This window comes from Trachypithecus francoisi, unplaced genomic scaffold (assembly GCF_009764315.1).
Source record: "Trachypithecus francoisi isolate TF-2019V2 unplaced genomic scaffold, Tfra_2.0 Lachesis_group1, whole genome shotgun sequence".
Taxonomy (NCBI): Eukaryota; Metazoa; Chordata; class Mammalia; order Primates; family Cercopithecidae; genus Trachypithecus; species Trachypithecus francoisi.
The window spans coordinates 67,709,065-67,770,143 of NW_022681454.1; the positions used below are offsets into that span (position 1 = coordinate 67,709,065).

The window sequence follows — 61,079 nt, forward strand, 5'->3', positions numbered from 1 at the left end:
GTATACTAATGAGGCTTAAGAATCAAACTCTGGGCACCTCTAGATTTATAAAAATATATTAATAATTGTGCAATAATGAAAAAAGGCCAAACTGAAGTATATATGAATGGTAGCATACTTTGCAAATTGTGTATAACCCATACACTGACATAATGCTTACCACATGCTAAGCACTGTGTGCATGCTTTACATACTTTGCTAATTTAATTCTCATTTCAACCCTATAATGTAAGTTGTATTATAATCTGTATTTTCCATATGAGAAAACTGAGCAACAAAGAGAGCATGTAACTTGCCTAAGCTCACATATTATGTAACAATCAGGATTCATACCAATGCAGTCTGGCAGCACAATACAGGCTCTTAAATGGTTTTCTTGCTACTTGCCTAACATTGTACAAAAACAAAATCACATGATTACAAGTGCAAAGCTATTTTAAGAAGATGAATGTTTAGAAACAGAAGGAAAGATAATGCATGTGCATTTGTGCAATTGCCTCAGCTTTGAAATAAAATGATAAAGGACTGATGAACATATGTAGTCAATTTCTTGTGACTGAAGCCTATTCACGTGCACGATGTCTATGTTGTGGGCCGCAGTTTCAGACTAACCTGGAATGTATGGTGAACTGGTAAATCAGACTTACTGCATGTTCATTTATTGAGGTACTGAAGTATTTTTTTGTGAAGAAAGAGGCAGCCTGCTTCAGTGAAGCAGCTGAGGGCACACAATATCTGGGTTTGAAGTCTAAGTCTTTCTTTTATTAGTTGTGTGACCTCTAGCAAGTTCCTTAACCTCTGTGTACCATGGTTTCCTCATTTGTGACATGAAGCTAATAACAGTACCTGACTGTTATTGTAGTGCGAATTAAATGAGTTCATGTTGAGAGAGTATTTACAATAGCACGTGCACAAATTAAGTGCTATACAATTGTTTTTCAGTTAAGATGAATTCCAGGATACCAAACTTGACTACATAAGAGAGTATCATGTTTGGAGAGAAGAAATAATTTTATTGAAAACCACAAAGTGGTGTCTGTCACTTAAATTCTTCACCAATCTACCTCCTGATCTCATGTGGAAAAAAAGGAATCAGTAAATCTACAATAGTGCTTTTTAACCAAAAATTTACTAAAATTGGGGTGAGGGGTAAAAATAAGCTTTATGAAACATAAAATAAAAAATAAATAAGCATTAGCTTTTGACCTCAATGAAGCAAACGCAACTTCAGCACATTAAAGAGTGGAGTACCATGAAAAGGTATAAGTGGGGCTAGCTGAAGTGTTGTGGCACTATGAGGAAGCTGGCATTGCAGCAGCACCCAAGAGTCGATAGTGCAAAGCAGGAAATATCTGTGTGTCTTCCCTGTAATAGTAAGGGTGGTCAGTGGGTTAGGGAAAATAGTCACACTATACGATAAGTACCACTTAGAAGGGATTCTACTTCTCATGTATCTTATCAAAAATCTAGTGGAGAAACTCTAACATACTTTGTTACTAGTCTATCATTTATACTTAGGAAGATAAGTAAATGTGGATTTAAAATTTCTTCTTTATGCAGCTTTCAGTTTCATGAGTATATAGCTGTATAACATTTTCCTCTAAGATCATTGTCACCATACTCCTTTCCACCAGATGTGTATCAATGGCAGTCCTGTCTTAAGTTTAACTTTTCTAACCCATTTTTTTTCTAACTTAATTCAGTCTTGTCACCCAAGTACTGAATACTAATATATTAATGGTTTAATATTGTAGTTTATCTGCATTTGTAAAATCTGTTTCAATGTATATCCTAACATTTAAGGAGAAAAACATTTGAAGAGGGCAATGTGGAGGAAAAAAGAAATTTTTAAAGAATATGAACTAGTCCCTGTAAGTTCAGAGAACATAAAACAGGGAGATAAAAAAGAGGGTGAAATAAATGAATGTGAGTTGTATTCTAAAGATATTAGGTGGTGAAAGCAAATGCTTTACAGAAATGCTCCAGTCCACAAAATAATCATTAAGTGTTATTTGAAAAATATAACTTTAAATCCCTGGGTATTTTGAGTTGAAGCTACCTCATATGTGAACTATGAAATATTCTCCATGTGTATAGTTGCTTAACATTTTTCTCATATGTTAAGTGTTATAGTTTGATGACACTCATAATCTCAACTGAAATGATGATGGTAATGGTATGATAATGGAAATGATAATGGTAAAACTCTTGTTTTACTATTTTGGGGTATTTTTAATGACCAGTGTGGCTGGTGCATCTGTCTTCATTGTTCATGTGAAATTTTCTGTTAATTAAATAATTTGAAAGTAGAGAAAATAACAAAAACAAAACAGCGACATTACTATAATCCCACTATTCAGAGACAAAAATGTTTCCTATTTTAATGTATTTTCCTCCAGTGTATCACTTTTAAAATGATAAATAACAGTGTAGCTCTCTTATTTTAAAACAAATAAAATATGATGAAGACAACTGGAAGTCAGGTGCTGTAACTGGAAGCCAAAGGCCAGCAGCGAGAGCCCTCTATTTAAATCTGGGGTCATAAGTGTAACAGATAAATACATTAAGGAAATGGAAAACATTCAGCAACCACAAGGTTGGCAGGTTGTGAGGGTTGGGGTCTGCTGATTTGAGAGCTCTTCCTCCTGCTAGTTTATCATCCACACTTCAGTGATCTTTATGGAAATTACCAATAAGCCAGACTAGTGCAAATAAGTCCACTGAGGTAGTTCTTAATACCCATTCTTATCAAATTGAATCACTATGGAACTAACCTTCTATAAATTATTTCAGAGAGTTGACATTTTATGTGCACATTAAACCTACCTGGAAAGGGGCCATCAATCTGGAGAGGGGCACAGCTCGTTTCTGTCAGACTTCAACTTGGTATTTATTAAGCTAAGTCTGTATATCCTTTAACACTGAGTGAAACATGACCATTCTTATCTGACCCAAGGTAGAGGCAGCAGGAGAAAACAAAACAGCTAGGAAAGAAGAGAAAATACAATTGTGTTTTACAAAGAGCTAGATCAAATAAGTGTATTTAATAACTGTCAACATTTTGACTTCAGATTAATGTACAGATTACACTGATTCAACACAGTTTAAAGGATGCAACTGTCAATACTGACTGGTTTGCTTTGTAACTATTTACTTCAAGTAATTACAATTTCTAAAAGCCAGTGGAAGAAATATTTATTGTGTGACCACAATAAGACATGACAGTACTTAAATGGAAGTTTCTAGGTATGTATGAACATGCAATGGACAATACATTTATCTTTTTGTAGAGATCTAAATAACACATTTTCAAGGCAGAATTTAGAGGATTGAATACTGGGTAGCAAGACCAGAAGTGGAGATAATGATACCAGAAATCATTATTACATACAACCAGACAGTCTGTCCCTTTATAATTTATTTACCTATGACATTGTAGGATAAAGAACATTATCCTCTACATATCCTCATTTTTTCATTTTTGAATGCTTAAATCATTTCTGAGAAATAACTTAGCTATTCTACTAAACCTACATTACTCAAGAAGATGTTGAGATTCACAAAAGATGCATACTTTAGGGAAGTTTAGGTTGAACTCAATGTGTTGTAACTTCAGGGCTGCCAGGCACGATGGCTCACACATGTAATCCCAGCACTTTGGGAGACTGAGGCGAGCGCATCACCTGAGGTCAGGAGTTCAAGACCAGCCTGGCCAACATAGTGAAATCCCATCTCTACTGAAAATACAAAAAATTAGCAGGGTGTGGTGGTATGTGCCTGTAATTCCAGCGGCTTAGGAGACTGAGGCAGGAGAAGTGCTTGAACCTGAGAGGTGGATGTTACAGTGAGCCAAGATCGTTCCATTGCTTTCGAGCCTGGGCAACAAGAGTGAAACTCTGTCTCAAAACAACAACAACAACAACAACAACAACAACAACAACAATCTTTAGGGTCAAGGTTCTCATCATCATGGTATGTTGTTCCTCGCAATATAAACTTATATGCCTCAAATACTTGAGAGTTGTCCATTTTAAATAGTTAACCTATCAGGTAAAAGAATCAATTTCTGGTTGATGAGATGGAACATTTTCCCACTTTACATTACACTCCATATTATATAGTAAATTCATTAATTCTCTGAACATAAATGTTAATATACTCAAACTAATACTTTTGTTCAAACAGTTTCGTCCTCATTTTTCTAATATTTCAGAATCACCAAGCTAACTATGATTTCTGTACCATTAAATTCTAAAGATATTTTTCATGCCTCATTATATTCTAACTCCAAGCAACACTTATTACATTTACCAATTTATCTCTTTCTTCCCTTGGATTCCTCCTACTTCTCAGATCACATATGTCAGTCACTTTTGCCAGTTCCTCTCTTTCTACCAAATGCTTGTGTTCCTCGAGTGAATCTGAAACCTTTCTTTGCCCTAGTGTAACCTATGCTTACACTAGGGAGTCTCATCTTTACTCACAGCTTTAATTATTATCTATGTGCAGATGACTTCCAGATTGTGTCAATCAAGACCTAACCTCTGGACAACATACCTACATATTTGCCTAACTCTCTGGAAATACCTCTTGGATGTCTGCAACACACCTCAAATTCAGCTCTTTCAAGATTAAATTTGTCTTTATGTCTTATATTAATGATTCTAACAAAGTAATTTCTAAGCAAATGTGTAGTTCAGCTTTAGTTTCATGGAAAACTGAAAATTAATGGTTTGGGTAAGGCCATCTGGAAAGAGTACAGGTAAAAATTTTGACTTACAGAAAATACCTTATTTTGACATCTCATCTCATCTGGAGGACTTTTATGCCAAACTCATTAATGAATGCAACATTGCCAAAATGTTTTGGAGCTTTGGTAATTTAATACTTCACAACTTCCAGTACAATTTCTTTATATGAATTAAAAAAAAAAAAACAAGTCATTGAAATAAATATACTTGACAATGGCTTACTGATTAGAATATGTAGCAGACCCAGCACTTTGGGAGGCCCAGGAAGGCAGATCACCTAAGGTCAGGAGTTTGAGACCAACCTGACCAACATGGCAAAATCTGATCTGAACTAAAAATATAAAAATCAGCTGGGCGTGGTGGCAGACACCTGTAGTCCAAGCTACTTGGGAGGCTGAGGCAGGAGAATAGCTTGAACTCGGGAGGTGGAGGTTGCAGTGAGTTGAGATCACACCATTGCACTCCAGCCTGGGCGACAAGAGCAAAGCTCTATTTCAAAAAAAGAAAAAAAAAAAAAAAATGTGGTAGAGACAATCAAAATTAAAAATTGAAAAAATACTGTTTGGTGTTAATTAATTACTATATACAAATAAAAAAGGGTATAATGTTTGAATACAACATAGTTAATGAACACATTAAGTCTGAATTTCATTCTTAGATGCCATTAATCTGATTTCATTAAAGTCAGTTTTAATCTAAACCCTATACTTCTTAAAAGGAATTTGGTTGAAACGTTATGTTTTGATATTAATAAAGGAAAAATATTTTTTCTAGTTATAAATTATTTAACATATTACTATACAATTAAATGTTAATACACTGCATTTTCTATAAATTACCAAATACAAAGAATTCTTACCAAATAAAAAAAATGTAAACTGATTATTGGCATTATTTTCATACACTCTTGAGAATCTGAGCTAATAGGGAAGATGTGCCAATGCTGTGCCTGTATGATGGAACTATTTAGAGCAGGAAAAAAGTATGTAATCAATCAATTTTATTATCTAAACATTGTCCTTATTACAGCTTTTAAATGTAACACTGATATGTCAATTTTTGCTTCCAGACTGTAAGATGGACCAGTTAGCAACTTTGCGACCATAAATGCATAGCTAATTTAAAAACAAATGTGAAATATTGAAAACTAAAATTTATTTTGATTCTTATTTTTTGATGTTTGTTTCTGTCTTTTATTTGGTCCTTATTTAAAATGGAAATTTTATTGATTTTTTTTTTTTTTTGGCATATATGTGTGTTCATCATGGATATCGGCCTGTAATCTTTTTTTCTTGTAGTGTATTTGTCTGACTTTAGTGTCGTAATAAATACATTTGGAAGTGTTCCTTTCAATTCAATTTTTTGGAAGTGTTTAAGAAAGATTGCTTTTTTTTCCTTCTTCTTTAAATGTTCAGTAGAATTCAGTGAGCCCATTAGGTCTTGGGCTTTCTTCGATGGGAAACGTTTTTATTACTGATTCAATCTCCTTATTCATTGTTCTGTTGAGAATTTCAATTTCTTCATGATTCAGTCTTAGTAAGTTTTGTGTATTAGGTTATATGTGTCTGAGGCTTTATTCATTTCTTCCAGGTTATCCAATTTATCAGCATATAATTGTTCATGGTAGTCTTTTATGATCACTTGTATTTCTGTGGTATCAAAGCGATGTTTCCTCTTTTATTTTGAATTGTATTTATCCACACCTTCTCTCATTTTTTCTTAATTAGTCTAGCTAAAGTTTTGTCATTTTTTTCATTTCCAGAAAACTGAATGTTAGTCTTGTTGATATTTTATATCATTTTTCTAGTTTCTGTTTCATTTATTTCTGCTCTGATCTTTATTTTCTTCCTCAGCTTTTGACTTAGTTTCTTCTCCTAGTTTCTTGAGGTAATATTAGGTAATTCCGAATTGTTCTTATGTTTTGATGTAGGTGTCTATTGCTATAAAGCACTTCTTAGCACTTCTTTTTCTATATCTCATTAGTTTTAGTGTGTTTTTTTCCCTTTTTGTTTTTTTTCAAAGTTTTTTTAAATTTTGCTTTTAATTTTTTTGACTCTGTTAAGGAGCATGGCATTTAATTTCCACATATTGGTGAATATTACAAAAATATTTCTATTATTGATTTGTTGTTAAATATGATTTGGTTAACAAGGAGACTTGATATAATTTCAGTCTTTTCAAATTTGTTAAGACTTATTTGGTGGCATGACATATGATCTGTCCTGGAAAATGTTCCTTGTGCACTTGAGAAGAATGTATACTCTAGTTGTTGGATGGAATGTTCTTTATATGTCTGTTAGGTCCAGTTGATCTAAAATGTAGTTCAAATCCAATATGTCTTTACTGATTTTCTGTATGGATGATCTGTCCATTGTTAACAATCATGTTTTGAAGTCTTCTAGTATTACTGTATTGCCCCAATCTGTTAATACTTGCTTTATACAGTTAAGTGCTTTGGTGATAAGTACATATATATTTATAATTTTATATCTTCTGGATGAATTGATTCCTTTGCCAATATATAATAACCTTTTCTATTTTTAAAGTTTTTTACTTAAAGTCTATTTTGTCTGATATAAACATAACTACCCCTGCGTCTTTTGGTTTCTAGTTGTATAGACTATTCTTTTACAACTTTTCATATTCAATCTGTGTTTGTTCTTAAAGGTGATATGAGTCTTTTGTAGCCAGCATATAGATTGACTTCTTTTTTTCTAATGTCCATTCTTCTACTCCATATATTTTTATTGGAGAATTTAATCCATTTACATTTGAGGTAATCATTGACAGCTAAGGATTTACTACTGTCATTTTGCTCATTCTTTTTCAGTTGTCTTGTAGATTCTTCATTCCTTTCTTCCTCTCATCCTATCATCCTATCTTCCTTTGTATTTAGGTGATTTTCTATAGTGGTATGCTCTGATTTCTTACTTGTTCTATTTTATATATCTACTCTATGTTTTTGCCTTTTGTTACTAGAAGAATTACATAAAACATCTTATAGTTACAACAAGTTAGTTAAGCTGATAATAAATGAACTTTGATTACATTTAAAAAACGGTACATTTTTACTCCATCACCCCACATTTTATGATTTATGTCACAAATTCTATTTTAAATTGTACAACTCTTAATGAATCATTGCAGTTGTTTTTTAATCATTTTATCTCTTAACCTTCATATTTCAGACAGAAATGGTTTATGCACTGCCTATATGTTTTCATTTTATGAATTACCATGTTTTTCTTTCAGCTGAAATAATAAATAACTCCATTTAGTTTTGCTTTTCTTCCTTCCTTTTTTTTTTTCTTTTTTTTTTTGACAGGCTCTTGCTCTGTCACCCAGGTTGGAGTGCAATGGCACAATCTTGGCTTACTGTAAACTCTGCCTCCAAGGTTCAAGCCATTATCACGCTTCAGCCTCCTGAGTAGCTGGAATTACAGGCATGTGCCACCACACCTGGCTAATTTTTGCATTTTTTGTAGAGACAGGGTTTTGCTAATTTGGCAAGGCTGGTCTTGAACTCCTGACTTCAAGTTATCTGTGTGCCTTGACCTCCCAAAGTGCTAGGATTATAGGCGTGAGCCACCATGCCAGACCCTTTAGTGTTTCTAAAAAGACAGGTCTGTTGGTGATAAATTCCCTCTGATTTTGTTTGTCTGGTGACATCTTTATCTCTCCTTATTTCTGAAGAATAGTTTTCCTGGTTGAAATATTCTTGATTTACAGTTTAAGTGCAGCACCTTGAATATATTATTCCACTCTCTCGGCATGCAAAATTTCTTCTGAGAAATCCGCTGTTAGCATTATTACAACTCTTTTATATGTGATTTGCATATTTTCTCTTGCTGCTTTCAGGATCCTCCCTTTGTCTTTGGTTTTTGACAATATGTCTTAGTGTAGTCTTTGAATTGAAACTGTTTGGAAACTTTTATCTTATGGTAACTGCATTTTTATACCCTTCCCCAGATTTGGAAAGTTTTCTGCTATGATTTTTTGAAATAAGCTTTATGCACTTTCGTTCTTTTCTTCTTTTAGAATTCCTGTAAGTTGAATATTTGTTCTTTCGATGCTGTCCCACAGATTCCATGAGCTTTCTTTATTCCTTTTTATTTTTCTTCCTCTGACTGTACATATTTCAAGAAACTGTCATGTAGTTCAGAGATTCTTTCTTTTGCTTTTTAATGTCTTATGTTTCTACCATTGCTTGTAGCCAAAATATGCAAAGCTCCAGTAAATGATTTTTTTTTTTTTTTTAAAGAAAGGCTACTCAAAGAAAAAATGTAAACTCTCATTGATTTCCTTCCTTTGTGGAGTGAATTGCCTGCTATAGAAATTAAGGGGTGTTTTGTGAGTTGCCCAGCTTTCTTGAGGATCTCTCCATTTCTACAGTTCTTCCTCCCATAAACTCTTTGTTGAAAGGTGTCAAAGGTCTATCAGAGATGCACTGAAGTCAGGACAAACAGTGGCATTCTGCTAGCAATCAGCCAATCTGGAGTTCACTCCCACTGCCTATTGATTAAGGCCTGGAAAGTTGGGATGATTGTGTGCTTTCAGCACAATGCAGGCTGGTCTGACCACCCATCAGCCCTGGCCAGTGGGAGGATAATGGGCACAGGCTATAGCAGGCTTGAGGTAAGTGCTGGCTCTCAGTGCAAAGACAAAGAAGGGCAAGTCCTGTTTAACTGGGATGGCTCTGCTGCTCCCCATGCTGTCCACATGACTCTCCAGGCCTTTTTTTCTCTCTGTCTGGGTCACTCCATATTCAAGAGGTGAAAAGGTTGGACCGGCACTTGTACTGCTTATGATTAGGCACAGGCTTATTGGCAGTGGAAGGAACATCAAGCCAAAGTTCCTTCTGGCTGGTGCTGGGAGTTGATGGGACAAAGAAGAAATAGCTCCTTGTAACAGGCAACAATCTTCTGATCAATGTCCTGGAAGACCCTCTCCACTTTTAGCCCGTGTGTAGCACACATCTCGTAGTATATGCACTGCTTTAGGTCTTTAGAGAGCTTCCTCACCCTGGTGTCATCGATGACCTTTGGGTTAGTGGAACTTATGGCATCCTGGGTTCCCATCAGAACTAGAAGAATCTCCCTTGTGTTCCGATAGCTGGCCATTCAACTGTAGTAGTGCTAAACAGTCTGCAAACTTACCTTATTCTCCAAGGTGCAGAAAAACATAACAGCATCCACCTGCATGCAAACTACTCCTTCAAGGGGCCCCTCTTCATCTCTAATGAGCAGCAGATGGCCCTAGAAGTCAACATCAGTCTCTTTCTTAAAATTGCCACCTTCAGGAAACCCCACCTGGACATATGTGCCCATCAGGTACTAGTGTGATAGGAAGTACCAGTTTATATTCTTTAACAAACTGGAAACAAGTTTCTACCTTTAACACTCTATTTTACATTTTCACTTCATTCTATTTTTTTTTTATTTCCAGAATTTCTGTTTTTTCCAGAAATTCAGGAAATTATCTATCTATCTATCTATCTAATCTATCTATCCATCCATCTATATATACTCTTGTTAATTTCTAAACTTAGAACTTTTTGTAATTTTGTTGAATCATCTATTGGCATTTTTTAAAAAGTTTGTTGTGTTTTTAAAAACAATTATTTAAACATTTATCAGGCAGTTTATATAGTGTCATTTCTTTGGAGCCATATACTGGGAATTATTGTTTTATTTTGGTGGTGTTATGTTTCTTTGTGTGTGTGTGTGTATGTGTGTGTTTTTCTTTGTGGATTTTTGTTGCCTTATTTTGATGTCTGGCATTTTACAGGCTAGTTTTTCCAAGGAAAGACCTTCCCCCTTCGTGTGGATGGATGCAAGGGCATTTGCTAGGTATGTTGTGGGGCTTCTGGCACATGTGTGGACACAGGTGCAGTCTTTGTGTAGCTCTGTCAGTAGAGGCTGGTATTGATGAAGATTGCAGGGATCTTTAGGCACCAATGCTGTGGATGTCTTCAGTGGCAGCAAGTGTTGTTGGGGTCTTTAGTGGCAGTGGTTTCTAACATCCTCCCAATCAATTATTCTCCCACTGGGAAAGTTGTGACTGATGTGGCCCCTCTTCGCATTGGGTCTCACTTACGGGTTCACTCCTGGTGGCAGTAGCACCTGGTGTCTTTGATGAGTGGTGTCCATTGAGTAGCCACACAGCTGAGGCCTTAAGTATAGGCATGCATGGAAGACTGTAACTCTGGAGAGCCAGGTCTGTATTGGCACTGGCGTCTAGGACACAGGCATCCCTCCTACTGCATTGGTAGCAGTATGCAAAACATGGATGTTTGTGAAGTAATGAGGGAGCCAAGAACAGGAACGCAGGCATGAGCAGTATTAGAAAGGGTCTGATGTCCAGGCAGGAACTAGTTTTAATGGCAACTGAGCTGGTGCCTGGAGTTTGGCACATGCAGCAAGAGCTTCTCTCCGGAACACATAGTGCAAACTAGCGTGCTGTGACAATGGCCCTGGTGTCTGAGAGATAGGTTGGTTCACTACAGACACAGAGCCTAGTTTGATAGTGTGGGCACTCTCATTGTAGCCATGGCTCCAAGGCTGGAGGACCCATGGGTTTGGGAGAGGTTTATTTTTCAAAGCAGCTCAACGGTGGCCACTCCTTGGGTAGGCGAGGACTTATGCAGCCATATCTCTATCTCTGGGGTTTTCTGGTAGAAATGACTGTTGGTTACCTTCATGGCAAAAGATGCCAGTGTCCTTTGTGGAGCAGGCCACTGAGGACCACAATGATTCCTACTGTATGACTGATACCAATAGCTTTTGCCTTTCTTCTTTGCTCCTAGCTTTCTCCTGGTGTCTAAGGTATGTGAATCTCATCTGCAATCCTTTCTATGTAGATATTCTCCAGTTTTTAACTGTACTGTGTTGCTGCAGATTTTAATGGATCCTTGAGCCCTCTCTGGACTATTTTGATATTTGGATAGCAGTCTATATTTGTTCTTATATGGTGGGGTTGAGGGCTGGTACTTTGCCATCTTGGTGATAACATTCTTCTAGGTCCCTGTTTGACATTTTCTAATGAATATTGTCTTATATGTATATATGCCTGTGCCTCTGGGCATGCACAAATGTTTAATTCAGTTTTTACTTTACCCTTACCTTAAAACTCCTATATTAATTTAATGTTCAGGTTTATTTCATAATTGTTCTAATTATAATACAGAAATTAATATGATATAATATTCTATAATATATTTTAATTATATAGAAAATATGTATTTACTAGGCAAACATTAAGTTATTTACATGCATTATTTCATTTAGTCAAAAAATTGAATTCATTAGGTAAAATTTCACAGGAAAAAAGTCTGGAGTTCAGAGAGTTTTTCTTTCTTTTTTTTCTTCACATCTAAACAGTTAATATTGGAGATGGTATTCAAATATAGGCCATTATACCTAAATAAATATTTTCACTAAATTGAATGAAAAGCTCCTATTACCCATTATATATTAAAATAATTAAGAATGCAATGGTAGGGGAATATTAAGTTGTTTGAAAATATCCAGCACTGAAAAAATTTTACTTCAACTTTTTCTTGATTTCTACATCCTCTTACTAAGAGATATTTCACACATCATACACACACACACACACACACACACACACACACACGGCTTTGGTATGCAAATTAGATTTAGAACATCCTCCTACGCCTTAAAGATTTACAATGGAAATAAGCGTATTGAAGGACTGTTAGGAGACAATTCTCCATCGACTATTGTATTTCTGAATGTCTTCCGAGTGGAGACACAAGACGGTCTTTAATCTGGACTATCTTTTCAAATACATTATTATAGTGAACAGCTTGGAAAATAGATATACTATCTTCCTCTGGAGCAAATGTAAGGCATACATGCTATTCAACATAATACTTCTTCAATAAGGAAAAAGCAAGCTTACTGTCCATTATAAGAAATTTGAGTTTCCTAAACTTAGGGCTCTTCTATTGTAATGCAACCTGCTGCATGTGCTGGCTGCCTCTGGGCATATTCACGTTGCTTCTGTGAAACATAAGAGCGACAACAACTATCAAAAATATGCCGATGCTCATGCTGCCTGGTGGGCCATGAATAATAAAATAATTTGTCTTTGACCCAGGACTTGTATGACTTTTGTCAGCATCCATGAAACTGTGGTAAGTTAACTCGTTAGCTTGCAAGTGGGATAAAACCCCGGACTTCACATTTTTTGAAAATATTCTAAGTTCTTCAGTCAGTCATGATTTACATTATTTAAATAAACATTTACAAATGTCTTCATGAAACATTTTTTAACATGTAGGTTTATTAGTATACCACAAACTCATTGTATAATAAATAGTGGGATATTCTGATCTAATACAGGTAAGTAGCATGTTTTTGACTGCTTGATCTTCCAAAATGCAATTTGATGTTCTCAGGTAAATATACAAAATTTCTGTTGTTTTGATAAACTCAGGTTTTCCATGATCACATGGCATAGAACATATACCAGTAAATGTCCCAACCATGGTTGATAGTTTTTAGTTCAGCTAATCATTTACCATAGGGAACACATTCCCATTTTTTTTTTCTTTCCTGGTAACTGGCAAAACAGAACACTGTTGCCATGGAAATATAGGCTGTGATATATATTTATAGGAAGGAAGGTGAAACAACAAGTAACAGAGACATGTAGTTGAAGAAAGCAGAATGATGACTCAAATAAAAATTGCACCTGAAGATATTTAGTGTGCTAAATTCAGGTTTGTGATTTTCACAATTAAGGAATACATTTCATTGAAAAATACAAGAAATTTTATTTATGAGCTAGTACTTACTAGCTATTATAATTTTTATATGAGATTCTATTTTATTTATAAATGCCAATAATATTTTGAATTTATAACCTATCTACACAGTGAAAAGCTATAAGCAAAAATCAATAATAAAGTGTTTTGCTACCAACCTCTGTTCATTACATTTTCTTAATTACTGCTATGAAACTGTTCCTATTACATGAGGTAAACACTTTTGTCAGGTGAAATAAAACACAGTGAAATAAGCTGGCAGAAATTCTTTCAAAATTAGGGGCTTATCTAAAAATGTGACAGTTTTCTTGGTGGTGAAGCTATGACAGCTATGTGAAAAGATAGAATCATTTTGGTTTTGAAATTGCCTGTCACTCAATACTCTTGCCCCTTATTAGCAAAACTTTGATTCTTCTCTTATTTTTAATGTCCCAAAGTATTACAGTACTGTTTAATAATATTTTAAATTTCCAAATTAAAAAATAAATAGACAGTTTTCTTAAGTTTATCCTTTTATTCTAAAGCATGTTTCAAAGGATACAGATAATAGCCAGATGGAAGAGATGCCTAAGTGAGGTAGGGGGAAGGGTTGTGGAGCTTCTGTGCCCTCTTAAGTGCTGCTATCCTCCAGGGACATCTATGAGTTCAGCTATCCAGAAGTTCTCCTTTTGGGTTTTTATAGAGGATTCATTAGACTGGCATGATTGATTATATCATTGACCATTGGCGATCAGCTTAACCTGCAGCCCCTCCCACCTCCCTGGAGGTTGAGGGGTGAGGCTGAAAGTTCCAACCCTCTGATCACATGATTAGTTTACTTAACATGCCACAGCAATACACTTTACTTTGCTGAATATTCTTAAAGTACATGATTTGCTCAAAGATTTACTTTGTACCTAACTGTCTCCAAAAATGTCAGAAGGACTTCACAAATGTCTGGGGAAAGTAAAATTACCTTAAAATGATTTTGAATAGAATTTTCCAAGTTCCATATTATCCTACGTATATTAAAGACAATTTTTTACAGGTTTGTTTTTGTTGCTCATTTCAAATGGTGTTACTTCTCGGATGATTTATAACTACAGACATAGCTCTTAGTGCCTCACTTTATTTTACCAGATTCTTGGGTTCTGGAGATTCTCCCCAGTCTACCCAACAAACACCACGAATAAAAATAAAATGTTTCAAATCTGAACACTAGAAAACTACGAGGGTTAAAGTTAAGTGCATTCTTCATTTAATGGGCATTTGTGGGTTGAATTTTCTGAAAATATTATCCTAAATATATTTGTGAATATAAATGTAATTTGTGTGCATAGTGGAAAATTTACATAATCAAGAAATATTAAAGGCACAAATAAAAATCAGACATCAATACCACTCAGATAAAATACTTTTTAGTATTTGGTATGAATAAACAAACAAATAACCGGGAAAATAAAACAAATGTTGTATTTTGTTTTTGTTTAAATGCTGATTTTTTTTTTTTGTATCTAGACAAAAGTGGGGAATAATTCAAGATTGATTATTTTATAAAATTTCAGACTCCTTATTTTAAAAAGTTTATTTAACAACCTCCATTGTTTAGTTGAAGAAAAATGAGGACTTATTTTGTTTTTAATTTCAACGTTTTAATTTAAGATTCAGGTGGTACATTGCAGGTTTGTTTGACGGGTATACTGTGTCGTGCTGAGGTTTGTGGTATGACTGATTCTTTCACCCAGGTTCTGAGCATAGTACCCCATAGTTAGTTTTTTTTAACTCTTACCCACCTCCTCATTTACCCCTTTAGTGCTCCCCACTCTCTATTGTTGCTATTGTTATGTCTAGGAGAATGCAATATTTAGTCCCTACTTATAAGTGAGATATGCAGAATTTGATTTTTTGTACCTATATCAATTCACTGATGAGAATGGCCTCTAGCTGCAACCATATTACTGCAAAGAACATGATTTCATTTTTTTATTGTGTTATATTTGATGGTGTATATGTACCACATTTTCTTTATCCAATCCACCATTGATGAACACCTAGGTTGATTCCATGCCTTTGTTTTTGTGAAGAGTGCTGTGATGAACATAAAAGTGCATGTGTCTTTTTGGTAGAATAGTTTATTTTCTTTTGGATATATACCCAGTAATAGGATTATTGGATTGAACAGTAGTTTTATTTTAAGTTCTTTGATAAATCTTCAAATTGTTTTCCACAATGTCTGAACCAATTTACATCCCCACCAACTGTGTACAAGCTTCCTCTTTTCTCCACATCATTGTCAGCATCTGTTTTGTTTGTTTGTTTGTTTGTTTGTTTTTGATAATCACCATTCTGACTGGTGTGAGATGGTATTGCATTGTGGTGTTGACTTGCATTTCTCTGATGATTAGTGATGTTAGTGATGTTGAGCATTTTCTCATATGCTTGTTGGTTGCTTGTAAGTCTTCTTGTGAGAAATGTCTGTTAGTGTATCTTGCCCACTTTTTAATGGGGTTATTTGTTTTTTGCTTGTTGAGTTAAGTTCCTTATAGATTCTAGATATTAGACTTTTTTCAAAAGAATAGTTTGTGAATATTTTCTCCTATTCTGTAGATTTTGCGTTACTCTGTCGTTAGGTTTTTCTGGATGTGCAGAAGCTCTTTAGTTGACTTAAATCCCACTTGTCAATTTCCTTTTCGTTGCGATCACTTTTGAGAACTTAGCCGTAAATTATTCCCCAAGACCAATGTCCAGAATGGTGTTTCTGGGTTTTATTCTAGAATTCGTAGTTTGAGAATTTATATTTAAACCTTTAATTGATCTTGAGTTAATTTTTGTATAAGGTAAAAGGTCAGAGTTCAGTTTTATTCTTCTAAATATGGCTAGCCAGTTAACCCAGTAAACCCAGTAAACCCTATTTAATAAATAATTTAATAATAATTACTTATTAAATAGAGTGTCCTTTGCACATTGCTTATTTTTGTGAACTTTGTCAAAGATCAGTTGGTTGTAGACATGAGGCTTCATTTCTGAGTTCTCCATCCTGTACCATTGGTTTCTGTGTCTTTTTTGTACCAGTTCCATGCCATTTCGGTTATTGTAACCTTATAGTATAGTTTGAACTCAGGTAATGTGATGCCTCCCATTTTGTTCTTTATGTTTAAGATGGCTTTGGCTATTCGGGCTCTTCTTTGGTTCCATCTAAATTATAAAATAGTTCTTTTCTAAATCTATTGAAATGACGCTAGTAATTTGATATTGATATTTTGATAGGAATAGCATTGAATCTGCACATTGAAGTGTATGATATAACCATTTTAAAAATATTCATTATTCTGACCCAAGAGCATAAAATATTTTTCCATTTTTTGTGTCATCTATGATTTCTTTCAATTGTGTTTTGTGGTACTCTTTGTAGAGATCTTCACCTTCTTGGTTACATTTATTCCCAGGTGGTTTTTTTCATGGTGTGTGTGACTACTGTAATTAGGATTTGGTTCTTAATTTTGCTCTCAGCCTAAACATTCCTGATTCACAGAATGTACTTATTTTTGTACATTTTGTTTATTAATTTTTTATCCCAAAACTTTACTGAAGTTATTTATTACTGCCCTTTGGCATAGTCTTTAGGGTTTTCTAGATATAGAATCATATTGTCAGCAAGAAGAGATAGTTTGACTTATTCTTTTCCCATTTTGATGCTTTTGATTTCTTTCTCCTGCCTGTCTGCTCTGGCTAGGAATTACAGTACTATATTAAATAGGAATGGTAAGAGTGGGAATCCTTGTCTTATTCTAATTCTTAAGGAGAAAGCTATCAGCATTTGCCCACTCAGTGTGATGTTGGTTGTGACTTAGATGACTCTTAGTATTTTGACATAAGTGAAATGAGAACTTTTTGCTTTGTTTTTTTTTCTAGTTTTTCATGTCACAAAATTTTATCGTCACACTATTGACAGATAAGAAGTCTTCACTTTTGCTCATCATTTTGGGCACTTGTGCTTGACATAAGACATGCCAAAACTTTCATATAGACTTATTAATTTCTTTTTCAGCCATCATTTAAGGAGCATTCCATACTATAAAAACGTTGTATTTTCTTATTCCTTGGTTAGAAGAAAAAACACATAGTTTAAAAAATTTGCATGACTGAATTAGATTGAATATTATTCATATGTTTATTGGCCTTTATGTTTATTTTATGTGAAAAGGCAATTACATATAATTTAAAGAAACTATGTATGTATTTATTGATGTGTAAAACTTACATGTCAATACGTTTACATCTATGCCTGTCATATTTACTACAAAGTGTGTTTTCAGTTTGTCATTTGTCTATCTGCTTTTTGACTGTATATAAATTTTTATGAAGTCACGTGTATCAGTGATATTCTTTAGAACTTTTTTTATAATCGCCTCTAAACTAAATCAGTTAGATAGAGAGAGAAAAAATTTCAGGTAGAGAGAATTAAGTTAATAAATCTGGGTCTTTACAATATGGCAACATTGGTGTATGTAATATGGCTTTATTCCAATGTATTTCTAATCTTTCACTCTAACTTCTCAATCCTACAAAGGAAATCATCCTGATATGTGTCATGTATATATGTATTTATGTTATATGCTGTGTGATATATATGTACATAAAACTATATATAGTATATGTATTTTATGTAACTTTAGGGAAATCACACTATAAACCTGAGTTTATTAATTCCTTGTGTTCACACAGCACTCTAAATGTAGTTTCTACCATAATTAAGTAGATTCTAATTTCTGCATAGTATTCCTTAATATACATTCAACATATTTTACTTATCCATTTCCCCAATTAAGGTCACACAGATTGCCTCCAATACCTCACAGCCTCAAACAATGAGGTGAACTTCACTGTATGTATATCTTTATGGATATGTGTGAGAATTTCCTAGGCCTCTATAAATACCAGCAAGAAAATCTGAAACAAAGAATACATTTGTATCTAATTTGGCTAAATATTGCTGGATTGTTCTCCATCATGAACACACTAATCTACACTTCCAACTTTAGTAGACAAAATTCCTGAATACCAAATATCTGCCTGTCATTTAGCCTTGGGATAGAATGACTTATTAAGCTTTCCATCAATATCTTCTTTTGAGAGGATATTTTCACTCAGCAAAACAGGAGAGAGATTGTGTGTGTGTGTGTGTGTGTGTGTGCGCGTGTGTGTGTGTGTGTGTGTGTGTTCTTCTGGAGTCTATAAAACTAGACAGGGAATCCATTAATGGCAAGATATTCATCTTATACATCTTGGTAAGCATTCAGCTTATATACATGTCATGGAAGTGGTAGATTTTCAGTTTTTCATTATGTTTCTCATATTTATTTTTTATGATGATATAATCCTTAATGTGATGTGAGATTCTCTCTCATACTCACTATAAAATAGCTTCCCCTGATTCATGAAGGAGATGTTTCAAAACCCCCTGTGGATTCCTGATACTATGAATACTACCAAATCTTATATATAATATGTTTTCCCATAACTATGATAAGTTTTAATTTATGAATTAAGCATAGTAAAAGATTAACAACTAATAATAAAATTTAGAATATATGGTATACTGCTATAAAAGTTATTTAAATGTGATTATTTCTGTGTCAAAATATCTTATTGTAGTATACTCACCTATTTTTGCACCATGGCTGACTGCAGGTGACTGAAGCTACAGAAAGCAGTGTCACAGATAAGGGGAGACTTCTATACACACACTCTTGCATATGTATATATGTTAGCAGCCATGAGTTTGTTTTACATGCATATATATTTACATATACATACATATGTGTGTATATGTATATATGCAGAAAGACAAGTCATATGTTTTGATATAGTCATGCTTTCCTTTATTTAATCAGTTACCCAATAGTGTTTATTACTAACCTCCTATGGACAGGACACTGAAGGAAGTTATGAGGGTAAAACAAAGGTAAGTAAATTTGATTCCTGAATTTAGATTATTATTATTCATAAGCTTATTCATTTGGCTTGTTTTTTGGATACTTAAGCTCATCTACCACTCTTGAGAACTAAAAAGTACTCTTTTTAGTTTTAGCATTTTACCATTTCACACTTTCGCTTCAAGTGAGAATGACACTGGTTTCAAATGTGTTTAGATAACAACTAAAATCTGCAAATTAGCTTTTGCCCACTTTCAGAAAACACCACATTAAAAAAAAAAAAAAGTCATTTTAATAGAATTCCTTAATACACACGTATATTTATAATATTTTGTATTACATAGCTGTTGAAACATTCTATATATGTGTGCAACTATTTGGATAATACACCAGGTGGCTTGGAAGAAAATAAATCTACAGAAAATATTACAACTACCAAGAAAGTGGGATAGGCTGCAAAATGGAACATATGTTCTGTTTCATAAAGAGTTGTATTCTCAGAAGGACTAGAAATATCTCACCAGGACTTGGTTGAAATAAAACTGTACTTCCTGAAAAGCATATGTATTTGTGACTCAACCATTTCTCAGGAAGAAGTGTCAGTTAAGGATAGAAGTAGCTATAGGTCCTTTACTTTGGATATACAAGATTTTCAGTTAAGAATTCTAGAGAAAACACAGATATATGTAAGTCTTTAAATAGTTGAAAGAAAAAATCTAAAGAACACTTGATCAATATTGTTTGTCATTGTTTTGGTTCAAGAATATATACTAGTTTAAAATAGCACAAAATACGGAAGAAAACAATAAATTTGGTAAAATGTAACATATTTTGGGAGAAAGTAGTTAGTAACAGGTGCTGGATGACTTAAATAAGAAGTTAACATCAGTGACAGATTTTAAGCAGTTTTATTAACTCCATAAACATGGTGAGACAAATTAATCACATGTCCAAATAGAATATTGATAAAGAAATTATGGCAATATAGGAGCAGGCAACTTTGTAAAGCAATGTGCAACTATTGATATGAATGAGGCCCGGCATACTATTCAACAAATATTATTTTAGATTATAAAGGTGAAAAATGGGAGGTACAGTTAAAATCATATTTTGGAATGACAGGATAAAATTGTGGTTCTTAAAAATCACTGAAATAACTTTCACCAGTATAAATTTTATAGTCATTTAAAGGTGAGAGAAAAATTAGGTAAATGTTACTGATACATAAAAATGAGTGATTTATATTGTGAAAGTTACAGTACATCAGAAGCCTAGAGAGGAAAGAGATCACTTTTTTGTCATTCAAAGACAAAAACCATGATCTTCTGTGTATAGTGGGTGCTGAATCAGAAATCAGGAAAGAGAACACTTTTTTCATCTCTTGATATATTCTAGACTGCTCCCTGATATCCATGAAAGCCTTTTTTGTCTTGCATAATATAGACATCGCTATATTTGTCTACATAGTGCATCTACTTTTGACTCATGTTAATTACTTTTTAGTTGCCTCTATTTATGTAATGCTTTTAAGGGTGTCATATTTGGAATTAACTCATTGTTTCCTGCACTGTACTCAGATGGATTTTCCCAGAATCCTGCATCGTCCTTGGAAGCTCCTCTCAGTTTGACCTGTATCAATTTTGTGTATCTATATTCAGAGAGCAGGGACAGAAGGATGTCATGATGCCAAAGGAAAAACAAAATCACTTATATAAAACTAAGACAATGAGTTGCTTTCAAATGAGACAAAGCTACAAAAATGTGGCTAAATTTATATTGATATACCATGAAAAATAGAAAAACAAAAACAAGAAAGAAGTGTTCAAAATGATGGCAACGTGAAGATAACTCAGAAATCAGTACAATGTATTAATGTTACATGGATTATGATTAGAACACTTGATTTGAGAGAATGTTAGTCACAAAGACATACTAAACTTACCATATTTTATGGTAAGTAGAAATAACAAATGCTTTATAGGTGAAGTCTACCTTAGATCACATACTTAATCAAATTCCTGATATTTACTAATTCAAATATAGAATGATATGCCATAGCGATAAATATAGAAATATCTAGTTAACCTAAAACAATTAATTTTTAATTAAATAAAAATGCAGAAGATGTTCACCGACAGCTTATTATAGAATGTTTACAAATAACAAAGAAATAAAACACAAATAAATACACATTTCTTTTATCACAAAAAGTTGAATTGCCATATCAGAATTAGTCAATTTTTATATATTTATATATGATTCTATAGGTATATATTATATAATCATATATAATTATGTATAAACTCATAATAAAATATAAATTTTTCATATACTTACATATATTGTTTTATATTTATATTATCGACTTATATAAATATATAAACATACACACATATGCACACACAAGCATATACAGGCACAAACACACACTAGATATCAACATATAACATATCTAGTGATTCAAAAGAGTCAAACAAATATCATGTACACGTGAGGGATTTCTCTTGTTATATTCTGAAATATTTAAATGCAGCTTTTAAAGTCACCTCTATTTACTCACATTGGGAAAACATTTTGGTTTTAGATTAGCAGTGAGGATTATGAGCAAGATAAGGATAAATACTGGTTAGAAAAAGAAGTCATTTTCCTTTCTGAACAGTTATGACTTATACCCTGTTGATTACATAAATAGAAGCTGGCTTCTATAATGATGCTTCTGTTCTCTAATTAGCCATGTTGCATGAATCCAAGGAGTTCAGAATTATTTACAATGAAGAGTCTAGAATGACTAGGTATATCTTTCTCAAAATATTTTATATATGAGGACTCTAGTATCTTTCCCCTAATAAGAGCCATTAACATGTTTATGAAATGGGTTGAAGTCATCAGCTTGTTTATAAGTAGATCTCCTCTAGGCTATTTATTCCCTGGTGTTTATCCGTCTTAGGGACGGAAGAGATTACAGGACTGCTGTTAACACTTTTCTTCAAAAAATAAATTTTAAAAAAGAAGTTTTTTTTTTTTTGTAAATTATAAATACTTTGTTAAGAGAGAACCATTGTAGGAAAGTACATGAAATAATTAACTCTTATTTAAATAATAAGCAGATATTGTCTCAGAAACAGAAATTGTAATAACAACCACTCAAATTTATGCTGGGCATTGTTCTAAATAATTACATGTATCAATTCATATAATCTTAACAGCAACTGTATGTGGTAGCTTCTAATATTACTCACACTTTAAAGATGGGAAAATTGACTGTTAGAGAAGTTCAGTAACTTTCCTTAAGTCACATTTCTAACAAATAGAGAACTCAGGATTCCAACACAGTTACTATGGCCTGGAGCCAATGCTGTTGACCACTATGCTGTCCTTTTTTGAATAAAATTGGCAATTTGCATCAAAAGTCTCCATAGGTTTCATATTCTTTCACAGAGTTATTCATGTAAACAAAAGATTTTATTCCCGGGCAATTGTTGAGAGTGGAATTTAAAGAGCAAAAGCAAATTCACTGAATAGAAGAAAAGAAATATGTTAATATTAGTGGTATAAATGAAAATAGTTAAATTGCAGATTTATAGAAATCTATTAATGTCAGCCAGATATAAAAAGATACAGATCTTATGGAGAGGGGAAAAAAGTGCAAAGGAAGGCAAATGAGTGAGAGCAGGAGAGAACAGAAAGAGAAAAGAAGCAGATGTATGGAAAGATGTGCATTGTTTAAGGCATGATTAAGGGAAGTAAAGAAGATGATTGAAAGCTAACAAGATAGAGTTAAACTTACCAATCAAAATTGAAATACAGAAATTTAATTCATAGCATAAAGTTATAATAAAAACACATGCAAATGAAGTAAAGAATAATTAGTAGTGAGGCCAAATATAGTCCCAGTATCTACACCTCAGCGGAATTTTTGGCAGAAAAATTTTGAGATGATTGTGCCACAGCCAAAGGACTGTACCAAGGGTGAAAAATATGCTACAAGAATAAGGAAACCATTTACAACGTGTTTATTTGAGAGTTCTTGCTCACAGAGCTCACCTAGTGCTTTTCCTGCTGATTGATTAATGTCAATGTTACATAATAAGCCATGAGGTGTAGTTGCAAATTACATTGTAGTATGTGTTTTTTCTCTGCCATCATTGATAGAAACGCTTAGAAATTGGAAATTCTGGACTGAGAAAGGTGGCCACTACCTCTTCTGCTGTATTTGTCAGAGTTTTCTGAGAAACAGAACCAATGGATATATAAATAGTTATAGATATACACATAGATGATATAGCTATATGAAAGGGTGTTTATTAGTAGAATTGGTTCTTACGATATTGGAGGCTGAGAAGTCCCTCAACAGGATATGTGCAAGTTAGAGAACTAGAGAAGCCCATAGTGTTGTTCACTCCAGCTTGGAAAGCCTGAGAACCAAGAAAGCTGGTGATCTAACTCTCAGTCTGAAGTTTAAAGCTTGAGAGCCCTCAGAGGCTGCTGATACAAGTTCCAGAATCCAAAGACTGAAGAATCTGGAGTTCTGATGTGCAAGAACAGCAGAAGAAGGCATCAAGCACTGTAAGGGAGACAGAGAAAGAGAGAGAGATAATTTACCATTTTTCCACCTTTTTATTCTGTCTGGTTCTCCAGTTGATTGATGCCCTCCCATATTGGGGCAGATTTTCACCACTCAGTCCATGAAATTGCTTGTCAATCTCCCAAAACACTCTCATGAACACACCTAGAAACAATGCCTCATCAGCCATTCTAAGTATCTGTAAATTCAGTCAAGTTGACATCTAAAAGTAACCATCACAGCTGATTAGTGGTCAGGGCTATTCACATGATTCATATCCATTATTCTTCCACAACTAGTATTGCCAAGATAGGGGAGAAAGAAAGGGAGAAGACAGATGTCAGGACTAGCTGCGGTGCCACTCACAATATCAGAGAAAGAAATAACTGCTGTGCCATTCACAGTATTATAAATGAAAGAAAGAAAGAAGTGGGAGGAGGGAGGAGGGGAGGGAGGAAAAAAGAGAGGGAGTCAAGAAGAAAAAGAGAGAGGTTAGGAGAAAGAGAGAAAAAAATAATAATAATATAACCAACTAGCAATAAATAATTGAATTTACAGCAATCTTCCCCTATCCTCAGGGTATGTGTTTCAAGACCCACGGTGGATTCCTAAAACTGCAAATAGTACTGAATCCTCCATATACTATTGATGGCAGCAGCAGGCCAGCTGGAGTGGCTGCTGCCATCACACTGGCTGAAGTGAGGAGACGTGGGCACTGGTGGCAGAAACAGCTGCTGGAGCAGCAATGAGTTCCCTCTGCCCTGTGTCCCCTGGGCAGCAAACAGTGCCATCTCCACTCTTGCATGGCCAGGCAGGACCCACTGCTAGTCCCAGAGCCTCCTCTGCGGCCTCAACCTCATTCCCCGCTGCAATGCAGGACTCACAGGGCAGAACTTGGGAGCATCAGATTAATTTGTGAGGTGCCACCTGCACCTCACCTACTGCTGCTGCAGGGAAAACTGAGGAAGCAAGGCCAGGGCTGCATGGTCCACATGCTTGACTGAGCTGGTGGGAGCCAGGGAGAAGCGGGAGCCTGCCCCTTTCAAGTTGGTGGAGTGAGAGCTTTTCAGACACAACTGGGGCCACCCAAACTGTGACTGTGGCCTGGGCCCCGTGCTCTTGATAGTCAGGAGCAGGCAGGAGCCCCACCCTCCCAGGTGCAACTTGGGTGGCTGCAGCTGCAGATCCAGGCATCTCCGCACTCTGGGGGCCCAGGAAGCCTTCCCCTGCATGTGCAGGCTCCAAGTGCCTGCTCCTACTGTCTGGCTTCTCCACAATGTCAGCACCCACTGTAATCATGGAGCAAAGTTGAGGCAAGGCACTGTCGCAATTTGGCCAGGTGTGCACACGCTTGGGGCCATGCTGACACACCAACCCTGCTGCCTCAGCACCCTCAGGACTTTAGGCACAAACAAGCATGGGGGAGAGACTAAGGAGGGCACCGAGGGCAGCGCAGCATTGGCCTGCAGGTGCCTCTTGGAAAGAAGAGCCTGGGTGGCATGGACAGCAGCAGGAGGCAGACAGGATCCTGGGTGGAGGGGGCGGATCCCTGGTGAAGCCCCACCTTCAAGCTGGGGAGGATCTTAAGGCTGAGGGCTGGGTGGCCACCCTGGTGGACTGGAGTGGAAAATTGTGGTGCTTTTTCCGAGTCCGCCCATGGGCACCCTTGGATGATTCAGCATACACTTCCTCCCCTCTGAGGCCCATGAAAAACCCTGAACTTAACCAGACCAGAAGAGTTGACAGGACAACCTGCCTGCACATAGGTGCTACCCTCTCTGCTGAGAGCTGGACACTCGTTGGGACAACCTGACTGCAGAGAGGAGCTACCCTCACTGCTGAGAGCTGAACATTCCTGGTGATGACCTGCTTCCAGAGAGGAGCTACCACCTCTGCTGAGAGCTGAACAATCATCAGGATGATCTGCATAGCAGAGAAAAGCTACCCTCTCTGCTGAGAGCTGAACGCTCATCAGGATGATCTGCCTAACAGAGAGGAGCTACTGTCTCTACTAAAAGTTGAACACTCATTGGAACACCTTGGCTATGGAGAAGAGCTATCCACTGTGGGTCCCCTCTGAACTCTTCTAGTACTCAATAAAGACCATCTTGGTCTTGCTTACCCCCCACTTTTCTGTGTACCCCATTCTTCCTGGAAGCAGGACAAGTAGGTGGGACACACCGAATGGCAGGGCTAAAAGAGCTGTAACACAAATAGGGCTGAAACATGCCTCTTACTCACCACATTTCAGGCAACAAGAAGTAGAGAAGAGAGGAGAGAAGAGCTGCAGCCCTTTGGGTAGCCCTGACCTAGGAGCTCCTCAAGTTAGGGCTGTGACACTCTCTTTAGGGATCTTCAGTTACTGGTGTCTCCAAGCTTCCAGGTACCACCACATTCCCTGGTGTCAGCCATGGAAGCTGCTTATGGTACATATGGTCTAACTGCAGTCCTTCAGGGAGCCAGTGCCTGTGCCAGCGTCTGGAGCTGTCTGCCCTGCTGCAGCCAGCATGCCTGGCTGTGTGCAGTGGATGAACCCCAAGCTCGCTCACACATCCCTCGCTGCTCCTTGCCTGGCTTGCCCTTGGCAGGCATGGGATCCAGGCCAGAAGTGCAATCCAAGCTCAACCTGCTAGGCTTGAGTGGGCAGAATAAGCCCAGTGGGCCAATGCAAAACTCAGGCAAAGATGCCACCAGCCACAAAGGTTTTCAGCTGGTGAAATGACACCCCAAGTATCCTGTAACACTATATTTTTCCTACACATACATATCTATGATAAAGTTTAGTTTACAAATTAGGCATCGTACTCTTGCACTTTGGAGCCGTTATAAAGTAAGACAAGGATTAATTGAACACAAACACTATGATACCTCCACAGTCAACCTGATAACAGATGGCTACTAAGTGACTACGGACTGGAAATGTCTAAAGCAGGGATAAACCATCCAAAAGGATGATTCACATCTCAGGTAGATTTTGTCATGTTATTCAGGAGAGCATGCGATCTCAAACTGATGACTTGATTTTTACTAAAATGCTTCATTTAAGATTTTTAGATTACAGTTGACTTACAGTAACTAAAAACACGGAAGACAAAACTGTGGATAAGGGAGGACTACTGTGGATCAGGGAGGATTACTGTAGGTGGTACATTTATGTGGGTTAATGCATACATAAAATATCTCCTCGAAACCATTTAAAACATGAGAAATAAGGATATAATATTTCTGAGTGGAAATAAGTGCTTTGTAAGACAGTACTTGCTGTTTTATTTCTTAAGTATGCATACAAAGTGCTAAGAATTTACAATGTAGCATCCATCTATATGTTTATACATAAACTAATTATACTTAACTTTTCCATGTAAACATTTTTCTCATCTGTAAGATTACTTTGTGCAAGTTAAATAACCTCTCTGGATTTGAACTCATCTTCAAACAGAAGTGAATATAATTTAAATTACTTATCAGATTGTTGTAAGCATTAAGTTAATACCTGTAAGGTAGTTAGGCAAACATTAAGCAAATAAATAAAATAAATTATCATCTAGTGACACTGAAGCCATCATAACATTGCAGCTCAATGCATTAATCATGCGTTTGTGATGATGTTGGTATAAACAAACCTACTGGTCTGTCAGTTGCATAGAAGTATAGCACATACAATTATGTACAGTACATAATTCATAATGATGACAAATGACTATGTATTAGTTTATATATTTCCTGTACTTTTTGTTATTATTTTAGAGTGCACTTCTTACATTTATCTAAAAAAACAACAACAACATTAACTGTAAAACAGCAGGCACTTCATGAAGCATTCCAGAAGAAGGAAGGAGATGGACAGCTCTCTGCCTGCTGTCCATGAAGGCTTTTCAGTGGGACAACATGTTGAGGTAAAAAACAGTGATATTGGTGATTTTGACCGGGTGCAGGCCTAGATTAATGTGTGTTTTTGTGCCTTAACAAAACATTGAAAAAATAAATGTAAGAGAAAAAATAAACTTGCCCCTTGTGGTGGCTTATGCCTGTAATCAACACTTTAAGAGGCCAAGGTTGGGGGATATCTTAAGGCCAGAAGTTTGAGACCAGACTGGGCAGCACAGTGAGACTCCATCTCTAAAAACAAACAAACAAATACCTTATATAATAAAGATATTTTAAAAAGAAAATACTTTTGCACAGTTGTACAACATGTGTTTTAGGCTATGTTATTACAGAAGAGACAAAAATAAAAATTTTAAAGTTTATAAAGGTAAAAAAGTTACAGTAAGCTACTAAAATTATTTTACTATTGAAGAAATAATGTTTTTATAATTTTAGTGTAGCTTAAATATACAGTGTTTATAAAGTTTACAGAAATGTACAGTAATGTCTTAGGCCTTCACATTCAGTCACCACTCACTCACTGACTCACCCAGGGTAACTTTCAGTCCTGCAAGCTCCATGCATGGTAAGTGACCCATAAAAGTGTATTATATTTGTTCTTTTGTTTAAATTCCTTATAGATTCTGGATATTAGAATTTTGTCAGAGGCACAGTTTGCTAATATTTTTTCCCATTCTGCAGATTGTCTGCTTACCCTGTTGATAGTTTCTTTTGCTAGTCAGAAGCTCTTTAGTTTAATTAGGCCCCTTTTGTCAATTTTTAGTTTTGTTGTAATTTTGTTTGGCATCTTCATCATGAAATACTTGCCAGGGCCTATGTCTATAAAGGGCAAAGGACATGAACAGGCACTTTTCAAAAGAAGATATTTATGTGACCAACAGACATATGAAAAAGTGCTTAACATCAGTAACGATTAGAGAAATACAAATCAAAACCATGAGATACCATCTCGCACCAGTCAGAATGGTTATTATTAAAATGTCAAAAAATAACAGACCTTAGCAAAGCTGTCAATAAAAGAGAACACTTATACACTGCTGATGGGAATGTAAATTAGTTCAGGCATTGTGGAAAGCAGTTGGTGATTTCTCAAAGAACTTAAAATAGGACTACCATTTGATCAAGCAAGGCCATTATACCCAAAGAAATACAAGTTGTTCTACCATAAAGATACATTATTTGTAAGTCTATCACAGCGCTATTCAAAACAACAAAGACATGGAATCATATTAAATGCTCGTCAGTGGTAGAGAAAATGGGGCACATATACACTTGGGAAGCCATAGAAAAAGAATGAGATAATGTCCTTTGCAGTAACATGGTTGGAGCTGGAGGTCATTATCTTAAGCAAACTGATACAAGAACAAAAAACTAAATACCTCATGTTCTCACTTATAAATGGGAGCTAAACACTGAGTACCCGTGGACACAAAGATGGGAACAATAGACACCAGGGCCTACTTGAGGGCGCAGGGTGAGAACAGAGTGAGGATCAAAAAACTGCCTATTGGGTACAATGCTTATTACCTGGGTAATGAAATAATATGTACATGAAACCTCTGTGACATGCAATTTGTCTATAGGACATAACTGCTTATGTAACCCTGAAGCTAAAATAAAAATTGTTTAAAAATAAAAAATTAAAATATAAAGATGTACCCTTTTAAATCTTTTTTTTTTTTTTTTTTTTTTTGAGACGGAGTCTCGCTCTGTCGCCCAGGCTGGAGTGCAGTGGCCGGATCTCAGCTCACGGCAAGCTCCGCCTCCCGGGTTTACGCCATTCTCCTGCCTCAGCCTCCCAAGTAGCTGGGACTACAGGCACCCGCCACCTCGCCCGGCTAGCTTTTTTTGTATTTTTTTTTTTTTAGTAGAGACGGGGTTTCACCGTGTTAGCCAGGATGGTCTCGAACTCCTGACCTCGTGATCCGACCGTCTCGGCCTCCCAAAGTGCTGGGATTACAGGCTTGAGCCACTGCGCCCGGCCTAAATCTTTTATATCATATTTTTACTGTATCTTTTATAGGTTTAGATACACAAATATTTGCTATTGTGTTACAATTGCCTACAGTGTTCAGTATAGTAACATGTTGTACAGGTTTGTAGCCTAGTAGCAATAGTCTATACCACATAGCCTAGGTGTGTAGTAGGCTATACCATCTAGGATTGTTTACACTTTGTGATGTTAGCACAAGGAAATTGCCCACAGGGTGCATTTCTCAGAATGCATCCTCGTTGCTAAGTGACTCATGACTGTATAAATTTTATTATTGGTATTATTAATTTTTTTGGTAAAAATAAGTTAGTGAAACAATAAAGTTTACTTATTTATAATAATAAATAATAAATATAAGCTAAAATAATTAAGTAATAAAATTAACTCATTACAATTTTTAAAATTTACTTAGCTCTTTTAAATATTTTTTGTTTTGTGTTGTGTCTTAGAAATCTTATTTAAATTTTACTTTAAAATTCTACCAATAAGTTAAAATTTATATTTGCCCCATATTCTTACAAGATCATATATTGTTTTTCAGATGTTTTACTTTATTTTTCTTATTGCTAGATTTGTTTATTGATTTCTGCATTTCAAAATTTTTATTTTATAAATATCAATAAATGCATTTTTAATAAAAATATTGAGAAAATTTTAGTTTCCCATGCCATTATAGAAATAATATACTGTGTACAATTTTCACAGTTTTCCCTAATGGCAACATTTTATAAAACTATATTATAATATCACAACCAGGCTGCTGACATCGATAAAATCCACTAATCTTATTCATACCTTCCCAGTTTTATTTGCGTTTGGTTGGGGGCTATGCCTGTATGTATACTAAGTTTAATACAATTTTATTACCTTTGTCTATTATCATGTACACACTACATTCAAGATACTGCACTGTTCCAAAACCACCAGGATCTCTTCACTCATGATACTGTACAGCTCCAAAACCACTGGGATCTTTTATAATTTTACATGTAACAGTTACCTGTGTATTAAGTACATAAACATTTATCTAAGATTTGTGGTAATGCTTACTGATCCTTTTTTCAGAAAGGATGGCTGTACCATTTACATTTCCAGGATCTCTTGTGCTGTTCTTTTACAACCATTTCCACATTTTCTCTAAGCATGTTTGCCTAGAGATTCATGCAAGGTATTGGCATATTCATAGTTTCTTTGCTGTTTTTCCAAGTACAATTCTGATGTATGGATGTACCACAGTTTGTTCAACCATATATCTGTTTAAGACCATGTTGGCTGTTTCCAGTTTTTGGTTATTACAAATACAACTGTCATACACCTTCATATACAGGTTTTTGTGTGAATATAAATTTTCCTTTCTCTGGGTTGAGCATCCAGGATTACAATTGTCAAGGCATGTGGTAGTTGCAGTTTCAGTTCAGTTTAGTTGAGTTGTGGTTTTAAAGAAATTACTGACTGAGTGAGGTGGCTCCCATCACTTTGGGAGGCTGAGGCTGGCCTCCCAAATTGAGCCTAAGTTGTTTAAGACCAGCCTGAGCAGCCTGGCAAAACAACTTCATTACAAAAAAAAAAAAAAAAAAAATTAGCTCGGCATTGTGGCGCAAGCCTCTAGTCCTAGCTACTTGGGAGGCTAGGGTAGGAGAATCACTTGAGCCTGGGCAAATGCAAGCCTGCAAGGGGCCATGATTGCACCACTGCACTTCAGCCTGGTCAACAGTGAGACTAACACTCTGTCTCAAAAAATAAAACATAAAAAAAAAGAAGGAAGAGTGGCTGTACCATTTACATTTCCACCAATGACGTAGGAGGTATCCAACATCTCTGTACCCTTGCTAGAATTTGGTGTTGTCACTATTTTTCATTTTAGCCACTCTGATAGGTAGGTAGTGATCTCATTGTAGTTTTAATTTGCATTCCCTTAATGTCTGATGATGTTGATCATCTTTCCATGTGCTTATTTGTCATCTGTACATCTTCTTTTGGTAAAGAATAAATATATGTTTACATTCGTGGGGAATGTCTCCATTTGATACATTCCCTAGTTAGCCTACACACTAGTGGTGTTTCAGCAGAGATCAGCCAAGCCCAACCACTTGAGCTATGAAAAATGCCATTTTAAACCACTGAAGATTTGGATGGTTTATGACATAACAATAATAGCTAACAACAGCTAACTGATAGGCCCGCTTTCCTTCCTTTATAACCTCACTATATGAATCCTTCAAACATCAGATCTCTGATGCAGTACTGATTCGAAGAGTTTGAACAAATTAACATTTGGAAATAGGTTTATACAATTGTAACAAGATAATGCTTATATTGAAACTGTTTGATGAAGTTAAATGAGAATTTACGTGAAATGTTTTATCTGTGGTTTACATTCAATAAATGCCAGAAGCAATAACAATTGTTAAATATTTTATCTTAATAAATCCCAAGGAATATGGTCCTTCTCCATTAACTTGTTTCTAAAAGATTAAAGGCCGATCACTCTGAAGGGGTCAGCTGCCTTGTGATTGACTCCAATGAGCTTTGGCTCATATTTGGATCATATTTCAACCATTTGCAATAACTTTCATCCAAATAGTCCTACCATCTATCATAAGCTGTTCATTCCATCAATATTTGTGCTGTCTTCCTCCTTACTATGTTGGGGTTTCAGGTGCAATGTTTTGTACAAAAAGGCAAATGACTACTACTAATACTTTCTATGATCACTATAATTTTATGAAGTATGTAAAGAGTTATTTAAGATTATTGGCAATGTTAACTGACCATATTTTTAGATATTGAAAATAAAAACAATTGGTTATATGCTAAATATTAACTTAACTGATGTTCACATAGCCTTATATGAAACTCATATTCTAATATCCTTGCAACAGCCTTACCAATAAAAATCTTCTGATAGATCAAATAACAATACCAAGTGAAAAATGGTATGACCACTATAGCTTTTAGCATAAATTTGCAGATTTAATGATTATTAGATCATCTGAATGGATTCAGTTTTTCTATTATAATATATAGATTGTACTTTTTTGAAATTATTATTAAATATAATTTGTTCTTTTCAAAATAATGCATAATAAAAACTAATGTAATACCAAAATGTCTTCAGTATTTATCCTTATTATTATATATGATATTATATTCCAAAATTATTGTTGATTTCATACACAATTAATGGAGATTTGGCTAGTTATTGGAAGAATATTTTGCAACTAATTTATCAAGATAGATCCACTAGCATGGTGTATGTTCAAAGCCAACATTCCATGGACATTTTACTACTCATGGTGAAGCTACAGAAATATTTACCTGAATCAAATTATTTAATCATTGCTTTCCTGTGGAAAATTTCAGAGATACTAGACAATTTGTTAATATACTGTATTCAACGAGTATGATTTAAAGAAATTCTGGCTTTAACTAAAGTCTAAGCTCAAGTAGAAATGGATGATATTTCATTCTAAATGAGGATTATGGTTAGATTCCTAACTTTTCACCAAGCAATGTTTATTTTATTGCAAATTTATGTAATGTTTATATGCTATATCTTTCCAACTTTAACTTGCAACTCAAAATATTAACAATTGCAGTCTTTTTATTTTCCGAAGAGACTAAGGTATTTTCTCTCAAGTTTCGATCAAAATCTCACTAAGAAGGTTGAATTTAGGGGAAATATCTGAAAGACATGCAGTCCTTAAAATCTTCTCACTCCCCTTGAGTAAGCCTGACAATTAAAAAATCAAGTATTTCCAGTATAATATTTCAGTTTTACAGAAAATTATTTGAGTATGCTGAGTATATAAACATATATTGAGTATGTTATTTATATTACATCCTTGACTTTTATCAGTATCATAAGAATACGCATATGAAATATATTATAAGAAGATCCATATGAAATACTTCACCTGTTTTATTAAAGAAATAAGTGTTGATTATATTGACCCTTGTAGTATTACTCAAAAAATAAAAATAAAAATTACAGTATTCCTTTAATGTTTGGTGTTTAGAAAAGTTAGGCCTTCCTTAAAGAATGAAGGTATTTCCTCCTTTTTGAAAATGTCATCATGTAATTGACCATATTTTAATCACATTTTTCTCTTTTATTTTTAAAATCGGAAACAAACATTTTAACCACTCAAATTTTAAAAGTTTGCTTATTTCAGTTCCTCTCTCCAGTTTTCATTACTAGTTATATATTTCACTCACTTATTTTTTTCTGTGTACCAATTATCCTATTCTTTTTCAAAACAAAAACCCAGAAAAACATTACAGATTTATCATAAAATGAAGAGTTTTGAAACCCCCAAAATAATATTTTATTTACTGTTTAATAGAAAATAATCCCTACCTTAAATCAGATTTGGAAATATAAAGTTTGTCTCTAGACAAGTCTCTAGATTGAGCTCTTCTCATCCTCCAGGAATCTTTCAAATTTTGTTACAGTTGCTTAATTCTGAAAATGTACATTTCATGTTTATCCTTTTCCTCTCTCTAATTTTAAACTTTTATTTTTCTCCTTCCTCTTCCTCCTTCTCCTCCTTCTTTTTCTTTCCTTTTAACTTTCCTAGACTTTATAAATACTGTTAAACTCGGTTCTGTGTTTATGCTGCTTTGGGGCCTGTTGGTTTCACGCTTTCTGTAGCTCCTGAGGATATACTTTATTTTCTCCCCTTAAAAACCATAGACTCTTATGGATCTAATATCTGTAACATAAAGAAAATACTTGCTAGATATTTAATGATATTTCCTTATAAATCAAACAGGTGAATGTCTCCAGCTTGAGGTTTAAATGTTCCATTTCAATTAGGGTACAGTCATTACTTAAGAGTTCTGACTGGAGTCATTGTAAATTCAGACTAAGTAGGTAGTTTTATCCTGGCTCTTTTTTCTTTCTTTGATTGAAATGTATTTCTCACAGATTCTTCCATTTTGCCACCATCTCATCATTGAAGTATTAATTCAAATAAAATTCCCTTTGATAGGCCTTTATCCACTACCCTTCCTCAAATCAGCTGTCTGAATAAGCAGCTCTCAGTCACTCTTTAGCAAGTCTTTAATTTTCTTCATAGACATTTTTAATATATCATCTCTCTCATATAGTTGTGTGCATACTTGGTTTCTGCTACTTGAAGGTAAGCCCCATGAGGACAAGAAATCTACTGTTCTGCTCCAATCCCCAGCATCTAGAATAATGCCTGACACATACTCAGGATTTAAGCAACTAACTCATCTCTTCATTTCTAATATCATTAGAACTTGAATTTTTTATAAAGTATGAATTCAGTGCAGCAGTTGCATGTTTCCATAAATGAGAAGTGCTCATCGGTTTTATTGATTTAAAAATCTATAGACATAAGTCCAATTATTTTAAGATTTGTCACTCAGTGGGAAGACTATTATTCAAAAATTTTCCTTCCTCCTGTTTACATTTTTCTATATACAAATAGATCAGTAGTATTATTCTCAAGAAAAAAAAATGAACAAACAAAAACCAGTGTTCTTTTCTTAACAAAATACAATATAAAATGTTATGACATGCAAATCTATATTATTGTACTCATAACTATACTTTGATTAACTTTCTAGTTTATTCCAAAAATAAACTGATAAGCTTCAAAAGCTGAATTACATCTCTTTGTGGCTAACCTATACCATTATGGTTTAGACAACAGTAGCAGATGTGATTTAAGTTCCAACTAAATTTGATCTTTGGTTAAAATGTCTATTCTGTGGTCAGCTTAATACCTAGGGAGAAGGACAAAAACCTGCTGACTAGAATTGATGATAGGGATAAAGGACAAAATAACACAGAAAGACTCAAGGATAAAATAAGCATCCTGGCCACCACTCAGCAATATAACCTTATAATGTGTGCAGTCTATTTACCACATGACCTCTTCTTCAATGGAAAGAATCAAGTCTTCAGCACATCAAAAAGATATTGGAAACCATTGCTATGTTTACATACAAGTTACATACTATTTAAAAAAAAAATAGATATTTTCTAAGCCACAAATACGACTGCAAATTATAACAAAAGGAAACTTTCCTGTTTCTAGCAAAAGTTTCATACGGTAATGGAGTTTGGAATATTTTTCCTCCAGATGTCAATTTCTCTAAAACCTGCCTTTTGTTTGATGAGTGGCAGCCCTAACTTGACAGATTTCTCCCTGTGTTGGTCTATGGGGTAAAAATTTGTAAATGTATGGGATAACCAAAGATATTTTCTACTAAACTATTTATTATCTTTCAAAAATGTTTTTGAAAATCACTAAAGCAATAGGTCTGACTTCTTAGGGGCATTATGGCAAGAGAAAGAAAAGGTCAGAGCTGTGTCAATATTTTTTTTTTTTTTTCAGTCAAGGTAAAGGGATATCACCTAACATTGTAAACCAAGGTTTATTAACTAAAATTTTTAAAGATTTCTGTTTTATCAGCATTTCTAATTTATAATTTCAATTCTAGAGCAACAATCTGACAAGTTTAAGGTTAAAAAAAAAAAGCAAGACACAAAGCAATTACTTTCCAGCATTCAGTACTAATTAATATAGTTCACTTAAAAAAAAAAAACAGCATTTTTTAACTGTTTAAGAAGCCTCCCTTTTCACTGTTGTAGCTATTGTTCTACTAGTCTGGGTACCTGGAGAATATGGAAAAACACACAGAACTTGGTCAGGTGCCTGCTTTTCTCAATTTGTGGTTACAAGGGAGCTGCTACTGTTGTGATCACAGAGTGCTACTTTCCTGGTACCTGGTTCCTGCTACACACTCCCTGGCAATCTATTTGGTACATGGAATCTGGCAAGGGAGGACAATTTTCATTTTGTGGCCTAATATACAATTTGTGTGTTTGTGTGTGTGTGTGAAAGCATTCTGAGGATTTGAAAAGACAGTAGCTTTAGATTTCAGTACATACATTACATATAATACATATGAATGCATACATGCATACATATAAATAAATATATTATATTTCTATTAATTATAATTAATTCTATTTCTATTAATATATAATTATATTATAATATATCTATATAATCATTATATAGTATTAATTTATTTTATATTTTAATAAATATATAATTTATATTAATATTAGTAAATATATAATTATAATGATATATATTTATATATGCATATATACATTCATATATATGTATATATGTATTTACTGAAATATATGTATTGTATTTACTCATTTATTCTATCTAGCTGCTATGTATATCATATAATTACTTCTCTCTGTACATTTGCTCTGTCTTGCATGTAGTCTTCTACTGATTTGTTTCTTTTTCTACCTGCTTATATTCCCATGGCAGTAAGGAGAAGGGGAGTTATTATTTTCGGTAGGCTCGGGTCAGGACAGACCCCACTGAGAATATACCATTTGAATTAAGTCCTAAAGGAAGGGAGGGAGAGAGGAAGCCACATAGTACCTGGCATGAGACCATTTTAGTCAGAGAAAGCATCACGTGCATGAAGCCTGATGTGATTTAGGAACAGAGTGAAGGGAAGGGAGGCAAGAGACAGAGTCAGAGAGTAGAGGAGTTGGTAGGGTCGGGGTGGGGGGATATGCAGAAAGCAGGGTGTTACTTTTTTAACGAGTTGTAAATAGAAAAATACAGAAAAGTTCCTAAGTCCTTGAGGGCCTCATAACATGTCATGCAATTCAGCTCTCCACTGCAGCATTTATCAAAGCTGAATGTATATAACTGCCACTCAATAAGCAATTATTGGAAAATGAATGGATTGTAAATGCTTGCGGTGAAGGGCCTAGAGACCATGTGAATAATTTCTTCTGTAACCATACCTGTCAATTTGTCACAATATGGACTGTAATCTGTTACCAATTCCTCTCTTTCAAACTTTCTTACATGTGCTCTGTTTTAGCTTCTTGGGATGTTTCTTAGGGGTGGTAACAAAGTGCCAACTGGGTGGCTTAAAAAACAGAAGTTTATTGTCTCACAGTTCTGGAAGCTGTAAGTCAGAGACGAAAGTAATGGCAGCATTGGCTTCTCTGGAAGGCTATTGGGGGAATCTGTTCCATGCTTCTCTCCTAGCTTCTGGTAGCCTCAGGTGTTCCTTGGCTTAAAAAGATGGGCCGGGCGCGGTGGCTCAAGCCTGTAATCCTAGCACTTTGGGAGGCCGAGACGGGCAGATCACGAGGTCAGGAGATCGAGACCATCCTGACTAACACGGTGAAACCCCGTCTCTACTAAAAACTACAAAAAACTAGCCGGGCGAGGTGGCGGCGCCTGTAGTCCCAGCTACTCGGGAGGCTGAGGCAGGAGAATGGCGTGAACCAGGGAGGCGGAGCTTGCAGTGAGCTGAGATCCGGCCACAGCACTCCAGCCTGGGTGACAGCGCGAGACTCCGTCTCAAAAAAAAAAAAAAAAAAAAAAAGATGGCATTCTCCCTATGTCTTCACATTGTCTTCACATTTCTTCTGTATATGTGTGTCTGTCTCTGTGTTCAGTAAGAACACAGTCCTATTGGATCACAGCCTATTCTAATGCCCTCATCTTAACTTGATCATCTGCAAAGACACCATTTCCAAATACAGCCACATTCATAGAAACTGGAGGTTAGCAATTTAACATCTTTTTGAGGGACACAATTCAACCCAGAACACATGCCAATCAATATATTGCCTCCATATCGTCTTTACACTGAAACTACTCTAGCCAGGGTCACTGATGGCCCTACATTGCTAATGCTGATGATCAATTCTGTTTTCTTATGAAGTAGCATTTGATGAAGTTGACCCTACCTTATTTCTTGAAAGACGTTCTTCACTTGGTTTTCATGTTAACACGCTCTCCTGGTTTTTCTAGTATATTATTGCTCACCCTGCAAGATTGTTTGTTTCTCTTCCTAATGTTTGTTTGTTATCTTAATGAGGAAAAAACCTGGTTGGGCATGGTGGCTCACGCCTGTAATCCCTGCACTTTGGGATACCAAAGCGGGTGGATCACTTGAGGTCAGGAGTTCAAAATCAGCCTGGCAAACAAACATAGTGAAACCCCATCTCTACTAAAAATACAAAAATTAACTGGGCATGGTGGTGCATGCCTGTAATCCCAACTACTCAGGAGACTGAGGCAGGAGAATCACTGGAACCCAGGAGGCAGAGGCTGCAGTGAGCTGGGATTGCGCCACTACACTCCAGTCTGAGTGACAGTGAGACTTCATCTCAAAAAAGTAAAAATTAAAAAGAAAGAAAGAAAGAAGGAAGGAAGGAAGGAAGGAAGGAAGGAAGGAAGGAAGGAAGGAAGGAAGGAGGGAGAGAGAGAGAGAGAGACAGAAAGAAAGAAAGAAAGAAAGAAAGAAAGAAAGAAAGAAAGAAAAAGAAAAGAAAAGAAAAGAAAAGAAAAGAAAAGAAAAAAGAAAAGAAAAGAAAAGAAAAGAAAAGAAAAGAAAAAAAGAAAAGAAAAAAAGAAAAGAAAAGAAAAGAAAAGAAAAGAAAAGAAAAGAAAAAAGAAAAGAAAAGAAAAGAAAAGAAAAATTAACCAAAGGCTCAACCTCGGTCTTATTCTCTATCTGTACTCACTGGCTTAGTAAAATACTTTAAATCCCTGGCTTTAAATATAATCACTATGTAAACAATATCCACAACTGTATCTCCAACTCAGCCTTTTCTCCCATACACTCACTTGTATATGCAAAACCTACTTCCCGTGTTTGCTAGGATGTCTGATAAAAATTTTAAACTAAACACATAAATAATTTAATTTCTGGACATCTTCTGAATACTTGCCCATTTCATTGCCTTTCTTATCTCAGTTTTTGACAACTACATCCTTTCACTTTTTAATTTAAAAAATGTGGAGCTTTCCTTGACATCTTTATTGTATCATGCTCCAAAACAGTTTCTTTTTTTTTTTTTTTTTTTTTTTTTTACTTTAAGTTTTAGGGTACATGTGCATGACGTTTATATCATGTATAACTCCCCATTGCAATCCCTCCCTCCTCCCCCCTCCCCATGATAGGCCCCAGTGTGTGATGTTCCCCTTCCCGAGTCCAAGTGATCTCATTGTTCAGTTCCCACCTATGAGTGAGAACATGCGGTGTTTGGTTTTCTCTTCTTGTGATAGTTTGCTAAGAATGATGGTTTCCAGCTGCATCCATGTCCCTACAAAGGACGCAAACTCATCCTTTTTGATGGCTGCATAGTATTCCATGGTGTATATGTGCCACATTTTCTTAATCCAGTCTGTCACAGATGGACATTTGGGTTGATTCCAAGTCTTTGCTATTGTGAATAGTGCCGCAATAAATAAACGTGTGCATGTGTCTTTGTAGTAGAGTAATTTATAATCCTTTGGGTATATACCCAGTAGTGGGATGGCTGGGTCATATGGTATATCTAGTTCTAGATCCTTGAGGAATCGCCATACTGTTTTCCATAATGGTTGAACTAGTTTACAATCCCACCAACAGTGTAAAAGTGTTCCTATTTCTCCACATCCTCTCCAACACCTGTTGTTTCCTGACTTCTTAATGATTGCCATTCTAACTGGTGTGAGATGGTATCTCATTGTGGTTTTGATTTGCATTTCTCTGATGGCCAGTGATGATGAGCATTTTTTCATGTGTCTGTTGGCTGTATGGATGTCTTCTTTTGAGAAATGTCTGTTCATATCCTTTCCCCACTTTTTGATGGGGTTGTTTGCTTTTTTCTTGTATATTTGTTTGAGTTCTTGGTAGATTCTGGATATTAGCCCTTTGTCAGATGAGTAGGTTGCAAAAATTTTTTCCCATGTTTGACTCTAGTTTCAAAATACTGCCAGAATCTGACCACTCTCTCCATTACCACTTCTAGAGCTGTGCACAAGTCACCATCATTTCTTGTAGGGGTTACTAATCATCCTCTAAGTGGCTACAAGGATACTATTCTTGTACCTATAGTCTATTCTCAACACCACAGCCACAGTGAAACTTGAAAATATAAGTCAGATCATGTCACTCCAGTGTTCAAAATCCTACAATGGCTCATTTCACTCAATAAAAATGCCAATATATGTAAAGTGCTTCCAAAGTCCAATGTGATCCTCATCTTTCTATCTTGACAACTTTATTTCATAATTATCTCTCCTTGGTCATTTCTGTAACCACACTGCTCTTCTCAATGTTTTCAATACAGTAAGTCCTCACTTAATGCCATTGATATGTTCTTGAAAACTACAACTTTAAGCAAAATGCCATATAACAAAATCAATATGCTTTTTCATCAATTTTTTAATGCTCTACTGTACATCTTTTAAAGTCAAAGTTTCCAAGAAACTATGGACAATGATAAGTAAGGACTTAGCAAGAAGTCCGTTGGAATGCTAACACTGGGTTTTCACTCTGCCTATAATGCTTTTCTTGGACATACCTGCATCTACTTCTACTTTGCCCTGACTCAAATATCATTTTCCAATAAAACGAATTCTGATCTTCCTATTTAAAATTGTATATTTTATCTTCCTTGCCCTATCTTTTGTTTTCCATTGTACTTATTAAGTAGTACCATATCATATTTTAAATGTATATGTTTTCTAAAAAACTCTTATCTACCCTCTCTTGTAAGCTCCATAAAGGAGACTATCCTTTTAGTTTTACTGACAGTTCTACTCATATATCCCAAATGATTAGAACAGCATCAGCACTAGTCACAGAGTAGCACATAATAGATTGAATTAATCACCTGTTAATTGGTCTACAGAAAGAGATGGGTGCATTACTTTGTAAGACACAAACATAATGACACATTCAGAGATAAAGACAATTCAAACTTAAAAAAATAAAACAACATATGTTTATATGTCATGACAGCATTTTTCACACCCAGAAAAATCGTCTATTTGTTACTTTTTAAAATCTACATTTTTTCATGCGATATTGTTTCAGTTAGAGAATCATGTATAACAGCTGCCAAAATAGTTTAAAATATTGTAGTGGGAGGTTAGTCTTTTTCAAGGAGTTGCCTTTTTTGTTGTTGTTGTTCTTATCAGTTTAATTGTTTATCAAACAACAATTGAATTGCTACTATGTTCTTCTCACATTAACAAAAACTTATTTTAAGTAAACAAAATCCTTTTTTTTTGTTTTAAGCGTGAGTTTTTAGAAAGAAAAATTCTGATCTTACCTTTATTTCTCTCAAAAGAAATTACATCAAAAATCTATGTTTACGGAAAAAAAGAAATAAATTGATCATTCCTTTTTACTTTACTTCTTGTTACTAGTATTTGTCTCAACATATGGACTAATTAGGAAAGAAAAAAGATAACTCGAGCTGCAACTTGAGCATCAGTAATACCACAGAGAGAACTGAATGCCAAAAAAGCCACTGATAAAATTAAAGCAAACAAAATGATAAAATTCAGACTTTAGCTGAAATATGTTAGAAGAGAAAATTAGGCCCAGACATGATGGCTCACTCCTGTAATCCCAGCACTTTGGGAGGCTGAGGCGTGAGGATCATGAGGTCAGGGATTTGAGATCAGTCTTGCCAACATTGTGAAACCCCATCTCTATTAAAAGCTACAAAATAAAATAAAATAAAATAAAAACCCTAAACTAAACTAAAATTAGCTGGGTGTGGTGGTGCACGCCTGTAATCCCAGCTACTCAGAAGACTGAGGCAGGAGAATTGCTTGATCCCTGGAGGTGGAGGTTGCAGTGAGTAGAGATCGCACCATTGCACTCCAGATTGGGTGACAGAGTGAGAGAAGAAGGAATGACGGAAGGATGAAAGGATGGAAAGATGGAAGGAAGGAAAGGAGGGAGGGAGGGAGGAGGGAGGGAGGGAGGGAGGGAGGGAAGAAGAAAGAAAGAGAGAAAGAAATAAAGAAATAAAGAAAGGAAGGAAGGAAGGAAGGAAGGGAAAGGAAATGGGGAGAGAGAAGGAAGGAAAGAAGGAAGGAAGGAGAGGAGAGAGGGAGGCAGAGAGGAAGGAAGGAAAGAAAAGGAAAGAAAGGAAGAAGGGAGGGAGGGAGGAAGGAAGGAAGGAAGGAAGAAGGAAGGAAGGAGAGGAGGAAGGAAGGAAGGAGAGGAAGGAGGGAGAGAGGAAAGAAGGAAAGAAAGGAAGAAGGGAGGAAGGAAGGAAGGAAGGAAGAAGGAAGGAAGGAAAGGAGGAAGGGAGGAAGGGAAGAAGGAAAGGAGGAAGGGGGGAAGGAAAAGAAAATTGGGACAATAAGATTTTTAAATTATGAAGTCCCAGGAAAAAGTTAGAACACTCTAAGGCAAGAGAATAAACGACTACTTGCCATATTCACATTCTCCTAAATCTAGGGAAATTCAGTTTAAGTAGATTTGATGAGTAAGCTTTCCCCTGGAGATACAAAGGATGAGAATCCAGCCCTATGTCTTGAAGTCATACAAAGTATGTTTTTATATGAGAGATCTCTAAGTGTTGCGGTGCTTGAGAGTTGGAAATTGGTATTGTATTAACATAAGTTAGAGAAAGTGCTCTATTCCAGTGTCTTTGTATCACAGAGGCAGGACACTATCCTGAGACAAAGCATATTTAGAGAAACTTTTGAGGTTTGCTTAATTTGCACTCAGTTCCCAAAAAGCCACTTTATATAAAATGAAAACTGGAGTTACTGATTATTTCTTTGAAAAAAAAAAAAAAAACCTTTGAGACCCCAAAATATTATATTAGACACTGCAACCCTGGATATTATAATGAAAATGAAACCTGACCTATGAATACACAAACGTTTTACTGACAGCTTTTTCTACATTATCTAGGTAGTTGCTGGTTCTTCTCCTCTTCCATCTCAAACTCATGAATTATATAACTAAATCCTTAATTCACTTGAAATGTAACCATCATCTTCACCAATTTAAGCAACTCTACATTCATTATTTTCATATAGTGAAATGCATTGCCCTATTCCATTATTATTAAGAAGTCTGAATTTTATTAAAATAACACTAAAAATGTAAATTATTAAAAGTTTTATAAATAAAATGCTAATTTAAACCTTTACTATGTTGTATATAACATTATTTGAGGAATTTAAGTAAAAGTATTTATTACAAACAAATATGATTATGTGTAGTATATAAAGGATTGACTTTTGGTCAAATTCAAAATAACAAATTTAGAAACAAGTATTTTTCTTCATTAATCAACCAACTGAATTAGAAATAGAAGACAATGATATTTTTATTTTCCAACTTGTTTTGCATTCTTAAATTATATAATTAAAATTAATTGTTTTGGATATGTGCTTAATATAAGTTAGATACTAAAATTACTTTTAGTAATAATATTAAATTTTTAATTCCATGTAAAAATCCATACTCATGGTTCAACTACCAGATTTGACGTTTGTGTAATTATCACTCATTGACACATTGATGCATTTTTAATAAACATTTTATAGTTGATTACCTTTCTTTACACAGTGTTGAATTGATATATTGAGTGTTTAGCATCTCAATAGGCCTATTAAAACCACTATAAACTGGATCTCTTTATTATATTCTGTATTACTGGGACAACTTATAGTATATTACTGTTGTTATTATTATCTGGTCTTTCTGGTACAAGATGAAAAATTTTATATTTCTGTAGTCTCTTGAAAGGTTATTTTGTTTCTTCATTCTTATCCATATAAAAACCTTTAGAAACAATTTTCCTTTATCAAGACTCTTTTTAAATTAATTTAGTAACAAGTTTTTTGTTGTTATTGTTTTTGAGAGAGAGTCTTCCTCTGTCGCCCAGGCTGGAGTGCAGTGGCGTGATCTCTGCTCACTGCAACCTCCACCTCCCAGGTTCAAGAGACTCTTCTTCCTTAGCCTCTTGAGTAGCTGGGATTATAGGCATGCGCCACTACGCCCAGCTAATTTCTATATTTTTACTAGAGATGGGGTTTCACCATTTTGGACAGCTGGTCTCGAACTCCGGACCTTGTGATCTGCCTGCCTTGGCCTCCCAAAGTTTTCTTTTTTTCTCTTTAACTTCACTGAAATATTTATATTACACCAACTTTAATTAAAATTGAGATTTTATATAACCTCCCAAGTAGCTGGGACTACCGGTGCATACAACCTTGCCTGACTAATTTTTGTACTTTTAGTAGGGACCGAGTTTTACCATATTGGCCAGGCTGATCATGAACTCCTGACCTCATGACCTGCCCGCCTTGGCCTCGCAAAGTTTTCCTTTTTTTTTTTTAAACTACACAGATATTTATATTACATCACCTTTAATTAAAATTGAGGTTTTATATAATTGACAATTGCTCATCTGTGCAACATAAATAACCAGGCAGCTATATAAATGTTGCTTAAATTGATAAAATGTAGATAAATCAATTTTTATATAATTTTTATTCAGATTTTAAAAAAATTTAAATGTTCTTAACAATGAATATGTTTTCAAAACCCAGTGTTCATATATTATAGTTGTTCATTTACATCAGTCATATCACCTGTTGATTAACGTTTATATTCTAAACAATGAGGTTTGTATTCTAAAAGAGTACTTTTGACATTAAAATGTAGTATTAAAATCAGACAGCTTTATATTTAGATTACAGCTCTTCCACTTAATAGAGGAGCTCTTAATTGCTCAATAAGTTTTACCTTGTTGCCTTTACATGAAAATTGTAAAATGTGCCTATTTTATCATGTTTGGGAGCTAATTAAATGAAATAATGTATAAAAATAATTTGCACATTGCCTGGCCCGTAGCAATCACCATGACAGGGAAAAAGTTATGCAATCACCAAATCTTATATGTTTTTTTTCTTCCTGTGCATACAGAAAAAGGATTTGCACTTATATAACATTAACCAGTTCTACCAGAAGAAAAGGAATGTTACCTCTGGGCAGAAGAAGTGAACCCACTCTCCTGCTTTATTGTCTGCCTCACTTTCTCTGCTGTCAAAACCATGAGAGCTTTATGGTGAGGCCAGGTGCTGTGGCTCAGGCCTGTAATCCCAGCACTTTGGGAGGCCGAGACAGGTGGATCACCTGAGATCAGGAGTTCAAGACCAGCCTGGCCAACATGGTGAAACCCCAGTCACTAATAAAAATACAAAAATTAGCCGGGAGTGGTAGCAGGTGTCTGTAATCCCAGCTACTGGGGAGGTTGAGGTGGGAGAATTGCTTGAACCTGGAAGGCGGAGGTTGCAGTGAGCCGAGATCGTGCCACTGCACTCCACCCTGGGTGACAAGAGCACGACTCCGTCTCAAAAACAACAACAACGACAACAACAACAGCAAAAAGCTTTGTGGTGAGTGAGCAGAATCACAAGATAGAAGCAGGAGGACATCTGAGTCACTGATTGAAGGAAGTTAGCTGCCCTGAAGAGGCACCAGACCAGTGCAACTCTGTGTAGGAGTCAAAGAAATGAAGGAAATTAGCTGCCCTGAAGAGGCACCAGACCAGTGTAACTCTGTGTAGGAGTCAAAGAAATGATTATCAGTTAAGTCACTGAGAATCTGACTACAGGATAAATGATAGCAGAGTAGTAAGCAATGGAAATATTAGTAAAACTGCTTCTGTGTATATATGTGATTAAAGTATGTCAATAATAAATACAAAATTTCTGTTATTTGTTCACACGTTAAGTAATAAGTGCAAAGTCTGTTAAAAATTTTCACACTTCCCTTTATCTAAGTAACTCAAGCAAATAGATTCAATTACTGAGATAATGTATTTAAAGTTTAATTTCCTGACAAAAACTGTCCAAAATGAAGTTATTACTTTTTGTAAATTGATTTTACTTATAAAATGAAAGTATGCAATGTGAAAAAAATTGATAGTACCCACTTTGAAAACAGTTGAACTTACAAGAATAAATCATCTATGGCTAAGCCTATGTAAACAAAATATTACAGCCTTCAGAAAAGTGCGTGTGCATGCACACACATACGTGCACAGTCACAAAACTGCCTTTGATTAATAAAAATCATCAAATGATTTTACATGTATACACACAGTCAACATCTATGGTAATGTTGGTAGTTAAATTTTCATACTGAGCACAACAATCCTCTATATTGATGGCTTTGGTTAACTTAAGAGACTATTTTAAAAGTATTTTCTTAAGTTACAAAGACATTTCCTGGTTGTACCCCTCCCCGAACCTACTATTACAATCGACCAACATCTTTCAGAGACCCAGATTCATGATCTTTCAATCCTTCTAAGCTTCCGTGATTGGTGGCAGTATCCTTTATGGAAACGATATCTATTCTTATTGCTATTTGATGCGTCATGTCAAGTCTGTTGGTGAATGCAATGCTAGACATCTAAAACTAATTATTTATACCCATATTTAACTTTTTATCTCCTTCTATATTTTGGAGGGTCCTTCCAATGCATCACATGTACCTCATCAAAAAAGTTAAAAATAAAATTTAAATACATGTGCATTCTTACCTACAGTTAATGCTAATAATATTAGGCTTTAACACAGTGGGTGAATTATTTGAAACAGAATCTCAGAGCAGTGACTTCTTTCTACAGATGCTTTTAGTTCTAGAAGATTTAGAGATTTCGCATCGTAGGATTAAACTTATTTATTATAGAGTAAATTAATTTTTTTATTTAACAGTATGAGGAGTAATTATCTGTTCTTTGGTTTAACTGCAGCCCTTCTGGCAGGATTGTGCTGAGTACTCTGTCTTATAAGACTGAGATAGCAAATCAAGTAAAAGTTTTCTCATTACATTGTGAAAACATAAGTGATGCGTGACATTATCTTTTCCAAATTAAATTACTCTTTTGTTTAGCACCAAATAATTAAAATTTGCGTAAGAACGCAGAAGAAAACAACTCAGAAGTTGAAGTAAGTGAGAAAGAGTAAAGGAGAATTTATTTACTAGTGTTGTGGAATGCAAAGTAGAAGGCTGAAGGGAACATACTTAAGAAAAAAATAAAAACTTAAGCCAGAATTATCAAAAATTTGTATCTCTAACTTTGCCCACTCCACTGAAATAGTCTTTTATATTAAACTGGCTATTCTCAGTAAATAGTTCAACCACTTACAATAAACTTGGTAATCCTCTTGTTTTTTGCTTGCTGGTCTATAGCTAATGAATCTATAAATCTTGTTCATTCTACTGTCAAATTATTTTCCAAATCTGATGACCTCTCACCTTTTACTTGTTTTTTTTGTTTTGTTTTGTTTTGTTTTGTTTTTCCATCTGTGGTAGGTGTTACAAGGGACCACCCAAAATGTTCATATCCTAATTCCTGGAGCCTATAAATATATTAGGTTACATGATGTCAAAAGACAAAATTATTGCAAATTTAGTGATACATCTGGCTGGCTTTTATTTGGATTTATGAATTGAGGCAGCTTCCATTCTACAAAGTAGAATGAAAGCTCCCACTGAGAAATAGTAGAATGGTGGGTGTTACAAGATGGGAACAAAGAAACAGAACAATATAGAAATAACTGGTTTATATCAGGTTGTTTTGGATTACTTTTTCATAGGGGTTAAGCAGAGGGAACTTTCTTTCTATGGTAACTTATGTAGACTGGAATCTCCTGTTTTCAGGAAAAACTTATGTTTCTGGATGAACCTACTTTCTTAGTTTTATTTTGATTATGTAGTATTTAGCATGAGGGGCTTCATTTTGGTTTGGTCTGATCTGCTAAGGCATAGTGCAGGAGCTCAGTTGTCAACAATGACCTCCCCTACTTGGTTTAAAAATGGCAAAGAGGAGTTAAAGTTGTGGACAGAATTAAAATTGCTAGTCAGGAGACATTGAGAGAAGATTATCGTGGGTTATTATCTAGTATAATCGCAAGGCTTATAATAAGTGAAAGAGGGAGGTAGGAGAGGAAGAACCAGAAACCGGGCAATGTAAGAAACACTCCACCTGACATTTTGAGCTTTGAAGATGAAGAAAAAGAACTATGAACGAAGAAATGTAGGGTGGCCTCTAGAAGCTGGAAAGGCTTGGTGACAGATTCTTCCCCAGAGCCTTCAGAAGAAATATGGTTCTGCTGACACCTTGATTTTTAGCTCAGTGATGCTTATTTCAGAATTCCGACCCCAAGAACTATGTGAAAAATAAAGAAGAATTATGTGAAAATAAATTTCCATTCTTTATGCCACTAAGCTTGTGTGATTTCCTGGGACAGCCATGGGACATGAATACATCATCTTGCTTAAACCATTGTCTTCACTACTGAGATGGTCTTGTAACTAGTGTTCTTAATTCTATTCCTAGTTCCCTAAGAGTCTGTTTTCTACAAAGAATACAAGGTGATTATTTTAAAATGCAAATTACTTATTTACTCAAACTATCCGATGACATCGCATCACAATTAGAAAATAAATAAACTCAAGGATCTCATCCGGACCCACAAGCCCATTCATTACCTTGGACCTTTCACCCCCTCTGACCTCATTGTCTGTCTCTCTATACCGTTCTCACTTTGTTCCGTCTATCCTGGTATTCTGTCAGAATCGAAAACACTTCACATTTATTTCTGACTCAGAGTCTCTGCTTTTGTGAATTTCTCTGTCTGGAACACTCTGGCTCTAAAACTCAACATGGCAGGATCCCTCTTAAAATTCCTTTCTCTGATCAAAAATCAGCTTCTCAGTGAAACTCTAGCCACCCAACCAAAGTTAAATTTGTTCTCTCTAGTTATCTTGTTTCCTTTTATTTAAAACATTTAACACTATTAAATCATATAGTCCAGGTTGTGAATATATGTTAACTTGTGTATTCTGCATCCTTCAAAATAATGTAACCATTATTAAAGGAAAAACTTTGTGTGCTTTATCATCATAACTTTGGTGTTTAGAATGGCATCTAACACATTATAAATACTACATTTATATTTATTGAGAGAATGAATGAAAATATTTAGCAAAGTCGATTAAGACCTTAAATATTAAAATTATACATGATTAAACACTAATGTGTCACTTCTTAGATTATTAATTTTTCTACTGCAAAGATGCATATTGTCACTTTGCTGATCAGTGTGGAAAGTGTGTGTCTAATAAGGCGGTCATACTTTATGTAGTAGACTTTTCTATTCATCATGATATTTAACTTTCTTTTACTATGAAAGTTTCCAAATGGGATATTAGCTTGTGAACTCCAATCATTTCTTTTGTAGTGCGAGTGATTATCATTTATATATGCAATTTATTTCATTCTGTGATGACAGTTGTTTTGCATAGGTGCATGTAAACACAGAATTTAACATTCGTACTCTAAATCAGTAATGACGAGAATAATGTTAGCATAGGCCTCCATGTATGGTCACCATAACCACATGCCTGAATTTATTTCTCTTTCAATGAACTACTTGTTTGACCTTGGACAAGTTACTAAACTCTGTGGTTCAGTTTCACAGTCTATAAAGTGAGCTTAATATTATAGCTACTTTGTAGGTTTGTGATAAGAATTAATTGAAATAAGGAAATAATTTAAAGACCCATAGTATGTATTAAGTAAATATATACTCATCAGGGAAATTACAAGTCATCTTGATTTCATTGGCACACATCCTTTAACTGTTCAACATTTCAGCATCAAGTAGTTTCTATAAAACTTAATTTTAGTCTGGGTGTGGTGGCTCATGTCTGTAATCCCAGCACTTTGGAATGCCAAGGCAGCGGATCACTGGAGGTCAGGAGTTCAAGACCAGTCTGGCAAACATGGTGAAACCCTGTCTCTACTAAAAATACAAAAATTAACCAGGCATAGTGGCATGTACTTGTAGTCCCAGCTACTCGGGAGTCTGAGGCACGAGAATCGCTTGAATGTTGGAAGTGGAGGTTGCAGTGAACTAAGATTGCACCACTGCACTCAAGCCTGCGAGACAGAGCAAGACTTCATCTCAAAAAGAAAAAATAAACACATTAAATTAGAATTAATTATACTGACTAAAATATAATTTACATATATATATACACACAGACATATATATTTGAAATTGACAAATTTACCCAGACTGAAATATTTGTGTGCAATTTCAAAACTTCACATAATTTTCACTGTGTATTTTGTTGTGTGGCTTAAAGATCACATTTAATAAATTTGGCCTCAAGATTTTTCAGTTACTCCCATATATTATTCTGTAATTTGGCAGCACAGTCAGGGGATAGGGTGTCATGTGTAAGATATGACAATAAGAAAGTTGACATTTTAATTGTAGAAATACTGAAAATATTCCTCAGAAATTACCTTTGAACTCAAGACCCACAATATGTGAAACTCCAAAGAATAGCCACATAACATCAGTTTTCATTAAAGATATATAAGAAAATATTATTCATGCATTAGGCAATTCAATCATTATTAAATGAGTATGGGTTACATTCAAATAGTTAAAATCTTCAAAAGAGAAAAAACTCATGTGGAGCTTATAATTTTTAAAAAATGCACAGAATACTGATTAAGTAAAATATTTGATTAGTGTAAAATAGGATGTGATTTGGCTTGTTTTATCGTTAACGACTTCTCTTTGATTTAAAATTACATTTCCATGATTTGGATGTGTGCCTCTTGTTCCCCTGAATAAAATTACAATTGTTGGTCACTAACTGATTTATGGTTTTGGACAGAAATTATTAAAGTAGATATTTTATGATATGTAAATGCTTGAAGAGATTAATAATTAGAACAATTATTCTAGAACTAAAATTTGTTTTTGGCATGAGTAGTCCCAAATTAAATTGACTTATTCTAAAAATTCTGCATAGTGGTTCAAAGCATGTGGTTAGTAACAGGTTCATTTTAGAGCTAATTTATTCTAATTGGTTCCCTTGGAAGAACCACTTGTCAAAATTAATGGTGTTGTGGGTGCATATTTATGATTCATTCTATTTCTGTGTTTCCTATATTTTATGGCTGATGTGAATTATTTTGACTCTGAGCTAAACTATTCAGGAAATTAACATTCTAAAAATGTAAGTTTGATATTTATATAATTTTATTTATTTATTTATTTTTATTATACTTCAAGTTCTAGAGTACATGTGCATAACGTGCAGGTTTCTTACATAGGTATACTTGTGCGATGTTGGTGTGCTGCACCCATCAACTCATGAGCACCCATCAATTCATCATTTATATCATGTATAACTCCCCAATGCAATCCCTCCCACCTCCCCCCTCCCCATGATAGGCCCCAGTGTGTGATGTTCCCCGTCCCGAGGCCAAGTGATCTCATTGTTCAGTTCCCACCTATGAGTGAGAACATGCGGGTTTGGTTTTCTCTTCTTGTGATAGTTTGCTAAGAATGATGGTTTCCAGCTGCATCCATGTCCCTACAAAGGACACAAACTCATCTTTTTTTTTGGCTGCATAGTATTCCATGGTGTATATGTGCCACATTTTCTTAATCCAGTCTGTCACAGATGGACATTTGGGTTGATTCCAAGTCTTTGCTATTGTGAATAGTGCCGCAATAAACATACGTGTGCATGTGTCTTTGTAGTAGAATAATTTATAATCCTTTGGGTATATACCCAGTAGTGGGATGGCTGGATCATATGGTACATCTAGTTCTAGATCCTTGAGGAATTGCCATACTGTTTTCCATAATGGTTGAACTAGTTTACAATGCCACCAACAGTGTAAAAGTGTTCCTATTTCTCCACATCCTCTCCAACACCTGTTGTTTCCTGACTTCTTAATGATTGCCATTCTAACTGGTGTGAGATGGTATCTCATTTTGGTTTCAGGGAAGAGAGCAGCAGAAACCCAGGGATTACCTGAGGATAATTCAGGTCTTTATTATGTACATTGTCAGCTCACCACTGTGTAGAAATGGTATGAAAATCAATTCAGGTTAGTCTTCATTAAACTCCCTTACTGTAATAAGCAGTTGTCAACACTATATTTCATTCATTTTTTTGATGCTTTCAAACTAATTTTATTACCTTGCTTTCTCTACACAAATAATGCTGTTCATTATTTAATTTTTACTTAGACGTCTAAAAACATCATAGAATCATAAAATAAGTGAACATTATATATATAATATATGCAGTAAAAAAGTTAAAATAGAAATTTAAAATTATGTAGAAATAAGAACTTTCATTATCCACTTATGAAAAGAATAAAATCTTTACCAGAAGAAAAATGTTAAAACAAAATATTTTATTATTTAAAAGGGAATACTGACAATAAACTGAAAAATAACAGCATAAAACTGTAGAAAAGGGCCATGATAATACTTTTATTATGTAGCGATATTCATACATTGACTTAGATATATACAATACACATGCATGTCAAGACATTTGGTGTGTAACAAAATTTTAATGAGAACTTCAACTGGACTTTTTTGAGGGTGAAATTGGAAAACAATAGATTAATATGGTAAAATAATGATTACAAGTTTCCCAGTATAACTTTAAAACTAATAATTTTAATTTTGGGGGAGGATAAAATACTGCTGAAAATATTATGTAAGATTAACACTCAAAGAGACAAGTCATTATAAAAGGATTAGAAACTACCAATAAATCACGCATATATGTGTCCTAAGATATGGTTATATTAAACTATAATTAACTGAAAATATGCTTTATTGCATAAATGCTGCTGAAAATTTTGATTATACTTTTGAAAGAAAGTAATTGAACAATGTCTCTCAAACATACAAAATTAGCACTAGAAAAACTATAAGCCCATTGTAAAAATTTAAGTATAAAAATGACACAGTAGAACACTATAAACAATAAAAAAATATAGAAAGCAAAGGAATATTTGGTCATAGAAGTGTGGAAAGTAGTAATTTCTCCTTAGGTTTTTACTGAGGAATTTTATAAAAAACAAATTTAAAAGAAGAATATTTTCTGGGTAAATGTTAATAAGAAATATATTGGTGAATATCTGATGTCTTTATGAGGAACCATGAGTAGACTTTTTCTTATACTCCCAAAATATCTACCTACGATGACAAAGTAACAAGCTTTATATTGTCGAATTTGTGAATTTCATAATTTGTATTTATTAGATTTACACGATAAGAAGATTATAGTCAAATTTTAAATAAAGTTTATACTTGTGTAAAATGTTCTGGGTTTTAGGGTCTAAAATCTGTCTCGTTTTAATATTGAATTGTTATTCTTATCACCGCTTTTAAATTTTTTGTGTTCCTCAAGGTCTGTTTGTAATGATAGGAACTATGCATATGTAGAAATAAATAAAAGACAATATTTCTGTGTTCTGAGATTACATTAATGCATAAAATGTGTGATGTTGTCCAAATAATACAGTGTAAGCTTTGAAAATAAAAATAAAGAAACCATTGGTCTCAGAGAAAAGAAAGTATTTTGTCTGTATAAAGTTATTAATGTTTAAAAGTAAAATATTTGTTTAGTTTTACAATCATTTACTATATTTTTTAAGGTACGGACACTTTAAAATGTTCAAAAAGTAAAAAATGTTTCCTATGGATATTATCATCACACTTTCAAACCATTATATGAAACCACAGGCTTGTTGAAAGTCATAATTTGTCCATGTGGCTTAATATATGTTAAGCGTTAAGGAACAAAATAAATTAGAATTAGATAAGGCCTTAAAGAATTTGGTGATAGTTCTAATAGATAGATAAGTAATTAGCTATATGTGGATTTAGATATAGATATTTATAATATTTGAGGCCTTTTCCATCTTTCCTTTTCATTAATGTATTTTTGAAAATGCTATTGGTTGAAGAACCATTGTTTGTATGTTGAGAAGCCTGCTTAGTTTTCTGATTCACACTTGTGGGGGGCAGTAAGAAGTAGAGAGAGAGTTGGGAGGACAAGAGTCTGCCAGTTGCTCAGTGAGGGAGACACAGGAAAATGTGGTGCAATAATTATTTTTTCATCACCAGGAATTCTGATCCTTTGTGAAAGAATGAAATATTTTTAAATTGGTGTTTGGCATACTCTTGACCATACTAATACCTGAATATTTTATTAATAAAAACATTCAAAATAAGACTGACATATGTAAGGAGGTAGAACACAAATCAGGTGTCATACAAAACCTACACTGTTAGTGTTTGGATTGACCTTAATTTGTCAGTAGGAATTAAATGAAGGTGAAAAAAGTGGCTTGGAGCTAATTAAAGTTCCATGTAAGGTGAAAATAATATAAGGAGCTGACACGGAAAAAGGGTACTTTATTTTTGGTAACATCCATTTCATAATAAAGCCATAACACACACTAGAAAAAAAATAACCCATCAAAAAGTGGGCAAAGGATATGAACAGACATTTCTCAAAAGAAGACATTCATGCACCCAACAGACACATGGAAAAATGCTCATCATCACTGGCCGTCAGAGAAATGCAAATCAAAACCACAATGAGATACCATCTCACACCAGTTAGAATGGCAATCATTAAAAAGTCAGGAAACAACAGGTGCTGGAGAGGATGTGGAGAAATAGGAACACTTTTACACTGTTGGTGGGATTGTAAACTAGTTCAACCATTATGGAAGACAGTATGGCGATCCTCAAGGATCTAGAACTAGAAGTACTATATGACCCAGCCATCCCATTACTGGGTGCATACCCAAAGGATTATAAATCATGCTGCTATAAAGATACATGCACACATATGTTTATTGTGGCACTATTCACAATAGCAAAGACTTGGAATCAACCCAAATGTCCATCTGTGACAGACTGGATTAAGAAAATGTGGCACATATACACCATGGAATACTATGCAGCCATAAAAAAGGACGAGTTTGTGTCCTTTGTAGGGACATGGATGCAGCTGGAAACCATCATTCTCAGCAAACTTTCACAAGAACAGAAAATCAAACACTGCATGTTCTCACTCATAGGTGGGAACTGAACAATGAGATCACTTGGACTCGGGAAGGGGAACATCACACACCGGGGCCTATCACGGGGAGGAGGGACGGGGGTGGGATTGCATTGGGAGTTATACCTGATATAAATAAGGAGTTGATGGGTGCTGACGAGTTGATGGATGCAGCACACCAACATGGCACAAGTATACATATGTAACAGACCTGCACGTTATGCACATGTACCCTAGAACTTAAAGTATAATAAAAAAAAAGGCTGACTATATTCCTTTAATAAGTGTATTTAAATGAGCAGAAATGTGACTCAATCATGTATACATGAACAATTTCAATTTGGTTAGTGTAACATATCTGGTAAAATAAACAATGGCTAACAGGTCTTATTTCAATAAAAATCCTTGCAGAATCAATACTTGTTTTTTAATAATATCCAATAATGAACCAAACACAACGGATTTGATATTCGAAGGACAGAAAAGTAAAGCGTATATATTGAAAAAAATTGTAGTATGCTTTTCATAACATTATATTTGAAAAGATAATTTATTAAATTTCTTATTACACTGGGGTATTGTATATACTTATAAGTAATTATAGAAGAAAAGACTGAAAACCATAAACATAAGATAGTTTATGAACTCTAAAATATTCGTTGTCTTACTAATTTTAACATTTTTAAATGTATAGATTTGTTAAATTCATCTCTAAAATTGTACAATTTTTCATAGTGATATATTTGTATGCAGTATTCCATAACATGTTTTCACATCCTTTATAAAACAAGTAGTTTGTGCCTTTGTTTTTTTTATTGTACGGAGGTGGCATTGGGCCTGGCATAAGGTGTCATTTGGAAAATTTATGTTTGCAAACAATTGGCAAGATTCTTATTAACCTGAATCGACTGTTCAGAAGAGTCCACCTTTTGAGTCATATATCATGATGGTGCCTTTGCACCAAAGATCTATTATTTCAACACTACAACAATGTGACAGTTTTAATGATATATGAGATAATCCATCATGAATATTAAGTTTTGTTATGTGCCTCAAAGAGTGGTATACTTTTGAAGAAGTATGAGACAGAAAACAAAGTGGATTTGACTCCTTTGGAAAGTCTGTCAGTCATTAAGTAGCTTATAGTGCATTTATGTCTCTGACTAGAAAGCTAAAGCAGAAATTATGAAAACTGTGTTATGGGAAGCAAATGGGGCAGGGACACGTTTCCCCAAAGTACTATACAAACAACTTGAGGATTGAAGTATTTCTATTAAATACAAGACATTTTAGTCAATGCATGACATTTTTAGCACCCACTATAAAGCAGATTATTCTAAATGTTAGTGTTTGAAGAATAAAAATATATAAAAAATAGTTTCAATTGAGGAATATTCAGTTGAATTAAGAACAGAAAACCAAACCCCGCATGTTCTCACTCACAGGTGGGAACTGAACAATGAGATCACTTGGACTCGGGAAGGGGAACATCACACACCGGGGCCTATCATGGGGAGGGGGGAGGGGGGAGGGATTGCATTGGGAGTTATACCTGATATAAATGATGAATTGATGGGTGCTGACGAGTTGATGGATGCAGCACACCAACATGGCACAAGTATACATATGTAACAAACCTGCACGTTATGCACATGTACCCTAGAACTTAAAGTATAATAATAAAAAAAGAAATATTTTCACCCATAAAAAAATAAAAATAAAAAAATAAAGCTACCTTTATGTAATATAGGAATAAAACAAATGTGAAAAGTTCTGTTTTACAGAATGATCCATAAATCACCCTTTCTGATATTTTGAAATCAAAATTAGAACAAATACTTAAATTAGACCAGGAAAACAATAATGATTTTGCTCAATGTATAGCTTTATAGGAAGAAAATATTTGCATATGCAAACTCTTGAAATGACTTTACTCCAGGAAGATGAATGGCCTTAAGTGAATAATCTATTGGCTACTAGAAATTCCAGCTAATGTGCTGGAAAACCCCCAGTTGAAGTAATAAGCAAACCTTATATTTCCATTGGTCTTCTACATTTGTATATGATTTTACAGAGTCATATTATATATGCAAGATTATATGAAATTTAGATATACACATGAAATTAGGCAGAAGGAAAACAGTATTAAACAATCTAATTGAAGATACAATCATCTCTAAGTATTTCTTAAAGACTGGTTCCGGGACCCCCATAGATGCAAAAAATGCATAAATGCTTAAGTGCCTTATAGAAAAGAATGTCATATTTGCATAGTTTATATTCAAATAAATAGTTATATGCAAATATAAACTATGTAAATACCAAATTATTTTCTATAAGGTACGCTGAGCTTAGAGAGTTTTATTTTCAGAGATTTGTAGACATTTTGAAGAAATTTAGATAGAAAAGTCATATGATCACATTTTTCTTAGTAAGACAACATACAGTCAGTTCTTCAGAGTTTTAGGTTCTACATTTGTGAATTCAACAAATGACAGATTTACAAAGCATTAAAGTATACAGAAGGATATGTAACTCCTGCATACTTTAAATTATCTTTAGATCACCCCTACTGTGTACTTGAAACTATGTCTGGGTCACGTATAGTACCTAATGCAATGTAAATGATATATAAATAGTTGTTACACTGTATTATGTTTATATTTGTATTATTTTTATTGGTATATTGTTATATTTTTCTAATTTTTAAATATTTTTTATTCCACAGATATGGAACCTACAACTCTGGAGAACTGACCATATGTTGTTTTACTAAGAAAAAATGTGATCACATCACTCTTCTACCTACATTTCTTCAAAATTTCTACAAAGCTCTGAGAATGAAACTCTCTCAGCATAGCTAGCAAGACTATGCATGATCTTCCTAGCTACCTACGAGACCATCCTTATCTCAAACCTCTGACCCTTAAGCTCCATCTGAGAATATCAGTCTGCTTTTAGTCTCTCTTGTATGTTATGTTTCTTATCTTTTGATGCTTTCAAAACTTTTTCTTTTTCCTTTTTTTTTATAGTTTGATTATCATGTGCTGTGGTTAATTCCTTTTTTTGGTTAAATTTGATTTGAGAAGCTTCCTATACCTGGATATTGGCATCTTTTCCCAAATTTGGGAAGTTTTCAAGCATTATTTATTTAAGTATGCCTTTTCCTTCTGAAACTCTCATTATACAAAAACTAAGTCTCTTGATAGTGTCCCATATTATCAAAAGCATTCTTCGCTCTTCTTCTATTTTTTTTTTCTTTTGACTCTTCTGACTGGATAATTTCATATGTTCTGTCTTCCAGCTGATTCTTCTTCTCAGTTGAGCTTGTCAATGAAGCTTTCTCTTGCATGTTTTTAGTTCAGTCATTTCAATCTTCATCTTTAAAATTTCTATTTGTGTTTTTTCATTGTTTCTATTTCTTTGTTGAATTTCTCATCTGTGCATGTATTGTGTTCCAAACCGCACTTAATTTTTTATCCATATGCTTTTGTAGTTCACTAAACTTCAGGAGGATTATTCTAAATTCTTTATTATTTTGGAGAGTTTCATTTCTTCAGGGTCAATCACTGGACTTTTGCTATATTCTTTTGGAGGTGTCATGATTTCTTGATTCTTTAAACTCGTTTCCTTGTGTTGGTGTCTGCATATTTGAGGAAACAACCATCTCTTCTGGCTTTTTCAGATATTCCTTGGCAAGAACAGGCCTTCTCTATTTAGCCTACAGTTCTGGTTGGACCAGCTGCTAATAACCCTGGGCAGGCAGAGCTTTCTTTTTGGTTCCCTAGATAGTTGTGCCACTGTCTTCATTCTATTTGGATGCAGCTGCTGACTGGGTTTTGCTCTCAGGCAATACTATGAGCTGAGCTCTGCAATCATGTGGAGCTCACAGCTGGGCACTGCAATCACCTCTGACTGAGTGAAGCTACAGGGTGTATTCTCTGGCCAGGTTGTGCTGCTATTTGAGATCTGCAGTTTGACACAGTTCTAAGGTCTTATAGTTAGAGAGTGTCACTACTTGAATGGATGAGATGATCTGCTATGCTCAGTAGAAATGCACAGTTGAGGTTTATGAACCTGCCTTAGTAGGACTTACTGATGAGCTCTGAGGCTGAGCTAAGCAAGTTTAAACTCTAGGATGTGACCAAACTAGCCCCTGCTCTTTGCTGAAATGTACAATGGTGGTCATCTCCTTTCCTGAGTGACATCTTGAGGTCGAATTTGAGGCTGTGCTCCAGCACTATTTAAACTCCAAGATGTCAGAATTTGCCCCTGCTTTTGACAAATTGCTTTGCAGCAAACAATTATTTCCTGCAAAGGGCCTTGAGTAAAGTCTGAAGATGGGCCTCAAGGATGGCAGTCTAGGAATTCAAGCCAGGTAGAACTTCCCACTACTTCTGGAAGTGACCATCTCAGCTTTGTAGATGTGCTAGGCTGTTGGTTGTCATCTCTGATTAGGTACCACCATAGGCAGTTACACTGAGATACCACTGGGGTCTGTGAGCTGGTTGATGTGAGCTCCACTTCTTTGCTTTGTTTCTACCTGATTTCAGGTGGTGTAGCCCTCTCATTAACCCCACTTTTCCTCATAAAGTGAGATAGGAGTGAGCTTCCTGGGAAACATCTTGGAACTAGGGAAGCTGTATGTCTGCTTCCAGTTCTCTTTTCCCACTGAAAAAGCCTTGAGCCGTTGGAAATCCTCTCTGTTTGGGATTGTGCCAATTTTGGTGAAAGAGAGGGGTGGTGTGGTTAACAAGACCGTTTATTCTCTTACCCTCTCTTGCAGAGTTTATTCAGTTCTGTGGTCCACACAGGTATCTCAGGCTTATTCCTGAGTTTTGGGGTTTCCACAGGTATGTTCTTGACTGTGGGTAATTGCTCTTTGAAATTTCTGTGGGAGGTAATGAAACTTGAGATACCTTATTTTGCCATCCTGTTCCAAACATTTATTCATTTTTGTAAAAATTACTTTTAGGATTTTAATGTTCTTCTTCTCTACCTCCTTCCCTGCCTTCCCGCCATCTAACCTTTCCTTGGGTGTTAAAAAAATACTGATATGAACAATGTAGTATATTTCTCTTTGCATACATATGTATATGTGGATAATATAAGATGTATGAACATCTTTAATTTTTTAAAGAATGATTTATATTACTGTCTAAAGTTACTGGACCAGTTCACAATTTCCTTAGCAGAATAAAAGGCGTGCTTTCTCTGCATCTTTGTTAACACTTAGTGTGACATGTTCTTGATAGGTTTTTAGTGCCATTCTCCTGATTCTAGAAAATTCTATCTCATTTCAAATGATTATTAGACTTTTCTACGGATTGCCTAATTTAATATTTTGCTTGTTTATTGTGTTAACTTTTGTTAATGTTTAGCTTTAAATGTATACTGGATACAA

The 61,079-nt window shown here is 34.8% G+C and overlaps 1 pseudogene; it reads right to left on the minus strand.

The window, feature by feature from the left end:
• Nucleotides 1-9,304: 9,304 nt before the first annotated feature.
• On the minus strand, nucleotides 9,305-11,084 carry LOC117084908 (annotated as a pseudogene).
• Between the last annotated feature and the right edge of the window lie 49,995 nt (nucleotides 11,085-61,079).